General features: G+C 43.8%; 2 long non-coding RNA genes across 3 annotated transcripts in view; one reads left to right on the forward strand and one right to left on the reverse strand.

Moving 5' to 3' along the window:
* LOC139833337 (uncharacterized) overlaps positions 1-854 on the reverse strand; it is a 1,682-nt gene extending 828 nt beyond the window's left edge. The window contains exons 1-3 of the long non-coding RNA XR_011748899.1: positions 700-854; positions 485-567; positions 1-167 (exon numbers count right to left, since the gene is read on the reverse strand). The exon at positions 1-167 is cut by the window's left edge and continues 828 nt beyond it. This is a non-coding gene — a long non-coding RNA (uncharacterized lncRNA). The remainder of the gene's footprint in view (positions 168-484; positions 568-699) is intronic.
* Positions 855-23,055: 22,201 nt separating this feature from the next.
* Positions 23,056-30,594, forward strand: LOC127314736 (uncharacterized). Of its 2 annotated transcripts, XR_011748497.1 has the most exons (6): positions 23,056-23,168; positions 23,645-23,729; positions 25,060-26,941; positions 27,033-27,143; positions 27,623-27,707; positions 30,323-30,594. It is a non-coding gene; the product is annotated as an uncharacterized lncRNA (long non-coding RNA). The 2 variants fall into 2 exon arrangements; XR_011748496.1 differs by having other exon boundaries at positions 23,645-26,941.
* The last annotated feature ends 41,495 nt before the right edge of the window (positions 30,595-72,089 follow it).

Raw genomic sequence — 72,089 nt, forward strand, 5'->3', positions numbered from 1 at the left:
CTATGGTGTGCTCCAGCGATGGTGACCCTCTTGCATGCCTCTTGCTGCTCACCTCCAACTCGACCCTGAGCTTCCTGCCGCCGCCAATGGATGCCCCTGGACTCCTCCTTCCTCCCAACTCCTAGAGCTTCTTGGTACACATGAATACTCTTAACACCTGCAACTGACTGCAATTATATCATGTTGATTTTCAGTTACATAGCTAAAGAGCGCAAAAACATAGAGAAAAACTGCATAAGAATAAAGAAGAGTGCAAAGAAGAAGACCGCGGGCTATTTATGATCCATGGGAAAGAATATCTGATCGTGAAGTAAATGAAGAACTTTTTTTTTCTATATACAGGGTCCAGAACACAATGTATATATGGTGGTGCCATATATGGACAACCAAAATGGTAATAGTGCATTTGGCCCCAAATAGCTCATATATTCAGTTTGATGTTTAAGAAAGGAAATAGCAATTAATTAGTGAGGAAATAGCTCACCTACTACCTTCATCTTCCTCCAACAATTAATATGATAATATAAGCAAATTGTAATACCTATGTGTGTATCAAGGGCTGAATACCTGGTAAGCACAACATGAATAATCTCAACATATTCATTATCACAAAATCTCAATATTACAATAAAAATGGTAAGGATCTATACGTGCAAATAGATGCCATGAGATTATCCATCACATAGACATGTATCATACCTAGTAGTAAATCCAACTAAAATGGTCAGCCTAGTCTGGTCGCTTCTCACCATACACACAAACTGCACAGAGAAATTAATCTTTGGCAAATAATATCCAGTCTCAGCAGCTCCGTTTCTCCAGCATACTAATCTGCAAAAAAGGGGGAATGTTGATATGTTTGTAAAGCTTTCTCTATACAATAAATACTCGTAAAGCAAGTACAACATGTCATTTCTTTAGTTTCTAGCATAAATAAATAAAGTAACACTGCAATTTATTTACATTCAACTGTTAAGCACCAAACAAAAGTGCCCATATAGTGCCATCAGTTAATTCTCAGAACTGTACCCTACAACCATGTAACCTGTAGGTGACAAAAGATTATTCAATTGGCAAAAAATTCAGGAAAATAAGAAATGTATAACACAAAAGGCTCAACAGGTGACCTACTATTTGACTTGCTATTATTGACCGGATATTATTCTTTCCCTGCTAACTTCTAGCTGCATCAAGGATATTGCTTTGCTGTTGTCCGTGACCTATGATATCAATGGTGAACCAAGAGAATATCAGCAAAATTATGTTATCATAATGGGGTGACACTATGTAACCTAGTAGAATCAGGATGTGAAAATGAATTTGATCTGTCAAAATTTATGTTCTTCATGGAATTCTTCTATTGTTATGAATGATCTGTGAACAAGATCTAATTAAGTTCAATATTTTTTCCTCTAGGTCTGGGCTCACCTCTAGCTGCTGATGCCGCCATTTTGCACGGTAGTGGCCCTGGTGCTGGAGGTGTTGCACTGGTTGCGAGGGCAGCACCTGCAAAAGTAGGATTAAACTTAGGAAGGTAAAGTAAGTAGTTATACAGATCATCGAAAATAGCTAACTAAAATATTAAGCTTTGTACCAAGTACAGTTTACACGCCAGGGTAACGATAAATTCGTAAATCAGCACCCATGAGATAAAATAGCATCTGGTAGCTATCTAGGATTCTAGGCTAACCTGGACAGCGTATAGATTATACACAAAAATAAGCATCAGACATCTGAACTTTTAAATAATTATATTATAAATGAGATAAATGAATAAAAGAGTTATATTTCCAGAGTTGCGAGCAAATCCATCAGATGCTTCCATAAACCTGAATTTCCTTATTTACACTAAATTAATTCAGATACAAAATGTGCATCTCCATATCTCACTGAGCTAATGCTACGTGGAAAGATCATTAATTACTACATAAAAGATAAATTACTAATGGTTAAGTTTCAAATAAAGAGGCTATAAACTCGAGCTATATGATAACAAAAACAAAATGAAATCTCACATAGAAGAGGTGAAAAAAACAAGAGAAATTACCTACTATATTCAGTGTCGTCGTGCGCTACTTTGGTTCTCATGGAAGTTCATTGCATCCTTGTTGCCGCTTTTTTTCTTGTAATCCCGCGGCAAAAAGGCATAGTATTTCTCTCAACACCAGATCACCTGCAAGATAGGCTGCTCCTAATTAACCAAGCGGCCTCAGTTGAAAATAAACAGAATCATGAAGTGGCATGTCATCCACATCTATACTCACGTACAAACTGTTTATTAGAATAAAAAAGTTATACTACCATTTTTCAATTGCATGAATGCCATATATATGTATTGATGGCTTTCGTCCAAAATGCTCAATCAGAGGAACCACTGTCTGAACTACTCCAAAACACAGAAGAACCAAGTAGCCAAATACGTAATTTCTGTCAAGGACTGCTTTACAAATTAAGTAGTGGGTTCTTAAATTTTAGCACAAATACTAATATCAAAAGGCAAGCACAAACTCGGTTCTGTTCACAATAGAGAAAAAGAGAAAACACCTTTTTCTTGGTGAGGCATCGATCTGGACAGTGAGAGGACACCCTTGTTAGCTAACATCCCCTCCTCATCAGTTTCCTGTAGCTAGCGCCCTTGTGCATAAGACAAAGGGGAGAAACGAGAGTGAAAGCTGAGAGAGGGAGAGAGGAAGAGACACACACACATAGAGAGAGAGGAGGACATGAGATGGGGAGAAGGAGAGATGATACGAGGGAGTGAGGGCCAGGAAGGACATACCTCGGATGAGCCCGGCTGCTGCCTGTCTTTGTGGAGCCAGGGATGGCGGCGGCTGGCGGCCTCCCGTGCTCCTTCCCATTGGACGGCCACAAAGGGAAGGTGCTGGGTGGAGGTCGCCCGCGCTGCCCTCCCACGCCATCCCTGCGGGGACCAGTCCCGCCGCTCCTTGCCCGTGTCGATGGCCCCTGCCCGAGGTCGGCCGGCGAACGCACGCGAGCTAGCGGCAGGGCTGGGGGCGCGAGGCGACGGCGACGGCGGGGCTGAGGGGCGGCAGGGTTGTGGAACGAGACGAGGAGGCGGCGGGGCTGCGGCGTGCGAGGAGAGAGCAGGGTCGAGCGGGAGAGGAAGGGGCAGCCGCCATTGGGGGAGAGGCGTGCGGGGATTTGGAGGAGGACGGGCACAGCCGATTGGGCAAAGGCGGCTAGGGTTTCCCTCCGTCGATCTCGCTTTTATATGGCAGACAATGAAAGGTCGAAAATATCCCTGCGGGTGGAGACCTCAAAATGGAGGGATAGGATTCATCACCAGACAAGATCCAACGGCTGAGAGACTGAAATCGTTGTGAAGCCCCCTATGGGGGGCATCGTTTATACCTTTAGATGTGGGATCTGACCTGTAGGTTTCTTCCCTTTGGTCATGCTGTTTGAGCACATCGTGCACTTTCACTCTTTTGGTAAAATTGTGCACCATAGTTTACGACGAAACTGCAATTTCATTTTCTTTTTGATAACCACGCAGTAGATTGGCAAACCGGTGCTTTGAGGCTCACGGTATCTCCAGCGGTCTAAACTATTTCAAAGTCTCTCCCAGCGGCCCAATTCATTTTTTTGCCACCATCAACGACGGGTGCTGGCAATTAGCTAGCATCAGGAACGGATTCAGGACTTGTACTTTGCGTGTTCATATTTTGACCAATACGTGTTTTTTACTAGTTTAAGCCGTGAGATATGCCCAACGAAAAGCATATATACACATGCAATCAATGGATAAAATATAATACTCCGTAGAAGATTTTTTGGGTGTTCAACTGTACACCCATGACCTAAGCCGGATTTGTCGCTGGGCATCTACAGCAGCCTGGATGACATGGCGCACACCCGCTAACCGGAGGATTATGTAGAATCGCAAGAGGGAGATGTTTGGGGGGAAACCTCGCACATGTAACATACGTGGGGACGTGGGGTTCCGGTTAATATAGACTCATGGCCAATTAGGGTTAGGTTACATAGTTGTACAATGCCTAATATATGTGCAATCTAAACTAACATATATACATGCTAACACCCCTCGCAGTCGCAGCGGGAGATTCTCGTACGCAGAGATTGGACCGAAAATCAAAGAACAGCTGACTCGGTAGTCCCTTCATCATGATATCCGCGAACTGAAGAGAGGTGTGTACATGCAACACCCGGACTTCGCCAAGACACACCTTCTCGCGAACGAAATGAATGTCAATCTCAATGTGCTTGGTACGACGATGCTGCACTGGGTTGGTAGACATGTACATAGCGGAGACATTGTCACAATAGACAAGTGTGACGGAGCTGAGAAGTCGATGAAGTTCCTAGAGGAGTTGGCGTAGCCAACAACATTCAGCAACAACGTGAGCAACATCACTGTATTCAGCTTCCGCACTAGAGCGTGAGACGGTTGTCTGTCGCTTGGAGGACCAAGAAATCAGACTGTCACCATAGTAGACAGTAACCAGGAGTAGAGCGCCGAGAATCGAGACACCCAGCCCAATCAGTATCAGAGTAAGCCATCAATGTACGCGATGAAGAGGCACGGTGATGTGGGCATTACCCTTCGGATAACTAGTATTCTACTACCTCTTACGACCTAGCCATGGGCCCATGAAGACACTCGACGACCAGGTGGGCCGTAGCGTCGGTTCCGAAGAAGGTTTCTTGAAGCACAAGGCAAGAAGATGAAGAATACAAGGAAAGTTTAGATCTAAAGCTCTCTGTAACCTAGTCGTACCCGGATTGACCTCTTGAGACCTGGCACCCAATATAATGGCCAGGAGAGGGGCTGCCGAGGGACACACGCAATCATAGTAATCATAGCCACCGCAAGTCTAGAGCTAGGTCATTACAGAACTTAGTATCTCGACGAGATCACAGCCGAAACCTTCGGCACCCCATTGTAATTCGATATTTTCATAATCAAGATCAGACAGGTAGGACGTGAGGGTTTTACCTCATCGAGGGCCCCGAACCTGGGTAAATCGCTCTCCCCGCTTGTTTGATAACCGATGTCTCGTGTCAGCCTACAGGATTCCATCTACCCTAAGCCCCATATGGAGGGCATTGCCGAGGAGTACCCTCGACAATTAGCGCTGTCAGTGGGAACCTTGTCGGCACAAGGCATGTCATCGGCAGTTCCAGTTACGTCTGCAGCGTTCATGCTGGAATCACCAACGCCACCAAGTCCAAGATATTCGGTTCGTTGTGGATCCTTTGAGTACACACCGCGCACTGAGGTATCGCATCCAATCTCCACGGAGTCGCGCGACAACATGGATACAACTTTCGGTGGTGTCCACTTCATCATCGACTCCAGAGGATTTCTTCGCCTTCCTAGTTGAAGCACGCCCCAAGAACTTCGGTTCCAGATGATATCGCGCCAGCAACAGCTTTGGTGGTCCTGCCTGGGAGTATTGGAGAGGGCAGCCGAAGCAGTTTCTAAAGGAGATATGCCCTAGAGGCAATAATAAAGTGGTTATTATTTATATCTTTATGTTTATGATAAATGTTTATATATCATGCTATAATTGTATTAACCGAAGCATTAGTACATGTGTGATATGTAGACAAACAAAGAGTCCCTAGTATGCCTCTTAACTAGCTTGTTGATTAATAGATGATTAGTTTCATAATCATGAACATTGGATCTTATTAATAACAAGGTTATATCATTGTATGAATGATGTAATGGACACACCTAATTAAGCGTAGCATAAGATCTCGTCATTAAGTTATTTGCTATAAGCTTTTGATACATAGTTACCTAGTCCTTATGACCATGAGATCATATAAATCACTTATACCGGCAAGGTACTTTGATTACACCAAGCGCCACTGCGTAAATGGGTGGTTATAAAAGTGGGATTAAGTATCCGGAAAGTATGAGTTGAGGCATATGGATCAACAGTGGGATTTGTCCATCCCGATGACGGATAGATATACTCCGGGCCCTCTCGGTGGAATGTTGTCTAATGTCTTGCAAGCATATGAATAAGTTCATAAGAGACCACATACCACGGTACGAGTAAAGAGTACTTGTCAGGAGACGAGGTTGAACAAGGTATAGAGTGATACCGAAGATCAAACCTCGGACAAGTAAAATATCGCGTGACAAAGGGAATTGGTATCGTATGTGAATGGTTCATTCGATCACTAAAGTCATCGTTGAATATGTGGGAGCCATTATGGATCTCCAGATCCCGCTATTGGTTATTGGTCGGAGTGAGTACTCAACCATGTCCGCATAGTTCACGAACCCTAGGGTGACACACTTAAAGTTGGATGTTGAAATGGTAGTACTTGAATATGGAATGGAGTTCGAATATTTGTTCGGAGTCCCAGATAAGATCCCGGACATCACGAGGAGTTCCGGAATGGTCCGGAGAATAAGATTCATATATAGGATGTCATTTTATGTGATTTAAAATGATGCGGAAGGTTCTATGGAAGGTTCTAGAAGGTTCTAGAAAAGTCCGGAAGAAACCACCAAGGAAGGTGGAGTCCCGGAAGGACTCCACCTCCATGGCCGGCCAACCCTAGAGGGGGAGGAGTCCCAAGTGGACTGCCCCAAGGGGGGCCGGCCACCCCCTCCATGGAAGGTGGAACTCCCACCTCTAGTGGGAGTCCTAGCTTGGGTAGGTTTCCCTATCATATGGAAGGTTTTGGGTTCGGGTCTTATTCGGAGACTTGTAGTCCAACCCTTGGGGCTTCCACCTATATAATGAGGGACAAGGAGAGGGGGCCGGCCACCCCAAGACCACAACCTGGCCGCCCCCCTTGAGTGGCCGGCCACCCCTCTCCCCAAACCCTAGCGGCCTCTCTCCTCCACCACATCCCGCACGCTTAAGCGAAGCTCCACCGGATTTCTCCACCACCACCGACACCACGCCATCGTGCTGTCGGATTCAAGAGGAGCTACTACTTCCGCTGCCCGCTGGAACGGGGAGGTGGACGTCGTCTTCATCAACAACCGAACGTGTGACCGAGTACGGAGGTGCTGCCCGTTCGTGGCGCCGGAGGGATCGTGATCAAGATCTTCTACGCGCTTTTGCAAGCGGCAAGTGAACGTCTACCGCAGCAACAAGAGCCTCATCTTGTAGGCTTTGGAATCTCTTCAAGGGTGAGACTCGATAAACCCCTCGTTGCTACCGTCTTCTAGATTGCATCTTGGCTTGGATTGCGTGTTTGCGGTAGGAAAATTTTTGTTTTCTATGCAACATTATCCTACAGTGGTATCAGAGCCGTGTCTATGCATAGATGGTTGCACGAGTAGAACACAATGGTTTTGTGGGCGTTGATGCTCTTGTTATCTTTAGTTTGAGTACTTTACATCTTTGTGGCATAGTGGGATGAAGCGGCTCGGACTAACTTTACATGACCGCGTTCATGAGACTTGTTCCTCGTTCGACATGCAACTTGTATTGCATAAGAGGCTTTGCGGGTGTCTGTCTCTCCTACTATAGTGAAGATTCAATTTACTCTTCTATTGAAAACATTAGTATCAACGTTGTGGTTCATGTTCGTAGGTAGATTAGATCTCTCTCGAAAACCCTAAACCACGTAAAATATGCAAACCAAATTAGAGACGTCTAACTTGTTTTTGCAGGGTTTGGTGATGTGATATGGCCATAATGTGATGATGAATATATATGAGATGATCATTATTGTATTGTGGCAACCGGCAGGAGCCTTATGGTTGTCTTTAAATTTCATGTTGAGTAGTATTTCAAAGTAGTTGTAATAGTTGCTACATGGAGGACAATCATGAAGACGGCGCCATTGACCTTGACGCTACGCCGACGATGATGGAGATCATGCCCGAAGATGATGGAGATCATGTCCGTGCTTTGGAGATGAAGATCAAAGGCGCAAAGACAAAAGAGCCATATCATATCACATATGAACTGCATGTGATGTTAATCTTTTTATGCATCTTATTTTGCTTAGATCGCGACGGTAGCATTATAAGATGATCCCTCACTAAAATCTCAAGATAATAAAGTGTTCATCCTTAGTAGCACCGTTACCAAGTCTTGTCGGTTCGAAGCATCTCGTGATGATCGGGTGTGATAGAATCAACAAGTACATACAACGGGTGCAAGACAGTTTTGCACATGCGGATACTAAGGTGGCCTTGACGAGCCTAGCATGTACAGACATGGTCTCGGAACACGTGATACCGAAAGGTAGAGCATGAATCATATGGTTGATATGATGAACACTTTGAGTGTTCGCCATTGAAATCACACCTTGTCTCGTGATGATCGGACTTAGGTGCGGTGGATTTGGTTCGTGTGATCACTAAGACAATGCGGGGGATATTGTTTTGAGTGGGAGTTCACCTAGATTTTTAATTATGTTGAATTAAAATTTGAACTCAATTTGTCATAAACTTAGTCTAAACTTTTGCAAATATATGTTGTAGAGATGGCGTCCCCAATCAATTTTAACCAGTTCCTAGAGAAAGAAAAACTTAAGAGCAACGGTAGCAACTTCACCGACTGGTTCCGTCATGTGAGGATCTTCCTCTCTGGCGGAAATCTGCAATATGTGCTTGATGCACCGCTAGGTGACCCTCCTGCAGAAACTGAAACCGATGAAGTAAAAGCTATTTACGAGACTCGGAAAACTCGGTACTCTCAAGTTCAGTGTGCCATCCTGTGCAGTCTGGAATCCGATCTTCAAAAACGTTTTGAGCACCACGATCCTCATGAGTTGATGAAAGAGCTGAAAGCTATTTTTGAGACTCATGCGGCCGTGGAGTGCTATGAAGCATCGAAACATTTCTTCAGCTGTATGATGGAAGAAGGCAGCTCCGTTAGTGAGCACATGCTCGCCATGACCGGGCATGCGAAGAAACTCAGTGACTTGGAAATAGTGATTCCTAACAGACTGGGGATTAATCGTGTCCTTCAATCACTGCCACCAAGTTACAAGAACTTTGTGATGAACTACAATATGCAGAACATGAACAAGGAGTTACCTGAACTCTTTGGCATGCTAAAAGCTGCTGAGATTGAGATCAAGAAAGAGCACCAAGTGTTGATGGTCAACAAGACCACCAGTTTCAAGAAACAGGGCAAGTCTAAGGGAAAATTCAAGAAGGGTGGCAAGAAAGCTGCCACGCCTCCTATGAAACCTAAGAACGGCCCTAAGCCTGATGCTGAGTGCTATTACTGCAAGGAGAAGGGACACTGGAAGCATAATTGCTCCAAGTATCTGGCTGATCTGAAGAGCGGCCTTGTCAAGAAGAAGAAAGAAGGTATATATGATATACATGTTATAGATGTTTATCTCACTGGTTCTCGTTCTAGTACCTGGGTATTTGATACTGGTTCGGTTGCTCATATTTGTAACACGAAACAGGAACTAAAGAATAAATGAAGACTACTGAAAGATGAAGTGACGATGCGCGTTGGAAACGGATCCAAGGTCAATGTGATCGCTGTCGGCACACTTCCTCTACATCTACCTTCGGGATTAGTTTTAAGCCTAAATAATTGTTATTTTGTACCTGCGTTGAGCATGAACATTATATCTGGATCTTGTTTAATGCAAGACGATTATTCATTCAAGTCTGAGAATAATGGTTGTTCTATTTTTATGAATAATATCTTTTATGGCCGAGCACCACAAAAGATGGCTTATTTCTGTTAGATCTCGATAGTAGTGATACGCATATACATAACGTTGATGCTAAGCGAATTAAATTGAATGATAATTCTACTTATATGTGGCACTGTCGTCTTGGTCATATTGGAGTGAAACGCATGAAGAAACTCCATACTGATGGATTACTTGAATCACTTGACTTTGAGTCACTTGATAGATGCGAAGCATGTCTAATGGGTAAAATGACTAAGACTCCATTTTCTGGTATGATGGAGCGAGCTACTGACTTATTGGAAATCATACATACCGATGTGTGCGGACCAATGAGCGTAGCATCGCGCGGTGGTTATCGTTATGTTCTAACCTTCACAGATGATCTGAGTAGATATGGGTATATCTATTTCATGAAACATAAATCCAAAACTTTCGAGAAGTTTAAGGAATTTCAAAGTGAAGTAGAAAATCAACGTAACAAGAAGATTAAATTTTTACGATCTGATCGTGGAGGTGAATATCTGAGTTATGAGTTTGGCATGCATTTAAAGAAATGCGGAATACTTTCACAATTGACACCGTCGGGAACACCACAACGAAACGGTGTGTCCGAACGTCGTAATCGAACTCTCTTAGATATGGTTCGTTATATGATGTCTCTTACTGATTTGCCGTTATCATTTTGGAGTTATGCATTAGAGACAGCCGCATTCACTTTAAATAGAGCACCATCAAAATCCGTAGAAACGACACCGTATGAATTATGGTTTAATAAGAAACCTAAGCTGTCGTTCCTGAAAGTTTGGGGTTGCGAAGCCTATGTAAAGAAGTTACAACCGGACAAGCTAGAACCCAAAGGGGAGAAATGCATCTTCATAGGATACCCTAAGGAAACTATAGGGTACACTTTCTATCACAAATCCGAAGGCAAAATCTTTGTTGCTAAGAACGGAACCTTTCTTGAGAAAGAATTTCTCACTAAAGAAGTGACTGGAAGAAAAGTAGAACTCGATGAGATTGATGAATCTATACTCGTTGATCGAGTAGCGCTTGATCTGGAAATTGTACTGCACCGCCTACACCGGCAACGAGAGGAAGCTAATGATAATGATCATGAAACTTCGAACGAGGAAACTACTGAACCTCGCAGATCGACAAGGGAACGTGCCACTCCTGATTGGTATGATCCTTGTCTAAATGTCATGATTGTGGATAACAATGATGAGGACCCTGCGACGTATGAAGAAGCGATGATGAGCCCAGATTCCAACAAATGGCAAGAAGCCATCAAATCCGAAATGGGATCCATGTATGATAACAAAGTATGGACTTTGGTAGACTTACCTGATAGCCGAAAGGCTGTCGAGAATAAATGGATCTTCAAGAGAAAAACAGATGCTGATGGTAATATTACTGTCTATAAAGCTCGACTTGTCGCAAAGGGTTTCCGACAAATTCAAGGAGTTGACTATGATGAGACTTTCTCACCTGTAGCGAAGCTAAAATCTGTGAGGATTTTGTTAGCAATAGCTGCATTTTTCGATTATGAGATTTGGCAGATGGATGTCAAAACGGCGTTCCTTAATGGAGACATTGAGGAAGAGTTGTATATGGTACAACCCAAAGGTTTTGTCGATCCTAAAAATGCTGACAAAGTATGCAAACTTCAGCGTTCAATCTATGGACTGAAGCAAGCATCAAGAAGTTGGAACCGACACTTTGATAAGGTGATCAAAGACTTCGGGTTTATACAGTGTCATGGAGAGGCCTGTATTTACAAGAAAGTGAGTGGGAGCTCTGTAGCATTCCTGATATTATATGTAGATGACATATTATTGATCGGGAATGATATAGAACTATTAAGCAGTGTTAAAGGTTATTTGAATAATAGTTTTTCAATGAAAGACCTTGGTGAAGCATCGTATATATTAGGCATCAAGATTTATAGAGATAGATCAAGACGCCTAATAGAGCTATCACAGAGTACATATCTGGACAAGATTCTAAAGAAGTTTAGAATGGACGAAAGTAAGAAAGGGTTCTTACCTATGTTACTGTGCAAGGTTTTGAGTAAGACTCAAGGACCGCTACTACGAGAAGAAAGAGAAAGGATGAGTAATATACCCTATGCCTCGGCAGTAGGATCTATCATGTATGCCATGCTATGTACTAGACCGGATATAGCACATGCTGTTAGTTTGACTAGCAGATATCAAAGTGATCCAGGAATGGAACACTGGACAGCGGTCAAGAATATCCTGAAGTACTTGAAAAGAACTAAGGATATGTTTCTTTGTTATGGAGGTGACCAAGAGCTCGTTGTAAGTGGTTACACCGATGCAAGTTGGAACACTGATCCTGATGACTCTAAGTCACACTGGGTACGTGTTTATATTGAATGGTGCTGCAGTAAGTGGGCAAGCTCGAAGCGGTGCACGGTGGCGAAGTCTTCAACAGAATCGAGTACATAGCGGCTTCGTAGGCTTCATCAGAAGCGGTATGGATGAAGAGGTTCATTGTAGAGCTCGGTGTGGTTCCTAGTGCATTGGACCCATTAATCATTTACTGTGATAACATGGGTGCCATCGCCAATGCACAAGAGCCAAGGTCACACAAGAGGCTGAAGCATATCAAGCTACGTTACCACTCGATTCGCGAGTACATCGAATATGCAGAAGTAAAGATTTGCAAAGTACACACCGATCTGAATGTAGCAGATCCGTTGACTAAAGCTCTCCCTAGGGCAAAGCATGACCAACACCAGAATGCCATGGGTGTTAGGTATATTACAATGTAATCTAGATTATTGACTCTAGTGCAAGTGGGAGACTGAAGGAGATATGCCCTAGAGGCAATAATAAAGTGGTTATTATTTATATCTTTATGTTTATGATAAATGTTTATATATCATGCTATAATTGTATTAACCGAAACATTAGTACATGTGTGATATGTAGACAAACAAAGAGTCCCTAGTATGCCTCTTAACTAGCTTGTTGATTAATAGATGATTAGTTTCATAATCATGAACATTGGATGTTATTAATAACAAGGTTATATCATTGTATGAATGATGTAATGGACACACCCGATTAAGCGTAGCATAAGATCTCGTCATTAAGTTATTTGCTATAAGCTTTTGATACATAGTTACCTAGTCCTTATGACCATGAGATCATATAAATCACTTATACCGGAAAGGTACTTTGATTACACCAAACGCCACTGCGTAAATGGGTGGTTATAAAAGTGGGATTAAGTATCCGGAAAGTATGAGTTGAGGCATATGGATCAACAGTGGGATTTGTCCATCCCGATGATGGATAGATATACTCTGGGCCCTCTCGGTGGAATGTCGTCTAATGTCTTGCAAGCATATGAATAAGTTCATAAGAGACCACATACCACGGTACGAGTAAAGAGTACTTGTCAGGAGACGAGGTTGAACAAGGTATAGAGTAATACCGAAGATCAAACCTCGGACAAGTAAAATATCGCGTGACAAAGGGAATTGGTATCGTATGTGAATGGTTCATTCGATCACTAAAGTCATCGTTGAATATGTGGGAGCCATTATGGATCTCCAGGTCCCGCTATTGGTTATTGGTCGGAGTGAGTACTCAACCATGTCCGCATAGTTCACGAACCGTAGGGTGACACACTTAAAGTTGGATGTTGAAATGGTAGTACTTGAATATGGAATGGAGTTCGAATATTTGTTCGGAGTCCCGGATAAGATCCCGGACATCACGAGGAGTTCCGGAATGGTCCGGAGAATAAGATTCATATATAGGATGTCATTTTATGTGATTTAAAATGATGCGGAAGGTTCTATGGAAGGTTCTAGAAAAGTCCGGAAGAAACCACCAAGGAAGGTGGAGTCCCGGAAGGACTCCACCTCCATGGCCGGCCAACCCTAGAGGGGGAGGAGTCCCAAGTGGACTCCCCCAAGGGGGGCTGGCCACCCCCTCCATGGAAGGTGGAACTCCCACCTCTAGTGGGAGTCCTAGCTTGGGTAGGTTTCCCTATCATATGGAAGGTTTTGGGTTCGGGTCTTATTCGGAGACTTGTAGTCCAACCCTTGGGGCTTCCACCTATATAATGAGGGACAAGGAGAGGGGGCCGGCCACCCCAAGACCACAACCTGGCCGCCCCCCTTGAGTGGCCGGCCACCCCTCTCCCCAAACCCTAGCGGCCTCTCTCCTCCACCACATCCCGCACGCTTAAGCGAAGCTCCGCCGGATTTCTCCACCACCACCGACACCACGCCGTCATGCTGTCGGATTCAAGAGGAGCTACTACTTCCGCTGCCCGCTGGAACGGGGAGGTGGACGTCGTCTTCATCAACAACCGAACATGTGACCGAGTACGGATGTGCTGCCCGTTCGTGGCGCCGGAGGGATCATGATCAAGATCTTCTACGCGCTTTTGCAAGCGGCAAGTGAACGTCTACCGCAGCAACAAGAGCCTCATCTTGTAGGCTTTGGAATCTCTTCAAGGGTGAGACTCGATAAACCCCTCGTTGCTACCGTCTTCTAGATTGCATCTTGGCTTGGATTGCGTGTTCGCGGTAGGAAATTTTTTGTTTTCTATGCAACGTTATCCTACAGTTTCGGCAGCAGAGAGGAGCAAAGGAAGAGACGAAGGGATTCATGCCGCGAAGAAGAAGAGCGAGTTGTGAGCCGCCCTCGACAGTATGAATGAGGATGTTACAATGTGCAGTCAAACAAGAACCACCTCCGCACACCTTATCTATCGGCCACGGAGCAACTTGAAGCACCGTGTTACTTGTATTCTTACATCGACCCAAAAGATAATGTTGAAAAGGCCACTCATCTGCTTAGAAATTGTCGGGAGTTCCTCGAACTCTGGGAGTTTTGCGATGATCTTAGGGCATCTCCAACAGCGCGACGCATTTCGGGCACCCAAAATGTCCGCGGGTGACATGGTATTGACTTGTCAATGCCTACGGATCGTAGACTAGGGTTTTCGTGGAAGTAAAGGGCAAGTAGATCTCGAGGGTTTCAGCCGGAAAAGTACTCGACTGCTAGAAAACTAGGGTTACGTTGACAATGAAATTGATCCTCTCTTCGTCCCTCGACTGCCCCTTATATAGGAGGCGGAGTCGAGGGTTTCGTATTACACAAGTTACAGATTCCGGGAGACTCTTTGATTTCGACCCGTAAAGTTACAAATCTCTTTATTCCTAATACAATTCTATCTTTCCATATCAACAGCTAATTGGGCTTCTGAGCTTCGTATTCGTCGACTCATGGTCCTTCAGTAAACCTCGGATACCATTTTCGGCAAGCCCATTGGGGATGCCTATGTCAGTAGCCCCCGAGATTTTGCTTTAATCGAAGAATAAAGTAAAATCTCCATCATTACAATTATCATAGAGTTTCTTCGAGTCACTAAATAAAAAATAATCATATATTGTATAGGGATTATGGTAGATGGGGATGGTTCATCTGACGGATCAGGTACCAGTTAACTGCTCTTATGGCAATCCCGCAAAAACCTACTTCAAGGTCAAGTCCCTGGACCTGACCTCGGTATACTGGCGTAATTCGACATGTGCCGCTTAAGGTCTTACCATATGCCGAATTCCAGTCATATTTTATCGACTACCTAACGCGTCCGTTAGGATTTTTCTTCGCATCTGTTGATACGGAAAAAAGTAGTAGAGCGCATTCATGTGCGATACCACGCCACACAGGACGGATCCCGGGGTCTTACCTTCGTAAAGTATTACGGCATTCAGAGATTAAATCGCGACTGAAGCGCTCTGAGAATATATTGTCGAGTGCTTTTTCCGGCTGTTGGAATGGCACATTTGTTCGAGTCAAATGATGACTTATTATATTGACTTCCCGATGGGAGTATATGAAGAGTTACTATCTTAACTCGAAATATACTTATTTTAACTTCTTCAGTTTCATCGGGTACGCAACAAGCGTTCCCGATGGGAGTAGCCCCCGAGGCTACAGCTAAGTGCTTGTACTTGGCTGTAGGCTCACCGTTTCATCATCTTGCCGCTATATTGTAGGTTTGTCGCCTACTTTCCATCTTTATCGGGTGCGCGACCAGCGCTCCCGATGGGAGTAATTCCCGAGGCTACAGTCGAGTATTTATACTTGGCTGTAGGATCATCATTGCTATCTTTTGAATCGACTCCATATCAATCTTCCTTATAAAAGTATCCCCCGAGCCTTTGAACAAAAACTTATGTTTGATCAAAGGCTCCTGAAATTATTTTGTCTGTATCATAAAAACTCCTCTGTCGCCAATCTTCGGAAAACTGCAGTCGAAATTTCCCTTATAGTGACATCAGTGCTGACGATGGCCACGATCGCTGTATTGGGAAGGCGCGGGTTCTATCCTATCACTGACCTGTGGGTCCTTAACACTGCGTCGTTTGACACGTTACGCAAGTGGGGGCACACTTCCTCCGCTTTTTCTGGCACGCGCGCTGTAGCGCCTGTTTAGTTACCTCAAAGTAAAAAAGACTCCTTTGCCCTTGTAAACACGTGGAAGGCATCGAATCCATTTCCTTTCCATTTAACGGTGCGATGAATCAATCCGTTCCTATAAACCATCGTCTTCTTCCTTATTTTTTTCCCTTCGCTGCGCCGTTCAAGTCTCCTCTCTCTCTCCTTCGCCATTACCATCCTCAAGCTCCGCTCACCTGCGCCGCCAAACACTCTCTTTTTCCGCCAAAGCTCGCTCCATGCCTCCACGCCTAGGGATAGCCAAGCACTCTGCTCCAAAGACCACAGTTGCTATGGAAGATGTGGAGATCTCTGGATGGGAGAGATCCAAGCTCTCCAACCAGGACAAGAGGAGCCTCAAGAAGCTTGGCTTGGCGCCGAAGGAAGACTTCCTCATCTTCCCCGGCGACGAGAGCACTCCAAAGCCTCGAATCGGATATCGGGTAACCTTCGTTGACCATCTTATCCGCGGTCTCTCCACCCCCGTCCATGAATTTCTTCGTGGACTTTTATTTATTTATGGGATTCAGCTGCACCAGCTTACCCCAAATTCCATCCTCCACACCCCCCTCTTTATCACCCTCTGCGAATGCTTTCTCGGGACCCATCCCCATTGGGGCCTGTGGAAGCGTATCTTTTATCTCCAGCGCAACAACTCTCGCAGTGTTGTCTATAATGTAGGCGGCGTATGCATTTGCGTCCGACCCGACATAGATTACTTTGATGTCAAGTTTCCCGATTCCGTCCAAGGATGGCGCAAGAGGTGGTTGTACATCAAAGATGAATCTGTCGGCAATCAGGAATACGACATGGCTCCTTTTGACGGTGCCGCGAAAATCATCAGACGCCGGTCCTGGGACGCTGAAGCTTCTGCTGAAGAAAGAACAGCTACCGACGCTCTGATGAAACACATCCACCAACTCTAGAATACCCACGGTAAAGAACTGTCGGGTATTCAGATTACCGTGTATTTCCTTACGATCAGGGTGCAGCCTCCGCAGGCTCGAAAAAATCTCCTGTGGATGTATGCTCGCGAGAAAGACGTTGATCGCATTTCCAAGGACCTTGTCGTGAAGGACCTGGAAAAGCTTATTCGACGCTTTTCTTCGTTGAGCAAGAAAGATGAGGTTCCAACCTCCTGTCGAGTGGATCCATACAGCGGCAGCCACCCCCTTCCTGAGGTAAATGTCATTTCCTTCGAGTTGCTCTTCTCTTTATCGACTGCTCTATATTGTTTATGTTTTGTGTATTTGTTTATATACTTGTCCCTGCAAAACCATCAAGTATCGGCTTCTCTTCCTCCCCTTCCCGAAGGCAGAGAAGTAAAAGAGCGAGCCATTGTCCATGGCGACCCGCAAGAATCTACTCCTTTCGAGAGTGAAGTCGTTGCATCTAACAAATCCGCGGCTTCCTCTGCTATTTCTCCAAGGAACAAGAAAAAAAGGGTGAAGTCGAGGATTCCGGCACCTCAAAACCCAGTGGGTCACCTTGATGATCCACAAGTATAGGAGATCGCAACAGTCTTCGAGGGAAGTAAAACCCAAATTTATTGATTCGACACAAGGGGAGGTAAAGAATACTTATAAGCCTTAACAACTGAGTTGTCAATTCAGCTGCACCTGGAAAAGCACTAGTAACAGGGGTGATGTGAAAGCAGCAGTAATATGAGAGCAATAGTAATAGTAACACAGCAACAGTAGCAGTAACACAGAGGCAATGGCACCAGAAAATAGTTGATACTACTTCCAATGACATATAGAACGAGTATATGATGATGAGAGATGGACCGGGGTTCCCAGCTATCTTCACTAGTGGTAACTCTCCAATAACAAGTGACAAGTGTTGGGTGAACAAATTACAGTTGGGCAATTGATAGGATTGAAAGCATTAAGACAGAACATCAAGATTATTAATCATGTAGGCATGTTTTCCATATATAGTCATACGTGCTCGCAATGAGAAACTTGTACAACATCTTTTGTCCTACCAGCCGGTGGCAGCCGGGCCTCAAGGGAATCTACTGGCTATTAAGGTACTCCTTTTAATAGAGCACCGGGGCAAAGCATTAACACTTGGTGAAAACATGTGATCCTCATATCACAGCCTTCCCCTCCGGTTGTCCCAATTTCTGTCACTTTGGGGCCTCGGGTTCCGGACAACAATATGTGCAAACAACTTGTAGATACAATCTAAGCAATAATTATAGAGCTTAAATCTAAGATCATGTCACTCGGGCCCTAGTGACAAGCATTAAGCATAACAAGATTGCAGCAACAATAACTTCACAAACTTTATAGATAGACTAATCATAATGTATCATCCATCGGATCCCAACAAACACAACACCGATTACATCATATGGATCTCAATCATGTAAGGCAGCTCATGAGATCATTGTATTGAAGTACATGGGAGAGAGAGTACCAACTAGCTACAGCTAGAACCCGTAGTTCATGGGGGAACTACTCACGGAGCATGATGGAGGCGATGGCGTTGATGGAGATGGCTTCCGAGGGCACTTCCACGTCCCGGCGGCGTGCCGGAACAGAGATTCTGTCCCCCGAATTGGAGTTTCGCGATGGCGGCGGCGCCCCTGGAGTCTTTATGGAGTTTCATCAATTCGTATCGCCTTTTTAGGTCGAAAGGGGTCTTATAGGCGAAGAGGCGGCGCAGGAGGGGCACCAGGGCGCCCTCCCCATAGGCCGGCGCGGCCAGGGGCCTGCCCGCGTGGCCCTGTGGTGTGGGGGCCCTGGGCCTCCTCTCCGTCTCCCCTTCGGTGTTCTGGTCCGTCTCGGTGAATTATGATGTTTGGTCTTCGTTTCGTCGAATTCCGAGAATATTGCCCGAACAGCCTTTCTGGAACCAAAAACAACAGAAAACAGGAACTGGCACTTCGGCATCTTGTTAATAGGTTAGTTCCGGAAAACGCATAAAAACATTATAAAGTGTGAGCAAAACATGTAGGTATTGTCATAAAACAAGCATGGAACATCAGAAATTATAGATACGTTGGAGACGTATCAGCATCCCCAAGCTTAGTTCCTACTCGCCCTCGAGTAGGTAAATGATAAAAAGAATAATTTCTGTAGTTACATGCTACTTACATAATCTTGATCATACTATTGCAATGCATATGAGATGAATGAAGTGACTCAAGGCAATGGTCTATAGTTGCTAACAAATAGATAACATATAGCAAAACTTTTCATGAATAGTACTTTCAAGACAACTATCAAAAGTCTTGCATAAGAGTTAACTCATAAAGCAATACATTCAAAGTAAAGGCATCGAAGCAACACAAAGGAAGATATAAGTTTTAGCAGTGGCTTTCAACTTTCAATATGCATATCTCATGGATATTTGTCAACACAAAGTAATATGATGAGTGCAAATAAGCAAGTATGTAAGAATCAATGCACAGTTGACACAATTGTTTGCTTCTAAGATGGAAGGAAGTAGGTAAACTGACTCAACATAAAGTAAAAGAATGGCCCTTCGCAGAGGGAAGCAGGGATTAAATCATGTGCTAGAGCTTTTCAAGTTTTGAAATCATATAGAGAGCATAAAAGTAAAATTTTGAGAGGTATTTGTTGTTTTCAACGAATGGTAGTGGGCACTCTAACCCCCTTGCCAGACAGACCTTCAAAGAGCGGCTCCCATGATGTAGTTTATTTTTATTTTTGGGTGACACTCCTTCCAACCTTTGCTTTCACAAGCCATGGCTAACCGAATCCTTGGGTGCCTTCCAACAATCACATACCATGAATGAGTGTCTATTTATTTTAGTTTTATTTAGATGACACTCCTCCCCACCTTTGCTTTCTCAAGCCATGGCTAACCGAATCCTCGGGTGCCTTCCAACATTTCACATACCATGGAGGAGTGTCTATTTGTGATTAATTGGGGCTGGGAACCCCGTTACCAGCTCTTTTTGCAAAATTATTGGATAAGCGGATGAAGCCACTAGTCCATTGGTGAAAGCTGCCCAACAAGATTGAAAGATAAAACACCACATACTTCCTCATGAGCTATAAAACATTGACACAAATTGAGAAGCATTTTGAATTGTTTAAAGGTAGCACATGAAGTATTTACTTGGAATGGCAGAGAAATACCATATAGTAGGTAGTTATGGTGGACACACATGGCATAGGTTTTGGCTCAAGTTTTTGGATGCACGAGAAGCATTCCCTCTCAGTACAAGGCTTTGGCTAGCAAGGTTATTTGAAGCAAACACAAGTATGAACCGGTACAGCAAAACTTACATAAGAACATACTACAAGCATTATAAGACTCTACACTGTCTTCCTTGTTGCTCAAACACTTTTACCAGAAAATATCTAGACCTTAGAGAGACCAATCATGCAAACCAATTTCAACAAGCTCTACGGTAGTTCTCCACTAATAGGTTTAAACTACATCACGCAAGAGCTTAAATTTGATCTACTTGAGAGCTCAAAACAATTGCCAAGTATCAAGTTATTCAAGACAATATGAGGCATTTTCTGTTTCCAACCAAATATCAATAAATGCAACAGCTTCCAACTTTTACCATTGAACATTAAAAATAAGACGAAGAACACAAGTGTTCATATGAAAAAGCGGAGCGTGTCTCTCTCCCAAACAAGGATTTCTAGGTTCCGAATTTATTCAAAAACAAACAAAAATAAAAACATACAGACGCTCCAAGTAAAGCACATAAGATGTGACCGAATAAAAATATAGTTTCAATAGAAGAAACCTGATAAATTGTTGATGAAGAAGGGGATGCCTTGGGCATCCCCAAGCTTAGACGCTTGAGTCTTCTTAAAATATGCAGGGATGAACCTCGGGGGCATCCCTAAACTTAGACTTTTCACTCTTCTTGATCATATATCATCCTCCTCTCTTGACCCTTGAAAACTTCCTTCACACCAAACTTCTCATAAACTTCATTAGAGGGGTTAGTACTCAAAAAACTTTAATTCACCTTAGTCCTGTAGTGACACATTGAAAGAACTCAATAAAACATTAGCTACAGCTCTCCACGTCTAGAAAGCTGTAGCGGCCCAGGATAATACCCCTATTAGATTTTGTTTGTGCATTTTCTTTTATGCATCATCATGGCATATGCATCATATCATCCATGCTTTAATAAATAAAATTATTTTATCAAGCCAAACTATTTTGTTTCTCACTCTCCACCTCTGCATTCAAAATTCAAATTTGCTTGAACTATTTTTAAACCAGTTTACAAAACGGTTTTGAAAAGAAAAGAGAAAGAGTTTTTAAAACAAAACCCTCCCCCCTCTAACCAGGCCTCTCTCTGGACCCTCTCTATCCGGCGGCCCAATCCCTTTCCCCCTCCCGGGCCTGCTTCGTCCTTCCATCGCTCAGCCCACCTACCTTCTCTTCCTCTGGCCCAACCAAACCCATCAGACCGAAGAGGTAGGCACCTTTTTCCTCGTTGTCGTCTTCTTCAAAGGTGAGCACGCCGATGGCGTGATGGTGCGGTCCTCCACCGCGCCAACCACCGCGCCCTGCTTCCCCCTCCCCTTTTAGGCCTTGTTTGGTACTAGTGTTTCAGTGGGGATTAGTGGGGATAATACTCTAGAGTATTGGGTGAATCACTGCTGTCACCCAATCCCCACAAAACCCCATCCCCAATCCACTAGGTAGGGGTAGAGTATTGGGGATTGAAAAAATTACACTAAAAATTTGGGGAAAAGTAGGAAAAAGTGGGGATAAGTGGGGATTAAACTCTCTCATACTCCAGCACCAAACATGCATTGGGGATAAGTGGGGATTTAAAATTTGGAGCGGATTATCCCCGCTAATCCCCACTAAAACTCTAGTACCGAACAAGGTCTTAATTCCCTTCTGCGCGTCCCCCTGGAAACCCTAGCCTCTCTTCCCATCCACACCGCCGCCACCTAGCTTCCTCCACCTTTCCCTTTCTCTTCTCTGTGAGCAAAACTCCACACCACCGCCTCCACCTCGCCATGGCGCCGCTGCTACCGGCCACCCCTTGACGAACCGAAAACACCAGGAGAACCGCCTCGTCGAGCTCTACGTCGTGGTGCAAGGAATCGAGTCAATACCCCGTAAATCGAGCGCAAGGTCGTCGTTTCTCCTCCATGGCTGTCATGCTCCGGCCACAATTCCGGCCACTAGGGCGAGTCCCTGGACTCCGTATCGCCACCATCAGGTTCCTCGTGTGCTGGCGCATCCCCGACGCTATCTGCCTCGTCCCGGTTCGCAAGGAACTCGCAGATCCTTGGTTGTCCTGCTCCTCCGCCATGGCTGCAGGTTCCAAACTCGTCCCCGCCTTTCTCTGGTTGATAATCTACGCGCACCACAAGTTCAACAAGATCTGCAGTTAGCCTATCTGGTTCGACCCTTGATCCTGCTCCCTGGAGACCCAAGATCAAATCCTAAATCTGGCAATTAAACCACAACTTTTTGCTTTTGTTGCTCTCCAGATCCCCCACGCAGATGGGCCTCGGCCCAGATCTTCTCTGCAGCCCGTTGCCCCGCGCGCCCAGGAACAACCCGTCGCCGACGCAGGCCTAGTTCTGGCCCATGTCACGGCAGGTCCATCCCAGACCATCCCCTGCATGTTTTATTTTCCTTTTGCAAAACTTGTAAAATTAATATCTTTCAAACCATAACTCGGAATAAAGAGTGTTATATATGAAAAATGATCAGAAAAACATAAGGAACATGAATATGCCATTCATATACCTGTTTGTATCTCGCATCATGTCGCACGCTGATAGTTATGCATGTTCACCTAACATATATGCGAAGTATTTCGGATTCCAATTAGGATTTTCCCGCTCTGTTTAACTTTGAAGTAGATCACCCTTGCTATGTTATGCCATGCTAATCAACACTTAACTTTGCCATGCTAATCAACACTTAAACCACAACTTTTTGCTTTTGTTGCTCTCCAGATCCCCCACGCAGATGGGCCTCGGCCCAGATCTTCTCTGCAGCCCGTTGCCCCGCGCGCCCAGGAACAACCCGTCGCCGACGCAGGCCTAGTTCTGGCCCATGTCACGGCAGGTCCATCCCAGACCATCCCCTGCATGTTTTATTTTCCTTTTGCAAAACTTGTAAAATTAATATCTTTCAAACCATAACTCGGAATAAAGAGTGTTATATATGAAAAATGATCAGAAAAACATAAGGAACATGAATATGCCATTCATATACCTGTTTGCATCTCGCATCATGTCGCACGCTGATAGTTATGCATGTTCACCTAACATATATGCGAAGTATTTCGGATTCCAATTAGGATTTCCCCGCTCTGTTTAACTTTGAAGTAGATCACCCTTGCTATGTTATGCCATGCTAATCAACACTTAACTTTGCCAGTAGAAAATGCAACTCCAACTCTAATTTGTTTGTCCGGGGTTCCGACTCCGATTAATATGGATAAGTTGCATTGCACCATATCTGCCATGTCATGCATATCATTTTGATCATGCCGGTTCTTATTCCGTAGTTGTAAGATTTGCATCCGTTGTTTGTTGTAGCATTTGCTTCTTCCCGGATAGGATCGTGAAGTGGTGTTGTGAGATACGACAAGTTCTCCGGATGTCCCTCGGCAAGCTTTAACAGGCAAGCATTTTCCCTTATACTTCTGCCCCTGCAGAAGTCGCTCACCTATTTTATTTTGCCTTCTCCCTCATGCTATCCTTAAGTTGCGTTCTTGTCACGTGTCCCTTCCATTTGTTACCTCAAGCAGCCCATATTGCCACCACCAACCACCAACCTCCTACAGCTGTTGTTTGGTTATCGGGTCTGCCTTGCAAGTCGTAGTGCATGCTAGTGTTGTTTATATCGTGTTACCGTTATGCTATCTTATCGGATTATCTGTTGGGGAACATGACACATGGTTTATGGATATATCTGTGAGGGTATCATGGTCACCTTAATTGTTAAGCGGAGACATCGGTGGGTCAGCTGATCGTTTTGTGAAGGCTCACTTGTGTTTCCTTAAAACTTAGGACCCCGAGTTCTTGTTATCTGTTCCGAGACTGAGCGCTCTAACCACACGTGGGTATGCTTATGGGTCTCCCCTTGACCACTGCCGGAATCTACAGCTTTGTCCAGTGGCCACAACTAGTTCGTAATGTTTTACCATTTGTTGTTTGCGTGCATGCCAGCCTGTAACTTATTTATTTTGGGAAGCCCCTGGGTGCCTTGTATCCCTTGTTTCTGGTATGCACGTATAGGTCGCGGAGCCGCTGCGAAGTGGTTTATCGCCCCAGTGTGTGTTTAAACCACCTAGTACGCTGGCGCAACAGCTAGGTCCGCTTCGAAGATTCGGCCGGACTTCGATACGGGTTCAACTTGGTTAGGTGGCTTCCTGGACATTGTTGTCGTGAAGGAGAGTGCGAGCTGTGATATCCACCTGTCGTAAGTGGATCGAGCGGTGCGTGTGGGTACATTTGGGCAACCCCTGCAGGGTGTACATCTTATCGATAAGCCGTGTCCGCGGTTATGGACGACTTGGAGCTGTATGACTCGACCATAGACAACTTACACCTGTTGTTTCAATACTAATAACTTGCATAGTAAGATAGAACAACTTAAATAATAACTGGTTAAAAACTTGTCAAACGTGTGGGTGCCCTTGTAAGTACTTCCTTGCGAGGGGGAACGCTTCGGCTGTGTTATGTTTGCAGAGTATAGAACTGCTAGCTTATGCGCTCTCTCACCTTCTCTATTAGACGACTGTTGTAGAGTGTCTCTATAGGTTTTTTTAGTGCTTGCGCGCTGCCGCTTAACCCCACCATATTGCCTATGACGTTCCTCTTGCGTCCTCTAAGTCCCCTGCGTGCCTCAAGTACAAAGGACGACTGGTTGACGAATGCTTATACGTCTTGAAGTCTTGTTAAGTACGAACCCGTACTTATTGCTGCTTCTACGGGATATAACCGGGCAGGTATGAAGATCGGTACGATGAAGAACGACGCTAGCAAGGTTACCCTTCCGGCTTGGCCTGGGCAAGGTTATGGACGCCACTTGGTTATCTTCAGGACTCTTAGTCCAATTTGTATCTTGTCCGTACTCGGATGTATTTGATCTTATGTATGATTTGGATCTTTGTACTGTATATCTGTATCTTGACTCGTTGGAGTCGTTGTTGTAATATATCTGTTTCTTGTGGGCTCTATTGTAATCCTGTTGTAATGTTACCGCTCGTGATTGATTCCACCCGCATCGCGTGCATGCTTCGGCGTGTACGAGGCGCTTGGTGGTGCGTCTCCTAGAATCGATATCGTGCGGATTTCGGCGTATTCGCTGGGATCCTCATGGTACCGGTTTTTGGGGCGTCACAAGTTGGTATCAGAGCATCAGGTTGACGGTACCCCACTAGTCCAGCCTTTAGGATAACCTTGCCAACGGTCGTTAAGTTTAGAGAGTCCAAACTATTTTTTGAAAACTCGTTGGATAGATCTGATTAGCTCTGATTTTTCTCCTTGTCTATAATCTTTCTCCTCTTACCTTTGCCGAGTTTTGAATCTTCCCTTATCTGTTTCTCTGAGTCTTAGGCTTCTACGTGGGTTGGGCGATCTTTGCCCTCACCTATTAGGTCCGATCTTCGAAGGATCCCGACGGAAGCACATCATCAACAGTGGAACAACGACTCCTTGTTAGTGGTGTCGACCGATCAAGCTGGAGCAAGACTTCTTGTTAGTGGTGTCGCGACGATCTACACGATGCATGAAGACCCGATAGTTTAACCAACTCCCCCTTAGGTTGACGTGGAACCTCGGGGCGAGGTTCCTTGTTAGTGGTGTCGATTGTAGCGGCCCAGGATAATACCCCTATTAGATTTTGTTTGTGCATTTTCTTTTATGCATCATCATGGCATATGCATCATATCATCCATGCTTTAATAAATAAAATTATTTTATAAAGCCAAACTATTTTGTTTCTCTCTCTCCACCTCTGCATTCAAAATTCAAATTTGCTTGAACTATTTTTAAACCAGTTTACAAAACAGTTTTGAAAAGAAAAGAGAAAGAGTTTTTAAAACAAAACCCTCCCCCCTCTAACCAGGCCTCTCTCTGGACCCTCTCTATCCGGCGGCCCAATCCCTTTCCCCCTCCTGGCCTGCTTCGTCCTTCCATCGCTCAGCCCACCTACCTTCTCTTCCTCTGGCCCAACCAAACCCATCAGACCGAAGGGGTAGGCACCTTTTTCCTGGTTGTCGTCTTCTTCGAAGGTAAGCACGCCGATGGAGTGATGGTGCGGTCCTCCACCGCGCCAACCACCGCGCCCTGCTTCCCCCTCCCCTTTTAATTCCCTTCTGCGCGTCCCCCTGGAAACCCTAGCCTCTCTTCCCATCCACACCGCCGCCACCTACCTTCCTCCACCTTTCCCTTTCTCTTCTCTGTGAGCAAAACTCCACACCACCGCCTCCACCTCGCCATGGCGCCGCTGCTACCGGCCACCCCTTGACGAACCGAAGACACCAGGAGAACCGCCTCGTCGAGCTCTACGTCGTGGTGCAAGGAATCGAGTCAATACCCCGTAAATCGAGCGCAAGGTCGTCGTTTCTCCTCCATGGCTGTCATGCTCCGGCCACAATTCTGCCCACTACGGCGAGTCCCTGGACTCTGTATCGCCACCATCAGGTTCCTCGTGTGCTGGCGCATCCCCGACGCTATCTGCCTCGTCCCGGTTTGCAAGGAACTCGCAGATCCTTGGTTGTCCTGCTCCTCCGCCATGGCTGCAGGTTCCAAGCTCGTCCCCGCCTTTCTCTGGTTGATAATCTACGCGCACCACATGTTCAACAAGATCTGCAGCTAGCCTATCTGGTTCGACCCTTGATCCTGCTCCCTGGAGACCCAAGATCAAATCCTAAATCTGGCAATTAAACGACAACTTTTTGCTTTTGTTGCTCTCCAGATCCCCACGCAGATGGGCCTCGGCCCAGATCTTCTCTGCAGCCCGTTGCCCCGCGCGCCCAGGAACAACCCGTCGCCGACGCAGGCCTAGTTCTGGCCCATGTCACGGCAGGTCCATCCCAGACCATCATCCCCTGCATGTTTTATTTTCCTTTTGCAAAACTTGTAAAATTAATATATTTCAAACTATAACTCGGAATAAAGAGTGTTATATATGAAAAATGATCAGAAAAACATAAGGAACATGAATATGCCATCCATATACCTGTTTGCATCTCGCATCATGTCGCACGCTGATGGTTATGCATGTTCACCTAACATATATGCGAAGTATTTCGGATTCCAATTAGGATTTCCCCGCTCCGTTTAACTTTGAAGTAGATCACCCTTGCTATGTTATGCCATGCTAATCAACACTTAACTTTTCCAGTAGAAAATGCAACTCCAACTCTAATTTGTTTGTCCGGGGTTCCGACTCCGATTAATATGGATAAGTTGCATTGCACCATATCTGCCATGTCATGCATATCATCTTGATCATGCCGGTTCTTATTCCGTAGTTGTAAGATTCACATCCGTTGTTTGTTGTAGCATTTGCTTCTTCCCGGATAGGATCGTGAAGTGGTGTTGTGAGATACGACAAGTTCTCCAGATGTCCCTCGGCAAGCTTTAACAGGCAAGCATTTTCCCTTATACTTCTGCCCCTGCAGAAGTCGCTCACCTATTTTATTTTGCCTTCTCCCTCATGCTATCCTTAAGTTGCGTTCTTGTCACGTGTCCCTTCCATTTGTTACCTCAAGCAGCCCATATTGCCACCACCAATCACCAACCTCCTACAGCTATTGTTTGGTTATCGGGTCTGCCTGGCGAGTCGTAGTGCATGCTAGTGCTGTTTATATTGTGTTACCGTTATGCTATCTTATCGGATTATCTGTTGGGGAACATGACACATGGTTTATGGATATATCTGTGAGGGTATCATGGTCACCTTAATTGTTAAGCGGAGACATCGGTGGGTCAGCTGATCGTTTTGTGACGGCTCACTTGTGTTTCCTTAAAACTTAGGACCCCGAGTTCTTGTTATCTGTTCCAAGACTGAGCGCTCTAACCACACGTGGGTATGCTTATGGGTCTCCCCTTGACCACTGCCGGAATCTGGCAATTAAACAACAAGATCTGCAGCTAGCCTATCTGGTTCGACCCTTGATCCTGCTCCCTGGAGACCCAAGATCAAATCCTAAATCTGGCAATTAAACGACAACTTTTTGCTTTTGTTGCTCTCCAGATCCCCACGCAGATGGGCCTCGGCCCAGATCTTCTCTGCAGCCCGTTGCCCCGCGCGCCCAGGAACAACCCGTCGCCGACGCAGGCCTAGTTCTGGCCCATGTCACGGCAGGTCCATCCCAGACCATCATCCCCTGCATGTTTTATTTTCCTTTTGCAAAACTTGTAAAATTAATATCTTTCAGACTATAACTCGGAATAAAGAGTGTTATATATGAAAAATGATCAGAAAAACATAAGGAACATGAATATGCCATCCATATACCTGTTTGCATCTCGCATCATGTCGCACGCTGATGGTTATGCATGTTCACCTAACATATATGCGAAGTATTTCGGATTCCAATTAGGATTTCCCCGCTCCGTTTAACTTTGAAGTAGATCACCCTTGCTATGTTATGCCATGCTAATCAACACTTAACTTTTCCAGTAGAAAATGCAACTCCAACTCTAATTTGTTTGTCCGGGGTTCCGACTCCGATTAATATGGATAAGTTGCATTGCACCATATCTGCCATGTCATGCATATCATCTTGATCATGCCGGTTCTTATTCCGTAGTTGTAAGATTCACATCCGTTGTTTGTTGTAGCATTTGCTTCTTCCCGGATAGGATCGTGAAGTGGTGTTGTGAGATATGACAAGTTCTCCAGATGTCCCTCGGCAAGCTTTAACAGGCAAGCATTTTCCCTTATACTTCTGCCCCTGCAGAAGTCGCTCACCTATTTTATTTTGCCTTCTCCCTCATGCTATCCTTAAGTTGCGTTCTTGTCACGTGTCCCTTCCATTTGTTACCTCAAGCAGCCCATATTGCCACCACCAATCACCAACCTCCTACAGCTATTGTTTGGTTATCGGGTCTGCCTGGCGAGTCGTAGTGCATGCTAGTGCTGTTTATATTGTGTTACCGTTATGCTATCTTATCGGATTATCTGTTGGGGAACATGACACATGGTTTATGGATATATCTGTGAGGGTATCATGGTCACCTTAATTGTTAAGCGGAGACATCGGTGGGTCAGCTGATCGTTTTGTGACGGCTCACTTGTGTTTCCTTAAAACTTAGGACCCCGAGTTCTTGTTATCTGTTCCAAGACTGAGCGCTCTAACCACACGTGGGTATGCTTATGGGTCTCCCCTTGACCACTGCCGGAATCTACAGCTTTGTCCAGTGGCCACAACTAGTTCGTAATGTTTTACCATTTGTTGTTTGCGTGCATGCCAGCCTGTTACTTATTTATTTTGGGAAGCCCCTGGGTGCCTTGTATCCCTTGTTTCTGGTATGCACGTATAGGTCGCGGAGCCGCTGCGAAGTGGTTTATCGCCCCAGTGTGTGTGTTTAAACCACCTAGTACGCTGGCGCAACAGCTAGGTCCGCTTCGGAGATTCGACCGGACTTCGATACGGGTTCAACTTGGTTAGGTGGCTTCCTGGACATTGTTGTCGTGAAGGAGAGTGCGAGCTGTGATATCCACCTGTCGTAAGTGGATCGAGCGGTGCGTGTGGGTACATTTGGGCAACCCCTGCAGGGTGTACATCTTATCGATAAGCCGTGTCCGCGGTTATGGATGACTTGGAGCTGTATGACTCGACCATAGACAACTTACACCTGTTGTTTCAATACTAATAACTTGCATAGTAAGATAGAACAACTTAAATAATAACTGGTTAAAAACTTGTCAAACGTGTGGGTGCCCTTGTAAGTACTTCCTTGCGAGGGGGAACGCTTCGGCTGTGTTATGTTTGCAGAGTATAGAACTGCTAGCTTATGCGCTCTCTCACCTTCTCTATTAGACGACTGTTGTAGAGTGTCTCTATAGGTTTTTTAGTGCTTGCGCGCTGCCGCTTAACCCCACCATATTGCCTATGACGTTCCTCTTGCGTCCTCTAAGTCCCCTGGGTGCCTCAAGTACAAAGGACGACTGGTTGACGAATGCTTATACGTCTTGAAGTCTTGTTAAGTACGAACCCGTACTTATTGCTGCTTCTACGGGATATAACCGGGCAGGTATGAAGATCGGTACGATGAAGAACGACGCTAGCAAGGTTACCCTTCCGGCTTGGCCTGGGCAGGGTTATGGACGCCACTTGGTTATCTTCAGGACTCTTAGTCCAATTTGTATCTTGTCCGTACTCGGATGTATTTGATCTTCTGTATGATTTGGATCTTTGTACTGTATATCTGTATCTTGACTCGTTGGAGTCGTTGTTGTAATATATCTGTTTCTTGTGGGCTCTATTGTAATCCTGTTGTAATGTTACCGCTCGTGATTGATTCCACCCGTATCGCGTGCATGCTTCGGCGTGTACGAGGCGCTTGGTGGTGCGTCTCCTAGAATCGATATCGTGCGGATTTCGGCGTATTCGCTGGGATCCTCATGGTACCGGTTTTTGGGGCGTCACAAAAGCCTTGCTTAAGGTCCACAAGAGACAATGCAAAAAACAGAAACAGAATCTGCCAAAACAGAACAGTCAGTAAAGACGAATTTTTAAGAGGTACTTCCGTTGCTCAAATCAGAAAACTCAAAACTAATGAAAGTTGCGTACATATCTGAGGAACACGCACGTACATTGGCAGATTTTTCCGAGTTACCTACAGAGAACCCTGCCCAAATTCGTGACAGATAGAAATCTTTTTCTGCGCAGAAATCCAAATTTAGTATCAACCTTCTATTAGAGACTTCACTTGGCACAACATTGCAATAAAATAAAGATAAGGAGAGGTTGCTCCAGTAGCAAGGGGAGTGGTGTTTTGGAACATGGGAGCATATGCTCCCTATATTTTAAAATGCATCTTACACATATTTTAAATTTCAAAAAAATTGAAACAAAAAATTCGCACGTACATATTCATGTGCTACGCGCTCACAAAGTCGTTTCATAAAAAATAAACATATCATGTGACGTGTGTAAAAAAGACAAAATTCAGTGCTTAAAACAATGCTTTTCATAGGATAAGTTTTCTCTTTTTTACATAGGTCACAAAAAATATTATTTTTTCATGGAACTTGACACACACACATATATTATGGAGATGTACATGTAGATTTTTTTCCAAAATTTTTCCACACTTTAAAGTATGTTTTGTTGGTAGAGAGAGCATGTGCACCCGGGAGCCGAATTGAATAACTTCCAAGACACAACAAAATAGTAGCAAAATAAAGACATGTGTTATCTCCCAAGAAGTGCTTTCTTTATAGCCATTAAGATGGGCTCAGCAATTTTAATGATGCACTCGCAAGAAATAAGAGTTGAAGCAAAAGAGAGCATCAAAAAGCAAGTTCAAAACATATTTAAGTCTAACCCACTTCCTATGCATAGGAATCTTGTACACAAATAAATTCATGAAGAACAAAATGACAAGCATAAGAAGATAAAACAAGAGTAACTTCAAAATTTTCAGCATATAGAGAGGTGTTTTAGTACCATGAAAATTTCTACAACCATATTTTCCTCTCTCATAATAATTTTCAGTAGCTTCATGAACAAACTCAACAATATAACTATCACATAAAGCATGTTTCTCATGATCCATAAACACATAATTTTTATCAAGCTCAAAAATAATGGGATTAAAATTTTCAAACCCACTTTTATCAATAATATAACAAGATGATTGATCATTATCAAGAGATATGAGACTCATAGATAAAGTCAAGACTTCTCCAATCCCATTTTCATTAGTAGTACAATTAATATTATCAATTAACATAGGACCATCATCTAGAGCTTTATCATAAACATTTGCTAAGCAAAATTCTTTAGTATCATGCATTTCAACATCAGGCACAAACAAAGCATTATCATAAGATTTATCAAAATAGCATGGATTATCATAGATAACAGTAGCATAATTATTCTCACAAGTTTTACTTATAGGTAATATTTCAAGAGAATCCACAGGAACATAACATTCAACCTCCTTTGGTAAGCATGGAGGACAATCAAATAGTGTAAGAGATAAAGAGTTACTCTCATTAGAAGGTTGGCATGGGTAGCTAATCCATTCTTCCTCCTTTTGTTCATCACTCTCCTCTTCTTTTTCATCCAATGAGCTTTCAGGTTCATCAATTTCTTCTTCCGCGGGTTCCTGCAAATTGTGAGTGCATTCTTGTGCATTAATGAGTCTCTCTTTATAATCAATAATATAAGGATTATCGCTGTAACTTTCTATGCAAAAATTAAGGATAGAAGAGACATAATCTTTAAGGTCCTTACAAACAGCACAAGTTTCATAATTTTTAACCATGAAGGATTCGATCTCAGAAGCTCCCATAAATAAAACAAATTGTTCTACCTCTTCGAACCCAACATGAATATAGTTGTTCCAATTGTAGTTCTTAATTAAAACTTCTTCACTAAAGCAACATTGAAATTTCAGATGTTTAGTATCCTCTTGAGAGCAACAGTTTATATCATGGCGTTTAAGCAAGATTTTAGCAATTGTATTCAATTTTTCTATTACAACACTCATGCATTTACCCGTTCTTGATTCTCTATAATTATTATATATTTCAACAAGCTCCAAATAGGATGTAGGTTCTCCCATAACAAAAAATTTTATTTTTTCGGTTTTTCAAATTTTTATGGATTTTTGGGTATATAAGAAAAATAAAACAAGACAAAAAGAAACTAAGCAAAAGTAAACTAAGAAAAATAATACTAGACAGAAATAAACTAAGCACAAATAAACTAGACAAAAGTAAACTAAGCAAAACAAAATAAAATAAAATAAAAACAGAGAGAGAGGTAGAGTGTACTCCCCAGGTGAACTTATGAGTAGAGCTATGCCTCCCCGGCAACGGCGCCAGAAAATAGTCTTGATGACCCACAAGTATAGGGGATCGCAACAGTCTTCGAGGGAAGTAAAACCCAAATTTATTGATTCAACACAAGGGGAGGTAAAGAATACTTATAAGCCTTAACAACTGAGTTGTCAATTCAGCTGCACCTGGAAAAGCACTAGTAACAGGGGTGATGTGAAAGCAGCAGTAATATGAGAGCAATAGTAACAGTAACACAACAACAGTAGCAGTAACACAGAGGCAATGACACCAGAAAATAGTTGATACTACTTCCAATAACATATAGAACGAGTATATGATGATGAGAGATGGACCGGGGTTCCCAGCTATCTTCACTAGTGGTAACTCTCCAATAACAAGTGACAAGTGTTGGGTGAACAAATTACAGTTGGGCAATTGATAGGATTGAAAGCATTAAGACAGAACATCAAGATTATTAATCATGTAGGCATGTTTTCCATATATAGTCATACGTGCTCGCAATGAGAAACTTGTACAACATCTTTTGTCCTACCAGCCGGTGGCAGCCGGGCCTCAAGGGAATCTACTGGCTATTAAGGTACTCCTTTTAATAGAGCACCGGAGCAAAGCATTAACACTTGGTGAAAACATGTGATCCTCATATCACAGCCTTCCCCTCCGGTTGTCCCAATTTCTGTCACTTTGGGGCCTCGGGTTCCGGACAGCAATATGTGCAAACAACTTGTAGATACAATCTAAGCAATAATTATAGAGCTTAAATCTAAGATCATGCCACTCGGGCCCTAGTGACAAGCATTAAGCATAACAAGATTGCAGCAACAATAACTTCACAAACTTTATAGATAGACTAATCATAATGTATCATACATCGGATCCCAACAAACACAACACCGATTACATCAGATGGATCTCAATCATGTAAGGCAGCTCATGAGATCATTGTATTGAAGTACATGGGAGAGAGAGTACCAACTAGCTATAGCTAGAACCCGTAGTCCATGGGGGAACTACTCACAGAGCATGATGGAGGCGATGGCGTTGATGGAGATGGCTTCCGGGGGCACTTCCCCGTCCCGGCGGCGTGTCGGAACAGAGATTCTGTCCCCCGAATTGGAGTTTCACGATGGCGGCGGCGCCCCTGGAGTCTTTCTGGAGTTTCGTCAATTCGTATCGCGTTTTTAGGTCGAAAGGGGTCTTATAGGCGAAGAGGCGGCGCAGGAGGGGCACCAGGGCGCCCTCCCCATAGGCCGGCGCGGCCAGGGGCCTGCCCGCGTGGCCCTGTGGTGTGGGGGCCCTGGGCCTCCTCTCCGTCTCCCCTTCGGTGTTCTGGTCCGTCTCGATGAATTATGATGTTTGGTCTTCGTTTCGTCGAATTCCGAGAATATTGCCCGAACAGCCTTTCTGGAACCAAAAACAACAGAAAACAGGAACTGGCACTTTGACATCTTGTTAATAGGTTAGTTCCGGAAAACGCATAAAAACATTATAAAGTGTGAGCAAAATATGTAGGTATTGTCATAAAACAAGCATGGAACATCAGAAATTATAGATACGTTGGAGACGTATCACACCTGTCGAGGAAACTTCCCCCGAGGAGGAAGGCGGCTTCTGCCCTTACGAGGATGCCATCGTTAGCTCGTAAGTTACGCTGCTTCCTATGGTTGCATATTTCGTGTGAACATTCTCACTTTTCTTCCTTGATAGAACCCGCTGCTAATGTGACGGCTCCAACGAGCACGTCGAATACTTAGGTTCTTTCGGAAGCCCGGTGTGCTGCCGAGGAACCTTCACCTTCCCGCCATCAAGATAGGGAAATCTCGACTCCGGTCGCCAGCCCCCGAGGTCCTTCACCCAAAAAACCAAGGATTGGGCTTGGCGAGAGCCACGATTTTTTGCCCGGGAGTTCGACGACACCTTCCTTGGATGATGTAAGTTTTCTTGCACCTATATTGTTTATCGTTTGTCGAGGTTTTCCCGTCTGAGCTTGTCTGTCGACTTTCTCTTTGCAGCCTCTGATGAAACATTTCATCAATCTCGGTACTCAATTTATTGGGTACCCTGATACTGTCGAAGATTTGAAAGGTAAACCTTGCTTCCTGCAGCCTTGAGTAAACTGTATTGTATTGTATTTTGACTTAACATTCCTACAACTTCTCCTTCCGCCAGAGGCCCTTGCCAAAGCTAACAAACGCGCCGATGATCTTGCTGTCAAGCTTGATCAATGCAGAAAAGCTCGGAAGAAAGCTGAGTAAGACGCTGCCTCTGTTGGAGATCTTCGGAAAAGGCTCCATGTCGCTGAAAATGCTTTGAGCGAGAAGACGACTCAACAAATTGCGCGTGAAGAGGCCATCATAGGCCGCTTAGAATCGCAAAATCGGCGCTTCGTTAGTAAGTTATTTGACCACTTCTCTCAAGCTTCTTCTAAGATTGGCTCTCCTCATATTTTTTGATAACTCGACTTTTGTTTCAGCAGGAAACATGGGTGAAGATTTTGTCCTACAGGAAGCTGAGGAAGATCGTCTTCTCGACGCCCTCTCCCTCCTTGAACTTCATGGGGATCTGGCGCGCAGCAGTATTGCCAGTGCATGGACCGCGTTCACGCGCCTCTTCCCCTACTTCTTACCCAAGCAAAAACAACCAGATGCCTTCTCTGAGCTTGCTAAGCGCTTCATTCCTGAGGAAGATCTTGGGCTAGCTTTTCGGCAAGAAAACTTAAAGGTTGGAGTTGAAGGTACCATAGGCCTGGTTGCCGAAAGCCAGCAACACGTCGACTGGGCGAAAGCTGGTGAAACAAAGGGAATAAACAAGGAAAAGTGGAAGTCCTTGATGAAGGCTGCCAAGCCGCACTCTAAGAATATTCTCTCCTTCCTCGGATACAAATCAGCTGCTTCCTCTAGTACCGCCAAGCCGGAGGTCAAGTAGACCAACTTACTCCTCCATTTGCTTGCTCTCTTTTGGTAGATGTCGATATCCTTATGATACACGATTGCCATTGCCGACTCACTAGGAGTCGATCTTTTGTAATGAATCTCCGCCTATGTAAATATTTTGACTTATGAATGAAAAAAGGAAAAGATCCTTGTTTGGTAATTGATGCCGCCTTTTCTTTTCTTCCAGTTGGTGTTTAACAATTACTCTAAGACTGTTGGACCATCATCTGCTTCCCCTGCTACGTCTCGCTCAAAACGGATACCTGACGACGTTTTCCTGGACGATTCTTCGTGTGCTAACTCGGATCAATTAGAATTAACTGAACTTCGACAACAGCTTCAAGCCATGAAGAAACAATCTCTTATTGTCATGGAACAGTCCCGCAAATCTTTCGAGCGGGAAAAGATAGCTCTTCAACAGGCTCAAGAATCCTTAAAGTTGAAAGAATCTGCGGTTACCGAGGCCTTACATGCCACCTCTCGAGAAAATTATATGCTTGACCTGTTGATTGACGCAAGTCTGGATATGGCGGGTGAGTACCTCCTTTTGTGCTCTTCTTTTCCTTATCTGTATACAAGTTTTTCTATCCTCATTCTACTTCTTGACATGATTAGGCTCCTTTTTGGATGCTACTGCCGAAGATCAGCGTGTTGATGCAAGATCTGAAGTTCTTCTTCGTCTTGCCCAACAAAATAACTCCAGCTTCTGGGCTTCCCCAGACCGGACCCGACAAATTGTGCGATTCCAGGATCGAGTTGGTCGGGTGCGGGAGTACCTTGAATTATGCACCAAAACTCTGGCCATGGTTTACAACGCCATGTTTCCTCAGAATCTTCAGCCAAAAACTCTTCCTGAATTGATGAACAAGTTCAAAAGTGTGGATCGAATCCATGGTTTTGTGAAGGCTCAGTTACTGCCTGGTGCTAGATTTGCTATGATCATACTACAAACCTGCCACCCGAAGTTGGACATGTCCAACGTTGTTGATCTTTGTCATACCAGATTAAAGAAACGAAGGAGAAACGTCAACAGGATCAATGACGAGGTGACACCCATAGCCGAAAAGATGATTGAGGATCTGATGTCTACGCACGCTTCTATTCCTGTAGACAGTGTTGGGCCTCCAAGAGTAGAGGTTTGTAGAACAGTAGCAAGTTTTCCCTTAAGTGGATCACCCAAGGTTTATCGAACTCAGGGAGGAAGAGGTCAAAGATATACCTCTCAAGCAACCCTGCGATCACAATGCAAGAAGTCTCTTGTGTCCCCAACACACCTAATACACTTGTCAGATGTATAGGTGCACTAGTTCGGCGAAGATATAGTAAAATGCAAATGGTATGAATGAATATGAGCAGTAGTAACGGCGCTAGAAAATAGCTTGCTGGCGTGCAGTTGATGGTGGTAATATTGCAAGAAGTAAAGATGCAGTAGAACAGTAAATAAGCGATGATTGCAGTATTTGGAAACAAGGCCTAGGGATCATACTTTCACTAGTGGACACTCTCAACAATGATCACATAATAAAACCACTCTACACTCTCTTGTTGGATGATGAACACCACTAATTGTGTAGGGCTACAAGAGCACCTCAATGCCGGAGTTAACAAGCTCCACAATATTCGATGTTCATATTTAAATAACCTTAGAGTGCATGATAGACCAACGCAATTATACCAAGTACTAACATAGCATGCACACTGTCACCGACAAACTATGAAAGGAGGAATAGATCACATCAATACCATCATAGTAATAGTTAACTTCATAATCTACAAGAGATCACAATCATAAACTACGCCAAGTACTACATGATGCACACACTGTCACCATTACATCATGGAGGAGGAATAGAGTACTTTAATAACATCACTAGAGTAGCACATAGATTAATAGTGATACAAAGCTCATCATATGAATCTCAATCATGTAAGGCAGCTCATGAGATCATTGTATTGAAGTACATAGGAGAGAGATTAACCACATAGCTACCGGTACAGCCCTTAGCCTCGAGGGAGAACTACTCCCTCCTCATGGGAGACAGCAGCGTTGATGAAGATGGCGGTGGTGTCGATGGAGATGCCTTCCGGGGGCACTTCCCCATCCCGGCGGCGTGCCGGAACAGAGACTCCTGTCCCCCAGATCTTGGCTTCGCGATGGCGGCGGCTCTGGAAGGTTTCTCGTACCGTGGCTTATTCGTCCGAAGTTTTTAGGTCAGGAGGCTTCTTATAGGCGAAGAGGCGGAGTCGGAAGGGTTACGGGGGCGCCACACAATAGGGGGGCGTGCCCCCCCTGGGCCGCGCTGGCCACCTGTGTGGTCGGCCTGTGGTTCTCCTCTGGTCCCTCTCGGGTGTTCTGGAAGCTTCGTGGAATTTTAAGATTCTGGGCATTGATTTCGTCCAATTCCGAGAATATTTCGTTACTAGGATTTCTGAAACCAAAAACAGCAGAAAACAGCAACTGGCACTTCGGCATCTCGTCAATAGGTTAGTTTCGGAAAACGCATAAAATCATCATAAAGTGTGAACAAAACATGTAGGTATTGTCATAAAACAAGCATGGAACATAAGAAATTATCGATACGTTGGAGACGTATCAGCATCCCCAAGCTTAGTTCCTACTCGTCCCGAGTAGGTAAACGATAACAAAGATAATTTCTGAAGTGACATGCTACCATAATCTTGATCAATACTATTGTAAGCACATGTAATGAATGCAGCGATTCGAAGCAGTGGTAAAGACAATGAGTAAACAACTGAATCATATAGCAAAGACTTTTCATGAATAGTACTTTCAAGACAAGCATCAATAAGTCTTGCATAAGAGTTAACTCATAAAGAAGTAAATTCATAGTAAAGGCATTGAAGCAACACAAAGGAAGATTAAGTTTCAGCGGTTGCTTTCAACTTTCAACATGCATATCTCATGGATAATTGTCAACATAAAGTAAAATAATAAGTGCAATAAGTAAACATGTAAGAATCAATGCACAGTTGACACAAGTGTTTGCTTCTAAGATAGAAGGAAGTAGGTAAACTGACTCAACATAAAAGTAGAAGAATGGCCCTTCGCAAAGGGAAGCATTGATTGCTATATTTGTGCTAGAGCTTTTATTTTGAAAACATAAATAGAGCATAAAAGTAAAGTTTTGAGAGGTGTTTGTTGTTGTCAACGAATGGTAATGGGCACTCTAACCCCCTTGCCAGACAGACTTTCAAAGAGCGGCTCCCATGAAAGATTTTATTTTTGGGTGGCACTCCTTCCAACCTTTGCTTTCACAAACCATGGCTAACCGAATCCTCGGGTGCCTGCCAACAATCTCATGCCATGAAGGAGTGCCTTTTTATTTTAGTTTTTATTTAGATGACACTCCTCCCCACCTTTGCTTTCTCAAGCCATGGCTAACCGAATCCTCGGGTGCCGTCCAACAATCACATACCATGGAGGAGTGTCTATTTTTTTTGTAAAATTATGAAAGTTAATTAATCGGGGCTGGGAACCCCATTGCCAGCTCTTTTTGCAAAATTATTGGATAAGCGGATGAAGCCACTAGTCCATTGGTGAAAGTTGCCCAACAAGATTGAAAGATAAACACCACATACTTCCTCATGAGCTATAAAACATTGACACAAATAAGGGGTAATAACTTTTGAAGTGTTTAAAGATAGCACTCAAGCAATTTACTTTGGAATGGCAGAAAATACCATGTAGTAGGTAGGTATAGTGGACACAAATGGCATAGTTTTTGGCTCAAGGATTTTGGATGCATGAGAAGTAATCCCTCTCAATACAAGGCTTAGGCTAGCAAGGTTGTTTGAAGCAAACACAAGTATGAACTAGTACAACAAAACTCACATAAGAACATATTGCAAGCATTATAAGACTCTACATTGTCTTCCTTATTGTTCAAACACCTTTACCAGAAAATATCTAGACCTTAGAGAGACCAATCATGCAAACCAAATTTTAGCAAGCTCTATGTATTTCTTCACTAATAGGTGCAAAGTACATGATGCAAGAGCTTAAACATAATCTATATGAGCACAACAATTGCCAAGTATCAAATTATTCAAGACATTCTACCAATTACTACATGTAGCATTTCCCGTTTCCAACCATATAACAATTAACAAAGCAGTTTCAACCTTCGCCATGAACATTATGAGTAAAGCTAAGGACATATTTTTCCATATGCAACAGTGGAGCGTGTCTCTCTCTCACACAATGAATGCTAGGATCCAACTTTATTCAAACAAAACAAAAAACAAAAGCATACAGACGCTCCAAGTAAAGCACATAAGATGTAACCGATAAAAATATAGTTTCAAGAGAAGAAACCTGATAAATTGTTGATGAAGAAGGGGATGCCTTGGGCATCCCCAAGCTTAGATGCTTGACTCTTCTTGAAATATGCAGGGATGAACCACGGGGGCATCCCCAAGCTTAGAGCTTTCACTCTCCTTGATCATATTGTATCATCCTCCTCTCTTGATCCTTGAAAACATCCTCCACACCAAACTCAAAACAAACTCATTAGAGGGTTAGTGCATAATCAAAAACTCACATGTTCAGAGGTGACACAATCATTCTTAACACTTCTGGACATTGCCCAAAGCTACTGGAAGTCAATGGAACAAAGAAATCCATCCAACATAGCAAAAGATGCAATGCGAAATAAAAGGCAGAATCTGTCAAAACAGAACAGTCCGTAAAGAAGAATTTTTTAGAGGCACTAGACTTGCTCAGATGAAAATGCTCAAATTTAATGAAAGTTGCGTACATATCTGAGGATCACGGACGTAAATTGGCAGATTTTTCTGAGTTACCTACAGAGAACCCTGCCCAAATTCGTGACAGACAGAAATCTGTTTCTGTGCAGTTATCCAAATCTAGTATCAACCCTACTATCAAAGACTTTACTTGGCACAACAATGCAATAAAATAAGATAATGAGAAGTTGCTACAGTAGTAACAACTTCCAAGACACAACAAAACAGTAGCAAAGTAAAGACATGGGTTATCTCCCAAGAAGTTCTTTGTTTATAGCCATTAAGATGGGCTCAACAATTTTAATGATGCACTCGCAAGAAATAAGAGTTGAAGCAAAAGAGAGCATCAAAAAGCAAATTCAAAACAAATTTAAGCCTAACCCACTTCCTATGAAAAGGAATCTTGTAAATAAACAAATTCATGAAGCATAATGCAACAAGCATAGAAAGATAAAACAAGTGCAGCTTCAAGATTTTCAGCAAAAAGAGAGGTGTTTTAGCAACATGAAAATTTCTACAACCATATGTTCCTCTCTCATAATAATATCCAGTGGCATCATGAGCAAACTCAACAATATAACTATCACATAAAGCATTCTTATCATGAGTCTCATGCATAAAATAATTACTCTCCACATAAGCATAGTCATTCTTATTAATTGTAGTAGGAGCAAATTCAACAAAGTAGCTATCATCAAATATAGGAGGCATATTATAATCATAATTAAATTTATCCTCCATAGTAGGCGGCACCAAAAGACTACTATCTTATATCTTATATTTACTAATTGGAGACTCCCAACAAGGCTTCACGTTAATTCTAGAGGTTAACATTTTTTGTCCATCAGATCCACTAATGATGCGTCTCCTGCCGTCGGATGGCATCCGTTTCATGACTTCCACAGGCGTGAGGACTTCCCTATTCCCATATACTTTCGTAACAGAAAAAAAAAGCAAATCATCGCATCAACCTAATCTCACGGTGGCAAGTTTAGTTGGCGGCCGACCGATGGCCTGAACTGTCTCCGGTATTCTCCGGGGCAGATGGGGAGAAGCTCCGTCCATCTATACCTAATAATAAAGAAAATAAGGCTTCTTGTTGGTCCGTCTATTTTTACTCCTATTTTTTTGTCAAAATTACAGCCCCTGCCACCTCCAAGTCAGAATAACGCTTCGTCATGTGTTATTGGGCCGCTGCGCGTCCCTCAGCCATGAGTCCATGGCCCACCCAGTTGATGCACCATCCAGCGCTGGAAGAACGAGAGGAAAGAGTCTCGATGCCATACGCTGCAATCAGCCTGGCTCTTTTTCCAAAGAAAACATAGCTCCAACTTATTTTGATCCTATGCCGGTTCGTGTAGGTTTTTCACGTATGTATACGAGGCCGTCTAGAGTCCCAAGCCATCGCAATCTCCAATAAAATCTCAATCCTCTCGCTCCGGTCCAATTAAACCACCACTGACCTGATCTCCCCAAACTCTTCTGGCCCGAAAATTCTCCAGCGACCCGGCGAAATCCGGGAGGTCGCACCCTCTGCCGGCGAGCATGCTGTCGCCGGAACCTGACCGTGTGAAGGTCGCAACCCCTGCCAGGCGAGCTCGTTGTCGCATGAACCACGTGGAGGACGCAACCCCTGCCGGCGCTCTCTCCATGTACTCCCACATGTGCGCCGCCGACCGCCCATGCGCTGGACGGGAGCCTGCCTGACCGCCGCTGGTATACCGCGCGCTAGACGGGATCTGCTGCTGCCCGACTAGATCTTCAACACCCAGGTCGAGGATCTTAAACTGGGACTGCAGGGCATGGTTGGGGATAAAATAAAACATGGCTGCCAATTGGTGTTTGACAGCGGACCTCCTTGCCCGCCATAGTTCGCCGCATAATGATGCATATCCTCCTAGCGATTAAGATGAGGAGCCAATCTGTCATCTTCTTCTGCAATGTCTTTTCTTCGTGGAGGTCTGGTTTGTGACGGGCACACACGATCTCAATGCTTCTTTATAGATTCAACTGGCCATTTGATTCATCTGGTGGCCTCCTGGGAGTTGTAGGTTCACGCTCTCTCACGGCGAAGCATCAATCCGGCAGCCGGAGGGGACTCACCGCTAAAAAATCGAGCTTTCTGGAAGGCGAATAAAGGTCTCCCAAAGGTCAGTGAATAGTTACCGGGAACTCGGACCTAATGTTAAACTATAATATCGCAAATACAGATGATGCATGTTACTATGCATCAGACAGACGCCCAAGATATGGAGCCACTGTAAATAGTAATCCGTGAATGCTTCGTGCCGTAATTATCTAAAAAAACGCTTCGGCTTGTTCATGCGTAGGTGAGAAAGGTTTTACATTGTGATATCAGATCATTATGTTCTTCGGTATGTAGTTTGGTTTTAGTTTTTAGTTTTTTCTTTGTTTCCAGCTGATTGGCATAACACACTTCCACAGATTTGCAATCTGAAGGTTTAAAAGATACGTAGTTATACCATGTTTCAACAGGAACTTACTTTGCCGTGACATAGATTTTTTCTCTCCCGTTGCAACACAAAGACATGTTTTAGACAAAATATAAGCTACACCAACAAATTTTTCTTCAAATATTAATTTTTTCCCCCTGGTGCAACGGACAGGCATTTTTCCTAGTCTATACTCATGCAAGCCTCTACACGCGACAGCCGTAGCAGCTACCAAACGTTTCATCGGGCAGTGTTGGATCGGATGCCTCGGACGAGTTGTAACGGCGAGACCTTCACTGCCAGTGCTGGATCGGTGATGGATTATACGCGACGCGGTGCTGCGTTCTACTTAGATCTATAAATCGTGACTGATCGCATCTCTCAGCTGCCTCTATCTATGGTAAATATCGGTAACTTAAATTTGCATGCATGGTATAGTAGGACTTAACTTGATCCTAATTGATTTCTGCACACAGCGTCTACACGGTAACGCTTTAATGATCTTAGGAGTGAAACTGACTGCTGTCCTGCTCCACTTAATAGGTGTGCCCGATGTACGTGCAATTCTTTTATTTTTTCGCGAAAAGTCAAACTAACTGGTAGCCTATACGATTGAAGAGGCTTGCCTCATGTATCTGCACAAACATATACCCCTTCCTTTTATAAATAAGCATATGTTTAAAATTATTTTAAGTTACATTTTACTAACTTTAACTAACTTTTTAGAAAAAAGTAGCAGCATGTATGGCACTAAATTAATATTGCTACATTCATTTTGACATGTAGTTTAATATTTTAGTAATTTGATGCAATGTATGTTGCTATTTTTGTGTAAAATTTGGCCAACTTTTTTAAAAAAAACCACAGACTGAGGGAGTATGGATTTAGATAATGAGCCTCACAGTACACATTAGAAACTCCTTAGGAGTAATACGAGTTATTAAGTAGATTTTGATATGATTGTAACTTAATATTATTCGCAGTACCAGCTCAAAAGAAATAGTCATCTGCGCTATATTATGAGAATGTTATCCCAGTATGCCTGCTATTGTACTTGCAAGACTCAAATTGTTACAGTTGTTTCTTCAGTTTGAAAGAAATAAAATGTTTACTTGAAGAAAATAGCACATGCAGCAGTAGATGTGGGATATGGAATCATGAATAGAAGTGGAGGAGCTCAACAATTAGCAATTTAACCCAAATTTAATACCAGTATGCCTGCTATTGTACTTGCAAGACTCAAATTGTTATAGTTTTCTTCGGTTCGAAAGAAATAAAATGTTTACTTGAAGAAAATAGCACGTGCAGCAGTAGATGTGGGACATGGAATCATGAAGAGAAGTGGAGGAGCTCAACAATTAGCGATTTAACCACAATTTCATCAGATAAGGTTAGCTTTCCAATATCTCTCTTATTGTTGAATTAGAAAATATATGTGAAATCAAGGGTATGTAGGCGTTTGTTCTTAAAAAAGGTGTGTTGCTTTTTTTCTATTACCATAGTGATGCTTTAAATATTAGACTCTAGCTCTAATTATCATCTCCGTAATGACATATAGTCCCTCCGTGCTGAAAAAATCTTGCATATTTGATTAAATATGGGTGTTTATCTATACACTAAATCGTTTCTATATACCTTCATATTTAGAAAACTTACGACACCCTTTTTAGGATGGAGTAAGTATACTTTTCGCCTATGCTCCGTATATTTATCTTCCACTATTCTACTAATTTATTGGTTAACTGGAAAAAATAACCATCCAGGCATAGTGTCAAATTCTAATGGTTAGATCGACACCAATTATCGGATTGAATGCACTAGATGTGGGATATGGAATCATGAAGAGAAGTGGAGGAGCTCAAAAATTAGCAACTTAACCCCAATTTCATCGGATAAGGTTAGCTTTCCAATATCTCTAATTGTTGAATTAGAAAATTTATGTGAAATCAAGGGTATGTAGGGTTTGTTCTTAAAAAAGGTGTGTTGCTTTTTCTATGACCATAGTAATGCTTTAAATCTTAGACCCTAGCTCTAATTATCATCTCCGTAATGACATATAGTCCCTCTGTTCTGAAAAATCTCGCATATTTGATTAAATTTGGGTGTATATCTATACACTAAATCGTTTTTATAGACCTTCATAGTTGGAAACCTTACGACACCCTTTTCAGGATGGAGTAAGTATAACTTTTCGCCTATGCTCCATACATTTATCTTCCACTACACTACTAATTTATTGGTTAGCTGGAAAAAAATAACCATCCAGTCATAGTGCCAAATTCTAATGGTTAGATCGACACCAATTAATCTGGATGCACTTGTCATTGGATTGAATGCACTCGGCATCAGATTCTCCTGCACCACAAGATCCAAATAAAGCCTAGACCCTAAGGTAAAAAATAATATCGCAAAAAACTGCAATAACACCATGTACGGTAAAAATGAGTGCGACATTAATGCAAAAATGAATTGCATCAATGAAACTTCATACCGTGTCATCATAAAAAAGCCAAACAGTAACTCAAAACCAACAAAATTGTAACACTTAACCATATCCGAAAGCATGCCGATGAAAGTAAAATATGGTACTCCGCCAATTTTTCTAAATCTAAGCAATTCACGGTGTATGCACGGAAAGAAATTCCTATTTGTTGTCACTATATCTTTTTTATTTAGACCTTGCCAGTGGTTTAAATAAGTGAATTTTGCACCCAGTGTCACCAAATGGGGACACGGCTTTGTCTCTATTTTCATTTTCCTTACTTAAAAAAAATGTATAATTAAACAACTTAAGTAGTTAATAATGTAATATCTCAGATAAAAATTTAGGAGCACGATACAGTAGTTATTTACAAATAATATTGCAAGAAAAATTGATAGCCCGGGCGGATGCACGGGTTGAGGACTAGTCATTATAATCATCATAAATGGGAGGCGGAGTATCATCAAAGTAAATTTTCTCCTCAATGCTTGGGGGACTAAAAATATCATGCTCATCAAAACCAGCTCCCCCAAGCTTAGAATTTTCCATATCATTAGCAACAATGGTGTTCAAAGAGTTCATACTAATATCTTCCATAGGTTTTTTAATTTTCGCATCAAACCATCCATGTCTTAACTCAGGAAATAGATTAAAAAGCTCCATGTTGCTTTCCATTATGCCTAACTAGTGAAATAAAAACAAGAAACAAAAAGATGCAATTGCAGGATCTAAAGGAAATAGCTTCGAGCACTTACAACGGTACCAGAAAATAACTTAGTTACCTGGGACCGGAGTGTGAGTGCCTTTTACCTTTTCTCCCCGGCAACGGCGCCAGAAAATAGCTTGATGTCTACGCACGCTTCTATTCCTGTAGACAGTGTTGGGCCTCCAAGAGCAGAGGTTTGTAGAACAGCAGCAAGTTTTCCCTTAAGTGGATCGCCCAAGGTTTATCGAACTCAGGGAGGAAGAGGTCAAAGATATCCCTCTCAAGCAACCCTGCGATCACAATGCAAGAAGTCTCTTGTGTCCTCAACACACCTACTACACTTGTCAGATGTATAGGTGCACTAGTTCGGCGAAGAGATAGTAAAATGCAAGTGGTATGAATGAATATGTGCAGTAGTAACAGCGCCAGAAAATAGCTTGCTGGCGTGCAGTTGATGGTGGTAATATTGCAGGAAGTAAAGATGCAGTACAATAGTAAATAAGCGATGATTGTAGTATTTGGAAACAAGGCCTAGGGATCATACTTTCACTAGTGGACACTCTCAACAATGATCACATAATAAAACCACTCTACACTCTCTTGTTGGATGATGAACACCACTAATTGTGTAGGGCTACAAGAGCACCTCAATGCCGGAGTTAACAAGCTCCACAACATTCGATGTTCATATTTAAATAACCTTAGAGTGCATGATAGACCAACGCAATTATACCAAGTACTAACATAGCATGCACACTGTCACCGACAAACTATGAAAGGAGGAATAGATCACATCAATACCATCATAGTAATAGTTAACTTCATAATCTACAAGAGATCACAATCATAAACTACGTCAAGTACTACATGATGCACACACTGTCACCATTACATCATGGAGGAGGAATAGAGTACTTTAATAACATCACTAGAGTAGCACATAGATTAATAGTGATACAAAGCTCATCATATGAATCTCAACCATGTAAGTCAGCTCATGAGATCATTGTATTGAAGTACATAGGACAGATATTAACCACATAGCTACCGGTACAGCCATTAGCCTCGAGGGAGAACTACTCCCTCCTCATGGGAGACGGCAGCGTTGATGAAGATGGCGGTGGTGTCGATGGAGATGCCTTCCGGGGGCACTTCCCCGTCCCGGCGGCGTGCCGGAACAGAGACTCCTGTCCCCCAGATCTTGGCTTCGCGATGGCGATGGCTCTGGAAGGTTTCTCATACCGTGGCTTATTCGTCCGAAGTTTTTAGGTCAGGAGGCTTCTTATAGGCGAAGAGGCGGAGTCGGAAGGGTTACGGGGGCGCCACACAACAGGGGGGCGCCCCCCCTGGGCCACGCCGGCCACCTGTGTGGTGGGCCTGTGGCTCTCCTCTGGTCCCTCTCGGGTGTTCTGGAAGCTTCGTGGAATTTTAAGATTCTGGGCGTTGATTTCGGCCAATTCCGAGAATATTTCCTTACTAGGATTTCTGAAACCAAAAACAGCAGAAAACAGCAACTGGCACTTCGGCATCTCGTCAATAGGCTAGTTCCGGAAAACGCATAAAATCATCATAAAGTGTGAACAAAACATGTAGGTATTGTCATAAAACAAGCATGGAACATAAGAAATTATCGATACGTTGGAGACGTATCAGGATCTTCTTCGAATGGATGCTGAGTACTTTACCGAGAACCATTACGCTGATTCCATGGGTGCTCATGCGGAGGGTGAAAGGGTAAACATAGATGACCTTATAGGAGATGAATGAACTTTTTCCTTATGCCAAGTTTTCCTGTAATAAAGAAATATTTTATATATTGCGAGAAGTATGTATATTGTGAGGACTATGTATATTTATTTTTTCTTCCTTCTCTAGCCCCCGAGTGTTTCAATAGGCGTATGTATATTCACTACTTGCGAGGTGTTGTAACCAAGGCAAATAACTTGTGTTTTATATATTGTAAAGATCGAGTCTATTTTGTCAATTTTGTGAGGTGTAAACATCCAAGCCTGTCGAAGAAAAAAGATGTATATCACCAATATCTTTACTATATTGTAGCATCGCGAGCCCGCCTCATTAAAAACCTTTCAACCCCACTCGGTGCCCTGAAAGGAAAAGAGTGCGTCTGAAAACTCGCGAGCTTTTCTGTACATTGTATGTTTACATGCATATCTCTTTTTTGACTTCTACGCGTAGAAACGCCGAAGCTGCGCCACGTTCCATGGATTTGGTGCTGCGACCCCTGTCTTCTTGTCCTTTATTCTGTACGCTCCTCCTGCGATCACCTCTGTGACGATGTATGGTCCTACTCATGGTGACTCGAACTTTTCATGGCTATCTTGGGTAAGCCGAAGAACTAGGTCGCCAACTTGAAAAGACCTTGGACGCAAACATCGACTATGGTAATTTTTCAAATCTTGCTGGTACTTAGTGACTCTTGACAGCACCTCATCTCTAGCTTCATCGAGTGCATCGACGTCGTCCTCTAGTGCTTTTCTCGAAGTTTCTTCATCGTATTCCGCCACTCTCGGAGAATTGTGTTCTATTTCTATCGGGAGCACTGCCTCGGCTCTATGGACCAAAAAGAACGGGGTTTCTTGTGTTGATGTATTGGGTGTTGCCCGTATACTCCATAAGACGCTAGGCAACTCTTCTGGCCAAGTGTGTCGAGCTTTCTCCAGAGGTGTTATCAATCGTTTCTTGATGCCATTGCAAATGACACCGTTTGCTTTCTCGACTTAACCATTGGTTTGCGGGTGCGCAACCGATGCAAAGTGTAGTTTGATGCCTACCTCTACACAATATGCCTTGAATTCCTTGGAGGTGAAATTGATGCCGTTGTCCGTGACAATGCTATGAGGGACACCAAATCGAAAAACGATGCCTTTGACGAAGCTTACCACCGATGCTGCATCTGGCAAAGTTATTGGTTTCACCTCAATCCACTTGGTAAACTTGTCGATAGCCACAAGCATATATACGTATCCTCCTGGCCACGCCTTATGTAGCTTCCCCACCATATCGAGACCTCATTGGGTGAAAGGCCACGACAAGGGTATCGGCATCAACTCTGCTGCCGGAGAATGAGGTTTTGCCGCAAATCTTTGGCACACATAGCAAGTATGCACTATGTCCTTTGCATCTTCTATTGTTGTTAGCCAGTAAAATCCTGCTCTAAAAACCTTGGCTGCTATTGCTCGACTGCTTGCGCGGTGCCCGCATACTCCCTCGTGTACATCCTTCAGAATAACTCTTCCTTCTTCGGGTGTGATACATCGCTGCAATACTCCCGAAATACTTCGCTTATACAGCTCTCCTTTTACCACGGTAAAGGCTTTGGATCGTCGAATAACTCGCCTGGCTTCTACCGGATCTTCGGGTATTTCTTTCCTTAGGATGTATGCTACGTAAACCTGCATCCAAGGAACTTGCACCACCATCACCTCATGTGATTCCTCCTCATCTCCCGATGTGTTTGCTTCTGATCCTGCTGGAGCCCCCGAGTCTTTCTCAAGCTTCTCCTTCTTCTTTGGCTGTTTCTTCGCTTTGGTTGACCTTTCAGTTATTTCCTCCCAAAATACGACGGGTGGTATTGCTAGACATTGCGACCCGATGTTTGCCAGAACATCGGCTTCATCATTGCTGAGTCTAATATATGGTTTACTTCACACCCATCAAAGAGTTTCTCGAGTTCGTTGTATACCTCCTTGTATGCTATCATACTATCATTGACTGCATCGCACTGGTTCATAACCTGTTGAGCCACTAGTTGTGAATCGCCAAAAAAAAATTATCGGGTTGCTCCACAAGCCTTCGCCATCTTCATCCCGTGTATGAGTGCTTCATACTCCGCCTCATTGTTGGATGTGTTAGGGAACGTCATCCGCAGCACATATTTCATCTTATCTCCTTGAGGCGACACTAATATCATGCCTGCTCCAGCTCCTTCTAGCCTCTTGGACCCGACGAAGTTCATGGTCCAGGTTCTCGACAGATCTGGGGGTCCCGTATTTTGCAGCTCCATCCACTCTGCGACAAAGTCTGGTAAAATCTGCGACTTTATTGCATTTCTTTTCTCATACGTGATGTCCCGAGGAGAAAGTTCTATTCCCGAAAGGGAGACACGACCGGTAGCCTCTGGATTGTTTAATATGTTTGATAAAGGTACCTCATTGACCACAATTATCGGATGCGTCGAAAAATAGTGTCGCAATTTTCTTGCGATTGAGAACACGCCATACGCCAACTTCTGATATTGCGGGTACCACTGTTTTGAAGGTGATAAAATTTTGCTGATTAAATACACCGGCCTCTGGACTCCATGAAGTTTTCCTTCTTCTTCCCTTTCTACCACAAGTACCGTGCTAACCACCTAAGGTATGGCTGCGATATATAACATGAGAGGTTCCTTTTCTTTAGGCGACACCAGTATTGGCGGTGTAGAAATTGTTCGCTTCAGGTGCTCGAACGCCCTATCTTCTTCTTCGTTCCACTCGAATTTTTCTCCTTGCTTTATAAGCGCATAGAAGGGCAACACTTTTTCTCCTAGCCTGGCGACAAACCTTCTCAAAGCCGCGACACGTCCTGTCAGCTGCTGTATCTCTTTAAGCTTCATCGGCTTTCTCAACATTGTCAGAATTGCTTGTATCTTTTCAGGATTTGCTTCAATTCCTCTAGCCGACACCAAGTATCCAAGGAGTTCTCCCGAAGGAAAGCCAAAAGAACACTTTGTCGGATTTAGCTTGAGACGAAACTTCTCTAGGTTGTCGAAGGTTTCCTTGAGATCATTAATCAGAGAGGACCCCTTCATTGTTGTAATTACAACATCGTTGATGTATACTTGGACGTTTTTGCCAATCTGCGTGGCGAGACACTTTTGCATCATCCTCTGATAAGTAGCTCCCGCGTTTTTCAACCCGAAAGGTATCGTTCTGTAGCAGAACACGCCATAAGGTGTTATGAAAGTTGTTTTGACCTCATCATCTTCTTTTAAGCGGATCTGGTTGTAACCAGAATACGCGTCCAGGAAGGAAAGACGTTCGCATCCCGCTTTGGGGTCGATGATTTGATCGATCCTCGGGAGGGGAAAGTGATCCTTTGGACAATGTTTATTGAGACACGTAAAGTCGAAGCACATGCGAAGGACATCCGTGTTTTTCTTCGGGACCAGAACTGGGTTCGCGACCCACGTGGCCTCTGTGTGCAGCTCCTTGATAAAGTTTGCTTCTCAAAGTCGGTTAATTTCCGACATAATAGCTTTGCGGTTTTGTTCCAAAAAACGCCGCAAAGGTTGTTTGATTGGTCTGGCCATTGGATCCAAGTTAAGAGGGTGCTCGGCAAGTTCCCTGGGTACTCCTAGCATGTCAGCTGGACACCATGCGAAGATTTCCTAGCGCTCACGGAGGAACTCGATGAGCGCGCTTTCCTATGCGAGATCCATGTTTGTTGCGATAGCTGTTGTCTTCTTAGGATCTGTCGAGTGAATCTGTACTTCTTTCGAGATCTTGGTGGTATCAAAGGTTGGCTCCTTGAGTGTCCTCCCTCCATCAGGCAACACATCATAATAAGTTGTTAGCCTTGACGCCATATATTCTGCTTGCATCCCGAAAGTTTCTGACAGCCACTAAAAATCCTTGTCGCACTTATCTGCTAGCGCGAAACTGCCTTTTACTATGATTGGGCCCTTGGGTCCAGGGAGTCTCCATAACAAATATGTGTAGTGTGGTACCGCCATAAACCTGGCATAAGCGGGTCGTCCCAACAAAGCATGATACTGTGACGGGAAATCCACAACTTCGAACTCCAGCTTCTCTCTTCTGTAATTCTTTCGGGTTCCAAACTGAACGTCGAGATTGATCTTTCCCAATGGATAACTTGGCTTATTCGGTGTGATACCATGGAAACGTGTGTCAGTTGGTATTAGATTTCCCAAGCATATGTTCATCTTCCTCAATGTGTCTGCATACATGAGGTTTAAACTGTCCCCTCCATCTATGAACAACCGTGAAACGTCGAATCCTGCGATCACCGCCGGTAGGATCAAGGCAGATTGCCCTGGTCGTGGAACTTGCTGCGGGTGGTCCGCTATGGTGAAGCTGATGTCCTGCCCCGACTAATTCAGGTACTTAATTGTTGGTGGAGGCATCTTTTCTGCCATAAAGACTTGTCGCGAAATCACCTTTTGAGTTCTATTGGAGGGCCAGCCCTTCCGAATCATCGAGACTGCCCCATTGGTGTCGATATAAGGACCATTGCTTGGAGGTGCCACCAATTGCAACTGGTGCCGATTTTCGTCCGTGATTGCGGGTGGAGGTGGAAGGTGAATCTCAATCCTTGGCCCCTGGGGGTTCCTGTTTGCTGCCTGCGCGTTGGTGTGTCCTGCATATCTGTGCAATGCTAGGAAATTTCGGCAGTCTTTCTGCAGGTGCCCTGACTGCCTCTTCCCATTATTATCGAGGAAGAAATGCATTTGGCATGGTCCGTTCAAGAGATCCTCGGGTGACACATATGGCCTCTGGAACCTAGGCCCGCTATTTTGTTTGTTAGGACGGGGAGCATCCCGTTGATCGCTGCGCTGCTCGTTACTTCTCTGGTAATCGTCGCGATTGTTATTTCCGCCAGTTACTTGGAAGCCAACCGATATTTGGCTAGGGCCGTCGTAATCTGAAAACTGTCGAGAGAAACATCGTATATTTTGATTATTTAGGCTGCGGTCGTCCTCAGGCGACCTATGCCGCTTGTTGTGAACAACATCTTCTCCATCCGCCCAGCGATTCGCTATTTACATGAGCGCTGCTATTGTCTTTGGATTAATCCTTCCCAAATCCTTGACAAAGTCCTTTCTTCGGATTCCAGCAACAAACGCATCTATTTCTCTTTCGTCAGATATATTTTCTGCCGAGTTTTTGATGATGTTCCACCTCTGGATATACGTCCTCATTGGTTCATCATACTTTTGCCTGCAGGCCCTCAGTTGCTCTAATGACGCGGGTTTCTTGCATGTGGATAGGAAATTCTTCACAAATATGTCCTCGAAAGTTTCCCAGCTGTCGATGGATCCAGGTGATAGCTTTTTTATCCATGACCGTGCTGCTCCACTTAGGTGCACTTGGATGCTCTGCATGGCCGTTGCTTTAGTTCCACCCGTCAGCTTCACCGTCTCTAGGTAGTCGACTAACCAGTCCTCAGGATCTTAAAGACCATCAAACTTCTTGTAGTTGTCGGGTAACTTAAACCCAGATGGGACCCGAGTTTTACGAACTCGTCGGGTGAAACAAGGGAGCCCGCACATATCCTCCTCATCCACCTCTGGTGAATGGCAACGTTCCCTGCTTTATTGCCACGCTCTACCGACCCGCGTCTGTGTCGCTGTATCTCTCGCACCACTCATTCTTGGAGGGTCTTGCACTACCACTGTAGGTCGTGGACTATTTTGCCTTGGAGCACCTTCGGGAGGTGTACTTGTACCTGCGAACGCTGTTCCCATGGCTCCAACTCCTGCCATAGCCATATTGTACAATGCTTCTCTTGGATCTCCGGGAGGTGGCCTGGATGCCAATATGAAAGCCTGAGTCGCCATATATCCGGCTTCCGGTGTCTTTGGAATAATATTTCCCCTTGTGTCTATCGACATAAAAGACATGTCGAGGTTTTGGACTAGATGCTCCCTCTCGCCTTCAGGTATATGCTGCATCCAAGACCTTGCCCTATTGCGAGTTGCTCTGTGACCTAACGAAGTACCTGATTGTCGACTCAGCTCAGCTCTTCGCCTGCTCGATGCGGAGGCTGCCGCCTTTCTCTTCTCAAGTATCTCCCTTTCTTTCTCTATCTCTCGGCGAGCACGCGCGAGCTTGTATTGGAATTCTTGCAACTCCTCCACCGTAGCGGCGGCGGTCAACAGATTTGTACCGTTCAAGGCCGTTGTCGCTCTATCCCAAGCTGCTTGCGGGAGTTGCAATCTATGGCGTGGTGTAGTCCCGACATACTTGTTGCCTAGGCCTCGTGTGAGATCAGCGGGATCGATGTATGGATTTCCCAACTCATCGAAAGCCTCTGATGTTTCGCCCTCTGGATTACTTGACTCGCCAATCACGTAGACTTGATGGTACGTTGGCCTTGATTGATCATCCTCTGGGTCGGTGACACCGTCATAACGATCGGCGAAGACCTCCCGAATAAGGGTAGATTTGTGGATGAAGCTTAGGCTGTCGACGCTCTCCGAGTCACTGCTCAGATCGGAGTCCGTGAACGACCCGAACGACATCCCGCCAAACAGAGTGGCGAGATCTCCGCCGACGGTGGGCTTGATGCTGCTTGTTGACGAAGTTTCGCCATCACTTGACTTGGTTGATGATGATGATCTTGAGGAATCAGAACCACACGCTAGCGGTCCCGAACGGATCGGTGCCTCCATACGATATGTTCCTTCTCTCCCGACGCAAAAGTAGAAGCTCCCGAACTTCATCTCCATTGGCTCTTCCAGATAGGCATATGCATCCAAACGGGCGGGAGGGTGAGGAACAAAATCAACGGGACCAGTTTTGATATGTGTACCTCCGTCCATCGCATTGCTTGCCACCGAAGATGTTGACGATGTTGAACGTGCCATCGAGATCAGCTCCTTGACGCCTCTAATTCCCACAGACGGCGCCAATTGACAATGTATCGACTTGTCAATGCCTACGGATCGTAGACTAGGGTTTTCGTGGAAGTAGAGGGCAAGTAGATCTCGAGGGTTTCAGCCGGAAAAGTACTCGACTGCTAGAAAACTAGGGTTACGTTGACAATGAAATCGATCCTCTCTTCGTCCCCCGACTCCCCCTTATATAGGAGGTGGAGCCGAGGGTTTCGTATTACACAAGTTACAGATTCCGGGAGACTCTTTGAGTTCAACCCATAAAGTTACAAATCTCTTTATTCCTAATACAATTCTATCTTTCCATATCAACAGCTAATTGGGCTTCTGAGCTTCGTACTCGTCGACTCATGGGCCTTCAGTAAACCCCGGGTACCATGTTCGACAAGCCCATTGGGGATATCTATGTCAGCGGGCGTCCGTTTGCGTCGCCTGGCGGATGCGCAAATGGTCGTGCGTCCGTTTGCGTCTGGGGCTGGCTCCAACGGGGCGACGCATTTTCGGCGCAGGCCAGATTTCAAAAAAGAGATTGTAGCATGAAATTTGCACAAAATTATAGCCCTAAATTGAGGTCTGCAATATGTTCATCACACTTTGCACAAGGTACGACGCAAAGTGGAGAAAAGGGGCACAACAAGGCCTGAACAACAATAAAAAAGAGTCCAAAAGGAGGCCAAGGTGCTGGGCGCATGGCGATGGCGATCAGGCGTCTCGCGCGCGGATTTCAGCGTGCCTCTTCATGAACCATGTCCTGGTGTCGTTGTCGACGCTGCTCAAGTCGACAAGCATGATCCTTGTGTCTTCTTCACGGGTCTTGGCCTCGGCGTCCATCCTCCTAGCCTCGGCGTCACGCAATTTGGCCTCAGCGTCCGCCTTTTTGGCCTCGACGTCCATCCTTTGGACCTGAATGACCTCCTTCGCGAGGTTGTGGTAGATGGCAGTTGCGGCCTCTTTTTCCAGACGCCTCTTCCCGTCCCTAGCAGCCAAGGCGGCAAGATTCCCGACCATTATCTTGTCCATGCTCCGGGTGAACGCAATGGCCTGGGCCTCCCGGGCTAGATCGGCCTTGGTAGCCTTATGGCCTCGGGGACAAGGTGGAAGGGCTGGACGGCTTTGATCGTCGTCTTCGCCGTCGAGGTTGACCGCTGTCCCATTCCTCACAGCTTCATTGTAGGACGCAAAGCTTGTCATCCACTTGTCAGCTCCGTGGGGACAGGGTGTGTTGGCGCGTCGTCGAAGTCGTCGACGCACACGGGTGTTGGCTGCGCCTGCTGGGTGGCGAACAGCCGTGCGGTTTCGATGTTCTCCGCATCTTGCGTTGGTGCCCAGTCATCATGCCCTGTCCCGGCCCGATCATCGCCAACGAAGCCACCGCCGAAGTTCAAGGCATGGATGTCTGTCTCATGGCGGTCCTTCCAATAGGCCTACGAATGACCGGACGTCAGGCGCATGATATACGGAAGTCGCACACATTGAGAGAGCTCACGTACCGGGTCGTCTGATACGTCTCCAACGTATCGATAATTTCTTATGTTCCATGCTTGTTTTATGACATTACCTACATGTTTTGTTCACACTTTACATCGTTTTTATGCGTTTTCCGGAACTAACCTATTGACGAGATGTCGAAGTGCAAGTTCCTGTTTTCTGCTGTTTTTGGTTTCAGAAATCCTAGTAAGGAAATATTCTCAGAATTGGACGAAATCAACGCCCAGCATCTTATAATTCCACGAAGCTTCCAGTACACCGGAGAGGCACCATAGGGGAGCCCTGGGGGCCCCACACGTGTGGGCGGCGCGGCCCGGGGGGGCGCCCCCATGTTGTCTGGCCGCCTCGTCAGCCCTCCGACTCCGACTCTCCGCCTATTTAAGCCGCCCTGACCTAAAAACTTCGGGGGAATAAGCCACGGTACGAGAAACCTTCCAGAGCCTCCACCATCATGAAGCCAAGATCTGGGGGACAGAAGTCTCTGTTCCGGCACGCCGCCGGGAAGGGGAAGTGCCCCCGGAAGGCATCTCCATCAACACCACCGCCATCTTCATCACCGCTGCTGTCTCCCATGAGGAGGGAGTGGTTCTCCCTCGAGGCTAAGGGCTGTACTGGTAGCTATGTGGTTCATCTCTCTCCCATGTACTTCAATACAATGATCTCATGAGCTGCCTTACATGATTGAGATTCATATGATGAGCTTTGTATCACTATTAATCTATGTGCTACTCTAGTGATGTTATTAAAGTACTCTATTCCTCCTCCACGATGTAATGGTGACAATGTGTGCATCATGTAGTACTTGGCGTAGTTTATGATTGTGATCTCTTGTAGATTATGAAGTTAACTATTACTATGATGGTATTGATGTGATCTATTCCTCCTTTCATAGTCTGTTGGTGACAGTGTGCATGCTATGTTAGTACTTGGTATAATTGCGTTGGTCTATCATGCACTCTAAGGTTATTTAAATATGAACATCGAATGTTGTGGAGCTTGTTAACTCCGGCATTGAGGTGCTCTTGTATCCCTACACAATTAATGGTGTTCATCATCCAACAAGAGAGTGTAGAGTGGTTTTATTATGTGATCAATGTTGAGAGTGTCCACTAGTGAAAGTATGATCCCTAGGCCTTGTTTCCAAATACTGCAATCATCGCTTATTTACTGTTCTACTGCATCTTTACTTCCTGCAATATTACCACCATCAACTGCACGCCAGCAAGCTATTTTCTGGCGCCGTTACTACTGCTCATATTCATTCATACCACTTGTATTTCACTATCTCTTCGCCGAACTAGTGCACCTATACATCTGACAAGTGTATTAGGTGTGTTGGGGACACAAGAGACTTCTTGTATCGTGATTGCAGGGTTGCTTGAGAGGGATATCTTTGACCTCTTCCTCCCTGAGTTCGATAAACCTTGGGTGATCCACTTAAGGGATAACTTGCTGCTGTTCTACAAACCTCTGCTCTTGGAGGCCCAACACTGTCTACAGGAAAAGAAGCGTGAGTAGACATCATCGTCCATCGTCGGGGCAGGCGGCGCCATTTCGTCGAACAGGATGCGGGGCTGTGGCATGCTCTCCTCCGGCACCTGGCGCGTCTTGTGTGTCGCGCCTGGGCAGGAGTCACTGCTTCTAGGCGTCCGGTTCAGGTCGGGAACCGCCACCCCGTTGAACTGCTCCGGCGCCCTGGTCAACTGCACCGGCGGCACGCCGGAGGCGAACCGCGACGCCGGGTGGACCTGCAAGGGAGCGGGAATTCCAGGACGCAGCTGGGAACTTACCAAGCTCACCGACGAGGCCGGAGGAGCGATGCCGGCGATCCCCTCTCTCTTGACGAGCATGTAGCCCTCCGCTAAGCTCGGATGGAGGGCTACTTGCGCAACGCCGGCTTTGATCTGCACCTGCCAGGCCTGCTGGTTGGCGGCCGCGGCAGTCTTGTTCTTCTGGTTCTTGTGCCGGCCGCGACGCTTTGCGGCCTCGATGATTTTCTCCTCCTTGGAGAGCACCTTCTTTGTCGCCTTCGGCTTTGCCTCCCGGCCACCACCGGTGGCAGCCCGCTTTGCTTCCGCCGGAGCAGCACCCTCCATTGTGGCTATGGTCGTGGCTACGGGGGAGTGTGGGACGGCGGCGGGTGCGAGGGTTTTCTCCGCATCCATGGCGGTGGCTGTGGCGGCGAGGACGTCCATCGGTTCTGGACTGCTCGCGCCGGTCTAGTTTGATATTTCGCGTGGGGAATGGCCACTGGCGGAATAATATCGGCCTCCTTGCCACTGACGCGCGGTTCCTACGTCTTTTTCGGCAGACACTCAGCGCGACCACGGAGTGTCCGCGGAGACGCAAACCTGGCGTATATTTGGGCCAGTTTTGCGTCTTCGCGGACGGCCCAGTCACTTTGCGTCGCCTCGCTGGAGCAGGGCCCGGACGCATTTCCGGTCACGGCGGACGAAAACGGTCGCTCAGCGTCTGTTGCGTCGTGCCGCTGGAGATGCCCTTAGGGCCGAGGCAGCAGCAAAAGCTCACTCGATAGAAAAAAGGGCAGCAGCTTATAGTCACCCACCGCAGCAGTACATACCAGAAGGAGGAGACATATACATACCAGCGGAAGTATTTCCAGGGTCTCGAGGACAAGTCAACCATATTGGAGGTTACAATATGAGCAAGGTGTTCATGGATGAAGGAAGCGGTATGAACCTGTTATTCGCCAGTAGAATGAAGGCAATGGGTCTAACGGTTGATATGCTAAAAGAATCTGATACAGGATTCCATGGCATCATCCCGACCCGACCCGACCCGACTGATGGCGTGTAACTCACACGTTCGTTGGGAACCCCAAGAGGAAGGTATGATGCGCACAGCAGCAAGTTTTCCCTCAGAAAGAAACCAAGGTTTATCGAACCAGGAGGAGCCAAGAAGCACGTTGAAGGTTGATGGCGGCGGGATGTAGTGCGGCGCAACACCAGGGATTCCGGCGCCAACGTGGAACCTGCACAACGCAACCAAAGTACTTTGCCCCAACGAAACAGTGAGGTTGTCAATCTCACCGGCTTGCTGTAACAAAGGATTAACCGTATTGTGTGGAAGATGATTGTTTGCAGAAGACAGTAGAACAAGTATTGCAGTAGATTGTATTTCAGTAAAGAGAATTGGACCGGGGTCCACAGTTCACTAGAGGTGTCTCTCCCATAAGATAAACAGCATGTTGGGTGAACAAATTACAGTTGGGCAATTGACAAATAAAGAGGGCATGACCATGCACATACATATCATGATGAGTATAGTGAGATTTAATTGGGCATTACGACAAAGTACATAGACCGCCATCCAACTGCATCTATGCCTAAAAAGTCCACCTTCAGGTTATCATCCGAACCCCCTCCAGTATTAAGTTGCAAAGCAACAGACAATTGCATTAAGTATGGTGCGTAATGTAATCAACAACTACATCCTTAGACATAGCATCAATGTTTTATCCCTAGTGGCAACAGCACAACACAACCTTAGAACTTTCATCACTTTGTCCCGGTGTCAATGCAGGCATGAACCCACTATCGAGCATAAATACTCCCTCTTGGAGTTACAAGCATCTACTTGGCCAGAGCATCTACTAGTAACGGAGAGCATGCAAGATCATAAACAACACATAGATATAACTTTGATAATCAACATAACAAGTATTCTCTATTCATCGGATCCCAACAAACGCAACATATAGAATTACAGATAGATGATCTTGATCATGTTAGGCAGCTCACAAGATCCGACAATGATAGCACAATGGGGAGAATACAACCATCTAGCTACTGCTATGGACCCATAGTCTAGGGGTAGACTACTCACACATCACACCGGAGGCGACCATGGCGGCGTAGAGTCCTCCGGGAGATGATTCCCCTCTCCGGCAGGGTGCCGGAGGCGATCTCCTGGATCCCCCGAGATGGGATCGGCGTTGGCGGCGTCTCTGGAAGGTTTTCCGTATCGTGGTTCTCGAACCGGGGGTTTCGTCACGGAGGCTTTAAGTAGGCGGAAGGGCAAGTCAGGAGGGGGCACGGGGGCCCCACACCACAGGCCGGCGCGGCCAAGGGGGGGGCCGCGCCGCCCTAGGGTTTGGGCACCCCGTGGCCCCACTTCGTTTCGTCTTCGGACTTCTAGAAGCTTTGTGGCAAAATAGGACCCTGGGCGTTGATTTCGTCCAATTCCGAGAATATTTCCTTACTAGGATTTCTGAAACCAAAAACAGCAGAAAACAGCAACTGGCACTTCGGCATCTTGTTAATAGGTTAGTTCCAGAAAATGCACGAATATGACATAAAGTGTGCATAAAACATGTAGATAACATCAATAATGTGGCATGGAACATAAGAAATTATCGATACGTCGGAGACGTATCAGCATCCCCAAGCTTAGTTCTGCTCGTCCCGAGCGGTAAAATGATAACACGTGATAATTTCTGGAGTGACATGCCATCATAATCTTGATCATACTATTTGTAAAGCATATGTAGTGAATGCAGCGATCAAAACAATGTATATGACATGAGTAAACAAGTGAATCATATAGCAAAGACTTTTCATGAATAGCACTTCAAGACAAGCATCAATAAGTCTTGCATAAGAGTTAACTCATAAAGCAATAATTCAAAGTAAAGGCATTGAAGCAACACAAAAGAAGATTAAGTTTCAGCGGTTGCTTTCAACTTGTAACATGTATATCTCATGGATATTGTCAACATAGAGTAATATAATAAGTGCAATAAGCAAATATGTAGGAATCAATGCACAGTTCACACAAGTGTTTGCTTCTTGAGGTGGAGACAAATAGGTGAACTGACTCAACATTGAAAGTAAAAGAATGGTCCTCCATAGAGGAAAAGCATCGATTGCTATATTTGTGCTAGAGCTTTGATTTTGAAAACATGAAACAATTTTGTCAACGGTAGTAATAAAGCATATGTATCATGTAAATTATATCTTACAAGTTGCAAGCCTCATGCATAGTGTACTAATAGTGCCCGCACCTTGTCCTAATTAGCTTGGACTACCGGATCATCGCAATGCACATGTTTTAACCAAGTGTCACAAAGGGGTACCTCTATGCCGCCTGTACAAAGGTCTAAGGAGAAAGCTCGCATTGGATTTCTCGCTATTGATTATTCTTCAACTTAGACATCCATACCGGGACAACATAGACAACAGATAATGGACTCCTCTTTTATGCATAAGCATGTAACAACAATTAATAATTTTCTCATTTGAGATTGAGGATATATGTCCAAAACTGAAACTTCCACCATGGATCATGGCTTTAGTTAGCGGCCCAATGTTCTTCTCTAACAATATGCATGCTTAACCATAAGGTGGTAGATCGCTCTTACTTCAGACAAGACGGACATGCATAGCAACTCACATGAAATTCAACAATGAATAGTTGATGGCATCCCCAGTGAACATGGTTATCGCACAACAAGCAACTTATTAAGAGATAAAGTGCATAATTACATATTCAATACCACAATAGTTTTTAAGCTATTTGTCCCATGAGCTATATATTGTAAGGCGAATGATGGAATTTTAAAGGTAGCACTCAAGCAATTTACTTTGGAATGGCGGAAAATACCATGTAGTAGGTAGGTATGGTGGACACAAATGGCATAGTGGTTGGCTCAAGTATTTTGGATGCATGAGAAGTATTCCCTCTCGATACAAGGTTTAGGCTAGCAAGGCTTATTTGAAACAAACACAAGGATGAACCGGTGCAGCAAAACTCACATAAAAGACATATTGAAAACATTATAAGACTCTACACCGTCTTCCTTGTTGTTCAAACTCAATACTAGAAATTATCTAGACCTTAGAGAAACCAAATATACAAACCAAATTTTAGCATGCTCTATGTATTTCTTCATTAATGGGTGCAAAGCATATGATGCAAGAGCTTAATCATGAGCACAACAATTGCCAAGTATCACATTACCCAAGACATTAATAGCAATTACTACATGTATCATTTTCCAATTCCAACCATATAACAATTTAACGAAGGAGAAACTTAGCCATGAATACTATGAGTAGAAACTAAGGACATACTTGTCCATATGCTACAGCGGAGCGTGTCTCTCTCCCATAAAATGAATGCTAGGATCCATTTTATTCAAACAAAACAAAAACAAAAGCAAACCGACGCTCCAAGCAAAGCACATAAGATGTGATGGAATAAAAATATAGTTTCAGGGGAGGAACCTGATAATATTGTCGATGAAGAAGGGGATGCCTTGGGCATCCCCAAGCTTAGACGCTTGAGTCTTCTTAGAATATGCAGGGGTGAACCACCGGGGCATCCCCAAGCTTAGAGCTTTCACTCTCCTTGATCATGTTGCATCATACTCCTCTCTTGATCCTTGAAAACTTCCTCCACACCAAACTTAGAACAACTCATTAGAGGGTTAGTGCACAATAAAAATTAACATATTCAGAGGTGACACAATCATTCTTAACACTTCTGGACATTGCATAATGCTACTGGACATTAATGGATCAAAGAAATTCATCCAACATAGCAAAAGAGGCAATGCGAAATAAAAGGCAGAATCTGTCAAAACAGAACAGTTCGTATTGACGAATTTTAAAATGGCACCAGACTTGCTCAAATGAAAATACTCAAATTGAATGAAAGTTGCGTACATATGTGAGGATCACTCACGTAAATTGGCATAATTTTCTGAGTTACCTACAGGGGAAAACAGCCAGATTCGTGACAGCAAAGAAATCTGTTTCTGCGCAGTAATCCAAATCTAGTATGAACTTTTCTATCAACGGCTTAACTTGGCACAATAAAACACTAAACTAAGATAAGGAGAGGTTGCTACAGTAGTAAACAACTTCCAAGACACAAAATAAAAACAAAGTACTGTAGGTAAAAACATGGGTTGTCTCCCAGAAGCGTTTTTCTTTAACGCCTTTCAGCTAGGCGCAGAAAGTGTGTATCAAGTATTATCAAGAGATGGAGTGTCAACATCATAATTTGTTCTCATAATAGAATCAAAAGGTAACTTCATTCTCTTTCTAGGGAAGTGTTCCATACCTTTCTTGAGAGGAAATTGATATTTAATATTACCTTCCTTCATATCAATGATAGCACCAACAGTTCGAAGAAAAGGTCTTCCCAATATAATGGGACAAGATGCATTGCATTCAATATCCAAGACAACAAAATCAACGGGAACAAGGTTATTGTTAACGGTAATGCGAACATTATCAACTTTCCCCAAAGGTTTCTTTGTAGAATGATCAGCAAGATTAACATCCAAATAACAATTTTTCAGCGGTGGCAAGTCAAGCATATTATAAATTTTCTTAGGCATAACAGAAATACTTGCACCAAGATCACATAAAGCATTACAATCAAAATCTTTAACCTTCATCTTAATGATGGGCTCCCAACCATCCTCTAGCTTTTTAGGAATAGAGGCTTCGCGCTCTAGTTTCTCTTCTCTAGCTTTTATGAGAGCATTTGTAATATGATGTGTGAAAGCCAAATTTATAGCACTAGCATTAGGACTTTTAGCAAGTTTTTGCAAGAACTTTATAACTTCAGATATGTGGCAATCATCAAAATTCAAACCATTATAATCTAAAGCAATGGGATCATCATCCCCAATGTTGGAAAAAATTTCAGCAGCTTTATCACAGGCAATTTCAGCAGTTTTAGCAGTTTCAGGCAGTTTCTCGCGCTTTGCATTAGAAGTGGAAACATTGCTAACACCAATTCTTTTATTATTATTAGTAGGAGGTGCAGCAACATGTGTAGCATTAGCATTACAGGTGGTGGTAATAGTCCAAACTTTAGCTACATTCTTTTCTTTAGCTAGTTTTTCATTTTCTTCTCTATCCCACCTAGCACGCAGTTCAGCCATTAATCTTATATTCTCATTAATTCTAACTTGGATGGCATTTGCTGTAGTAACAATTTTATTATGATGATTTTCATTAGGCAAAACTTTTGATTTCAAAAGATCAACATCAGCAGCAAGACTATCGACTTTAGAAGCAAGTATATCAATTTTCCCAAGCTTTTCTTCAACAGATTTGTTAAAAGCAGTTTGTGTACTAATAAATTCTTTAAGCATGACTTCAAGTCCAGGGGGTGAACTCCTATTATTGTTGTAAGAATTCCCATAAGAATTACCATAGCCGTTGCCATTATTATAAGGATATGGCCTATAGTTGTTACTAGAATTGTTCCGGTAAGCATTGTTGTTGAAATTATTATTTTTAATGAAGTTTACATCAACATGTTCTTCTTGTGCAACCAATGAAGCTAATGGAACATTATTAGGATCAATATTAGTCCTATCATTCACAAGCATAGACATAATAGCATCAATCTTATCACTCAAGGAAGAGGTTTCTTCGACAGAGTTTACCTTCTTACCTTGTGGAGCTCTTTCCGTGTGCCATTCAGAGTAGTTGATCATCATATTATCAAGAAGCTTTGTTGCTTCACCAAGAGTAATGGACATAAAGGTACCTCCAGCAGCTGAATCCAATAAATTCCGTGAAGAAAAATTTAGTCCTGCATAGAAGGTTTGGATGATCATCCAAGTAGTCAGTCCATGGGTTGGGCAATTTTTAACCAGAGATTTCATTCTTTCCCATGCTTGAGCAACATGTTCAGTATCTAATTGTTTAAAATTCATTATGCTACTCCTCAAAGATATAATTTTAGCAGGGGGATAATATCTACCAATAAAAGCATCCTTGCATTTAGTCCATGAATCAATACTATTCTTAGGCAGAGATAGCAACCAATCTTTAGCTCTTCCTCTTAATGAGAAAGGGAACAATTTTAATTTAATAATATCACCATCTACATCTTTATATTTTTGCATTTCACATAGTTCAACAAAATTATTAAGATGGGCAGCAGCATCATCAGAACTAACACTGAGAAAATTGCTCTCGCATAACAAGATTCAGTAAAGCAGGTTTAATTTCAAAGAATTCTGCTGTAGTAGCAGGTGGAGCAGTAGGTGTGCATAAGAAATCATTATTATTTGTGGTTGTGAAGTCACACAACTTAGTATTTTCAGGGTTGGCCATTTTAGCAACAGTAAATAAAGCAAACTAGATAAAGTAAATGCAAGTAACTAATTTTTTTGTGTTTTTGATATAGCAAACAAGATAGCAAATAAAGTAAAACTAGCAACTAATTTTTTTGTATTTTGATTTAGTGCAGCAAACAAAGTAGTAAATAAAACTAAGCAAGACAAAAACAAAGTAAAGAGATTGAGAAGTGGAGACTCCCCTTGCAGCGTGTCTTGATCTCCCGGCAACGGCGCCAGAAAAAGAGCTTGATGGCGTGTAACTCACACGTTCGTTGGGAACCCCAAGAGGAAGGTATGATGCGCACAGCAGCAAGTTTTCCCTCAGAAAGAAACCAAGGTTTATCGAACCAGGAGGAGCCAAGAAGCACGTTGAAGGTTGATGGCGGCGGGATGTAGTGCGGCGCAACACCAGGGATTCCGGCGCCAACGTGGAACCTGCACAACACAACCAAAGTACTTTGCCCCAACGAAACAGTGAGGTTGTCAATCTCACCGGCTTGCTGTAACAAAGGATTAACCGTATTGTGTGGAAGATGATTGTTTGCAGAAAACAAGAGAACAAGTATTGCAGAGATTGTATTTCAAGAAAGAGAATTGGACCGGGGTCCATAGTTCACTAGAGGTGTCTCTCCCATAAGATAAACAGCATGTTGGGTGAACAAATTACAGCTTGGGCAATTGACAAATAAAGAGGGCATGACCATGCACATACATATCATGATGAGTATAGTGAGATTTAATTGGGCATTACGACAAAGTACATAGACCGCCATCCAATCGCATCTATGCCTAAAAAGTCCACCTTCAGGTTATCATCCGAACCCCTCCAGTATTAAGTTGCAAAGCAACAGACAATTGCATTAAGTATGGTGCGTAATGTAATCAACAACTACATCCTTAGACATAGCATCAATGTTTTATCCCTAGTGGCAACAGCACAACACAACCTTAGAACTTTCTCACATCGTCCCAGTGTCAATGCAGGCATGAACCCACTATCGAGCATAAATACTCCCTCTTGGAGTTACAAGCATCTACTTGGCCAGAGCATCTACTAGTAACGGAGAGCATGCAAGATCATAAACAACACATAGATATAACTTTGATAATCAACATAACAAGTATTCTCTATTCATCGGATCCCAACAAACGCAACATATAGAATTACAGATAGATGATCTTGATCATGTTAGGCAGCTCACAAGATCCGACAATGATAGCACAATGGGGAGAAGACAACCATCTAGCTACTGCTATGGACCCATAGTCCAGGGGTAGACTACTCACACATCACACCGGAGGCGCCATGGCGGCGTAGAGTCCTCCGGGAGATGATTCCCCTCTCCGGCAGGGTGCCGGAGGCGATCTCCTGGATCCCCCGTGAGGGGATCGGTGTTGGCGGCGTCTCTGGAAGGTTTTCCGTATCGTGGTTCTCGGTACTGGGGGTTTCGTCACGGAGGCTTTAAGTAGGCGGAAGGGCAAGTCAGGAGGGGGCACGGGGGCCCCACACCACAGGCCGGCGCGGCCAAGGGGGGGCCGCGCCGCCCTAGGGTTTGGGCACCCCGTGGCCCCACTTCGTTTCGTCTTCGGACTTCTAGAAGCTTCGTGGCAAAATAGGACCCTGGGCGTTGATTTCGTCCAATTCCGAGAATATTTCCTTACTAGGATTTCTGAAACCAAAAACAATAGAAACAAGAATCGGCACTTCGGCATCTTGTTAATAGGTTAGTTCCAGAAAATGCACGAATATGACATAAAGTGTGCATAAAACATGTAGATAACATCAATAATGTGGCATGGAACATAAGAAATTATCGATACGTCGGAGACGTATCACCGACCCGCTTATCCCCTTGGCAAAATATCACTGGATGTAGTTTTCGGCACACCTAGCAACTTCAAGAAAGAAAAACTCGAATTCGAAGTGGTTGATTGGGAATCACAATATCACGCCATCCTCGGCAGACCAATGTTTGCCAAATTCATGGCGGTACCCCACTATGCATACTTGAAGCTGAAGATGCCAGGCAATAACGGGACATCAATAACCATTCACGGAAGTTTTTCTTGTTATGATAACTGCGACATGGATTTCCAGAAGATCGCCTCGAAGTTTGGCATTAAGGAAGAGCTCAATGCACTCGATGTTGTTACAGATCATACACAGCCTCCAGCCAATAATCGAAACGTAAGATCCGATGAATTCAACGTTGCAAAGGAGGCAAAGAAACAACAAGTGCACCCCTCTGACCCGAAGAAAACAGTCAATACGTCGGCAGATCTTGCTGTCGCATAGGAAGGCGTGCTCATCGAGTTCCTCCGTGAGCGCTGGGAAATATTTGCATGGGAGCCATCCGACATGCCAGGTATTCCTAGGGAACTCGCTGAGCACGCCCTCAATGTTGACCCCAAAGCTAAACTCGTACAGCAGACATTACGATGCTTTCCAGAACCAAAAAGAAAAGCTATTGGCGAAGATGTTAATCGGCTCCGCAAGGCCGGATTCATTCGGGAGCTCAAGCAAGCAGAGTGGGTAGCTAACCCAGTCATGGTGCCAAAGAAAGATACGACAGCTCGTTGCATGTGTATCGATTACACAAGCCTCAACAAGCATTGCCCAAAGGATCACTTCCCGCTGCCTCGTATCGACCAGATAGTCGATTCCACAGCAGGCTGCGATCGTCTCTCCTTCCTCGATGCGTATTCATGATATAATCAGATCAAGCTCAAGAAAAAAGATTAAGAGTTAACCACGTTCATAACCCGACACGGCGTTTATTGTTACAACGTTATGACTTTTGGACTAAAAAACGCGGGCGCAACTTATCAGCAGTGTATGCAAGCTTGTCTTGGAGAGCAAACTGGTCGGAATATCGAAGTCTACATCGACGATATTGTGGTTAAAACCAAAAATGCAGTTACCCTCATTGACGATCTGCGGGAAACTTTTGACAATCTCGACAGATACAAAATAAAGCTGAATGCGAAGAAATGCTTCTTCGGGGTGCCAGGAGGACAGGTACTCGGGTACTTTATCTCAGCTAGAGGAATAAAGTCCAATCCTTTGAAAATCAAAGCTATCCTCGACATGGAACCGCCGAAGAATTTGCATCAAGTGCAACAGTTGGCAGGACGGTTGGCAGCACTTAGCAGATTTATCGCCATGTTGGGAGAACAAGCTTTTGTGATGACCCAGCGTACCACTGCATGGTGTAGTACACAAGTCGTTGACATAACACAAGTGAAACACCGTTCCACTCATATTACATCTCTCAGAGTGGTACAACAGAAACATATGCGAGTCCAAGGTATGTCTATAGAAGTACACACAAGCTGTTTACATAAGATCAACACAACCTCCTACTTTACAGTGAGGTAAAACTTCAAATAAAGCTCCAGAAGAACAACTCGTAGTCTATCTTATTGCTAACTCAAGATTATGAGCTACTTGGCTTGCTATAGAAATTTAGCTACTTAGGTGCTAGGATTAGGGAAAGGTTCCCTTCTATTACTAGTCTAGGTTTCCATAATAGCTGATGCAGAAGTTGATTCCATTGACTTCTTTGATTGGATTCTTCGTCTTATTGTAGTTGACGCCTTTGTCTTCGAGTTCCACGGTAGTTTCTCCGTTGGTGCTTTGATCTAAGAAGGGGGTTCAAACGAGATAGAATGAGTACGAGCGTACTCAGCAAGTTCATATTAGGAAATATGTGTATCATGCACTAGCTACAGCAATAGACCAGAAAGTCATAGGCCAATGCAAGTTTTCACAAACATTTCTTCAAAAGGTTTATTTTATTCTGAAAACTATGCCCGTCAGTCTTCACAGGTTGACCAGAACTTCGTGGAGTTCCTTTCCTGCCGCGTTCGCAGTTCCCTTCCCGGAACAAGGAGTGACAGTTACAATTCAATACACTCTGCAGAGGTGCGTTACTTTTCCCACAAGAGATCTCACCCTTTTTGCCATCCGCAGGGACTTGCCCCCGTTCACACTTCCTTTGGTGTGAGGCCAGGTATAAAGATCCAAGCCCACACCGCCTTCTCCGCGACTGCAAACCCACCCTTTTGTCCAACCGTACACCTCCAGTAGACTTCCCCCGATAATACGGCTTTACTCATGGTGTACTCCGGACAATCCCTCATAGATCGAAGAGATTAACATCACCAATGGATGGGGATTTAAAAGGATTTCCCAACCTATTGCGGCAGTGCCTCCAGCACCCCACCGTCTCACCGATCCGTTGGCGTGCAGAAGGGAAAAGATACGGCTGGCTTCCCCAGAGCCATTATAGATCTCATGGTCAACGCGGTTTGTACGGCGCTAGAATCACTGGACGGCATTGGTAATTAATCCTAGGGTGATATAAACCCATGCAATGGAACCTCCACCATATCAACACATACCATGGTTCCATTGCCCACCACATAGTCATATTCATAATTGTAAAATAATACTTTGCTTTTCAATGCATGAGTGATAAGTATAGTACTTTGCATATAGTTTGATACAAATAATCAAATGACATGAGCAAGCGATGAACTTGCCTTTCTTGACTGCAAGATTATGCAGGCAAAAGCTTCGATACGTGAGAACTCCAAATGCTGAAATACCATCATTGTCCGGTAAGGACAATGTTTAAAGAACTGGCAAAAATGCTATAATGCATAGTATGAGATGCAATCGTCCCGAGTGTAACTTAATCTCGATGATTTAGGATGTGTGAGTTGTAAAGATTTCTTTAGGGTTGGTTGCACTTTTAGGATGGTTCTCAAACAAGGTTCTTATTAGGGTTTGGTTATATTAGCATCATAATCAAGTGATATAAGACATCATAACAAGTACACACATAAAGAATAGTGGTGGAACAATATGTAAAGAACAGTGGTCAATTTTAAGTTCTACAGGACATGGTTGATAATTATTTATATTATACTTCAAAAGAATAACTTTTGAAGAACATGTTAATTAAGAACTAGCAAGTATTTCAAATAAGAACTATGGCTTCTATGGTTTGATTAACATTTGTACTTCAAAAGAATAACTTTTGAAAAATAGATAAAATAAAAAGATGAACTACTATACATAGGAGCTATGGTTTTCTAGGGTTTACTATTGGATTCCTTTAGTTTCACTAATAGAAACTAGTTGAGTTCTTTAAGTAGAATGGGTTTATATGTAGCAAGTATTGATAGGGTTATTACTATGGTTTCCCATATACACCATATTAAAGGATGGTTATTAAGATAGTTCCATAGGTTTGCTATTAGGTTTACTATGGCTTTACATTTGCTTTACTAAGTAGGGTTTAGTTGGATAGGAGCATGTAATGTGAATTGTTACACAAGGTTGATACTAGGGTCTAACTTATGGTTTTACTAGGATTGGATGATCAATGGTGCTAACATGTGGTATCAAGCTAGGGTTTATATCTAGGTGGCATTAGTGGATCATATAGGTCTTAACCAAAGACATGAAATGATGGTCTCATGTGAATTGTTCTAAGTTTTATTTTAGTGGATCATGAGTATGCACTCATTGGTTGTTTATTAAGGTCTTACATGTAAAGATGAAGTGGATATGATCACATGAGCTAAACCCCTAGGGTTTTAGGATTGGAACTATTTTAGGATGATCACATAAAATGATGGGATCTTATAATAAAACTAGGGTTTCTAAATTAGGATCCCATTCTTAAGGTAATGCTTGGTACTAGAATTAATGTGATTAAGTACTTTGCACAAAATTAATAATAGCCTTATCATTTAATTATTTTAAATGGTTTAAGAATTAAAATAATTACTAGTTAGGGTTTAATTAGAAATCAGGGTTTCCTAATTATTGTTAGGTTTTAAAACATTTAACTTGTTAACTTAAGAATGTTTAAGTAAATAATTGAACTACCAAAATGATATTGGCTTATAATATTTTCTTGAGTTATTACTATTTAAAGAAAATAGAAAATAGTAATTTTGCAAATTAGGGTTTATGAATTACCATTAATAATTAAGTTAATGAAAATATGATAAAGAAAATCAATCCTAACATTTTACTTAGTTACTGAATAGTTAAAACTTAATTTTGAACTTCATTAATTATTGAATTCAAATTGCATGTTAAATAATTGAAATGGCATAATTAATAGGATTAAAAATAAGTGAATTTTTATTTTGACACACATTTTTGTTTTATATTTTATTTGAGTAGAGTTTATTTTTGTGAACATTTTGATATATTATTTGCATTTTTATGAGTTGAAATGAATTTTCTAGAATTTCGCAAAGTTTCTGTATTATTCTGGAATTTGAAATTTAAACGAAATACTAAACATACCCGTTCATTTCTACCCCTAGTCACAGACAGGTGGGACCGTTGACTCGGTCAGTTGCCACGTTGGCAACGACGACGGCAAGACGCCGG

Source organism: Lolium perenne, chromosome 7, assembly GCF_019359855.2.
Source record: "Lolium perenne isolate Kyuss_39 chromosome 7, Kyuss_2.0, whole genome shotgun sequence".
Lineage (NCBI taxonomy): Eukaryota > Viridiplantae > Streptophyta > Magnoliopsida > Poales > Poaceae > Lolium > Lolium perenne.